At 52.1% G+C, this 62,452-nt stretch overlaps 3 protein-coding genes across 4 annotated transcripts in view; all 3 read right to left on the reverse strand.

The window, feature by feature from the left end:
• LOC141569662 (uncharacterized) overlaps positions 1-7,948 on the reverse strand; it is an 8,651-nt gene extending 703 nt beyond the window's left edge. The window contains exons 1-2 of the mRNA XM_074323857.2: positions 7,851-7,948; positions 948-5,269 (exon numbers count right to left, since the gene is read on the reverse strand). Coding sequence (XP_074179958.2) covers positions 948-5,201 — 4,254 coding nt within the window. The 5' untranslated portion in view covers positions 5,202-5,269; positions 7,851-7,948. The remainder of the gene's footprint in view (positions 1-947; positions 5,270-7,850) is intronic.
• A 24,016-nt stretch (positions 7,949-31,964) lies between these two features.
• On the reverse strand, positions 31,965-32,976 carry TREX2 (three prime repair exonuclease 2). Its single transcript, XM_074324370.2, has one exon. It carries the CDS (start codon positions 32,974-32,976, stop codon positions 32,266-32,268), a length of 711 nt encoding a protein of 236 aa, XP_074180471.1. The 3' UTR covers positions 31,965-32,265.
• Positions 31,965-59,798, reverse strand: HAUS7 (HAUS augmin like complex subunit 7). Of its 2 annotated transcripts, none has more exons than XM_074324369.2 (11): positions 59,604-59,791; positions 58,623-58,738; positions 54,415-54,482; positions 51,939-52,000; positions 43,400-43,491; positions 42,840-42,998; positions 42,599-42,743; positions 41,857-42,081; positions 40,588-40,702; positions 33,642-35,732; positions 31,965-33,010 (listed from the first exon to the last, which is right to left on the reverse strand). In XM_074324369.2, the coding sequence occupies exons 1-10, from the start codon at positions 59,727-59,729 to the stop codon at positions 35,662-35,664; spliced, it is 1,179 nt and encodes a 392-aa protein (XP_074180470.1). In that variant the 5' UTR covers positions 59,730-59,791; the 3' UTR covers positions 31,965-33,010; positions 33,642-35,661. The 2 variants fall into 2 exon arrangements, with proteins under 2 accessions (XP_074180470.1, XP_019610694.2); XM_019755135.3 differs by lacking the exon at positions 31,965-33,010 and adding an exon at positions 36,837-37,153 and having other exon boundaries at positions 35,456-35,732; positions 59,604-59,798.
• Between the last annotated feature and the right edge of the window lie 2,654 nt (positions 59,799-62,452).

The following is a 62,452-nucleotide window of genomic DNA, read 5'->3' on the forward strand; positions in this document are numbered from 1 at the left end:
GGCACGCACACCTGGCGGCTCTGCACAGGAACTGTTTGGTGTGGTGGGGGGGGCAGGGGGTGATGACTTCACACGAGGGACACGGGGGGCCTACAGAGAAATAGGGTGGGGGCTTCCCAGCACACGGAGCAGCCTGCTCCAGGGAACGGAGAATGGGAGTCCCCCAGGGATGGCCCCTAATGTCTCCCAGTGCAGCGTGAGTGACACACGTCTTCTGGTGTCCCTCACCTAGGCTGGGACGGGGAATGGGCTGCTCAGGGCTGCTCCCAGGCTGGCTGCCCGAGGTGAGAGCGATTGGGGTGGGTGTAGTGCTGCCATGGAGGCAGGATGACTTCCCCCCACCCCATTTGCTGTCACACGTGGTCATCGTGGTCACTTGGAAGGGCTGAGCGTGGTGGTCAGGGCCCCTTGGGGGTAGTGGGGCCTGGGGGCTTGGTTTGGGCTGGCTGGGCCCTTCCCTGGCCCTGCTCCCCATGGTGGGGGAGGCGGCTTCCCCGGCCTGGCCTCCGCCTGCCTCCAGGGCTCTGCTGCCCCAGAGGAGAGGAGGCCGCTGGGCCTTCTGAGCCTATTTGCCCAAGGAGGACTCGGGGTGGGGCTCATCTCCCCTGTCCTGTCCTCATTACCTGACTCCTCCAGGATGGGCTTAAGCCCCTCCTGGGGGGGTCGCCTCAGCCTCCTGGTGTCCTGCCTGGGCCAGGCCTCTGGATCACCAATGGGACCTCCTGGGTCCTCCCCGGAAGCACTGCCCATGACGGCAGGGGCAGGGCCGCTAAGGGCCTCTGAGGGGCCTGCGTGGCCTAGGCCTGCAGGGGGGGAGCATTTTCATCTCCCTGAGTGGCAGGGGAGGCCTTGGTGGTCTCCTCAGGGGCAGGGGCTGCCCCAGTGGCATCATAGGTTTCAGGAGCAGCCTCAGCAGGGTCGGCAGTGCCGGGACCTGCCTCACTGACCTCGGCATGGGCTAGGGCAGCCTCCGCATCGTCGTCACTGGCCGGGGCAGCCTGGGCGGCATCTGCACTGGCAGGGATGGCCTGGGCGGCACCTTCACTGGCAGGGACGGCCTGGGTGGCATCTGCAGTGGCAGGGACGGCCTGGGCGGCATCTTCATGTCCTGAGGCGGCCTGGGCGGCACCTTCACTGGCCGTGGCGGCCTGGGCGGCACCTTCACTAGCCGGGGCGGCCTGGGCGGTATCTGCACTGGCAGGGATGGCCTGGGTGGCACCTTCACTGGCAGGGATGGCCTGGGTGGCATCTTCATGGCCTGAGGCGACCTGGGCAGCACTGTCACTGGCCGGGGCGGCCTGGGCGGCATCTGCACTGGCAGGGATGGCCTGGGCAGCATCTTCATGGCCTGAGGTGGCCTGGGCGGCATCTGCACTGGCAGGGATGGCCTGGGCAGCATCTTCATGGCCTGAGGTGGCCTGGGTGGCATCAGCAGTGTCAGAGATGGCCTGGGCAGCATCTTCATGGCCTGAGGTGGCCTGGGCGGCATCTGCACTGGCAGGGATGGCCTGGGCAGCATCTTCATGGCCTGAGGTGGCCTGGGTGGCATCAGCAGTGTCAGAGATGGCCTGGGCGGCATCTTCATGGCCTGAGGCAGCCTGGGTGGCACCTTCACTGGCAGGGATGGCCTGGGTGGCATCTTCATGGCCTGAGGTGGCCTGGGTGGCATCTGCACTGACAGGGATGGCCTGGGCGGCATCTTCATGGCCTGAGGTGGCCTGGGTGGCATCAGCAGTGTCAGAGATGGCCTGGATGGCATCGTCATCGCCTGAGGTGGCCTGGGTGGCATCAGCAGTGTCAGAGATGGCCTGGGCGGCATCTTCATGGCCTGAGGCAGCCTGGGTGGCACCTTCACTAGCCGGGGCGGCCTGGGCAGTATCTGCACTGGCAGGGATGGCCTGGATGGCATCTTCATGGCCTGAGGCGACCTGGGCAGCACTGTCACTGGCCGGGGCGGCCTGGGCGGCATCTGCACTGGCAGGGATGGCCTGGGCAGCATCTTCATGGCCTGAGGCGGCCTGGGTGGCATCTTCATGGCCTGAGGTGGCCTGGGCAGCATCTTCATGGCCTGAGGTGGCCTGGGTGGCATCTTCATGGCCTGAGGTGGCCTGGGTGGCACCTTCACTGGCAGGGATGGCCTGGGCAGCATCTTCATGGCCTGAGGTGGCCTGGGTGGCATCAGCAGTGTCAGAGATGGCCTGGGCGGCATCTTCATGGCCTGAGGCGGCCTGGGTGGCATCTGCACTGGCAGGGATGGCCTGGGCAGCATCTTCATGGCCTGAGGTGGCCTGGGTGGCATCAGCAGTGTCAGAGATGGCCTGGGCGGCATCTTCATGGCCTGAGGTGGCCTGGGTGGCATCTGCACTGGCAGGGATGGCCTGGGCGGCATCTTCATGGCCTGAGGTGGCCTGGGTGGCATCTGCACTGGCAGGGATGGCCTGGGCAGCATCTTCATGGCCTGAGGCAGCCTGGGTGGCATCTTCATGGCCTGAGGTGGCCTGGGCAGCATCTTCATGGCCTGAGGTGGCCTGGGTGGCATCTTCATGGCTTGAGGTCGCCTGGGTGGCACCTTCACTGGCAGGGATGGCCTGGGCAGCATCTTCATGGCCTGAGGTGGCCTGGGTGGCATCAGCAGTGTCAGAGATGGCCTGGGCGGCATCAGCAGTGTCAGAGATGGCCTGGGCGGCATCTTCATGGCCTGAGGCGGCCTGGGTGGCACCTTCACTGGCCGGGGCGGCCTGGGTGGCATCGTCATCGCCTGAGGTGGTCTGGGCAGCACCTTCACTGGCCCGTGCAGCCTGGGCGGCACCTGTACAGGAGGGGGCTGCGTGGGCGGTGGCCAGATGTCTAATACACGCCAGGGCCTCTTCTTCTACTTGGAACTGATGGCTGCCAGCCAGAATGGCTTCCCATGTCTCTGTCTCGCGAATGAGGCGCAACATCCCCATGAAGCCAGGCGGTCTCCTCTCCAGCCCCATCCTCACAAGTTTGCTCTGCAGTGTCTTGTTGGGGCGCGCCCACATCAGCACCTGCCGGGCGCGCACCTGGTCTGCAAGAGTGGGGTGGATGGCCCTCTTCTCCATGGCCGTCTGCAGCAGGCCTTCCAGGCGCATCACGTAGGCAAACAGGGTCTCCTGGGGCTGCTGGGCACAAGTCATGAACTTCATCCGCGCGGCCATGCGGGTGTCCTTGTTCCCGAACACCTGCACCAGCGCCACCAGGCATTCGTGAGCAGTGATGTGGGGATTTTCATCCAGGAGGCCACACATGAGAGCCAGTGCGGGGCCCCCCAAGCTCTCCAGCAGCCTCCTCCTCCTCTCCGTTTCCGACACGTGGCGCCACTGGTATAGCATGTCATTGGCATGGTCCAGCCAGCTCTCAAAGGGCTCTTCCTCGCTGCCTGGCTCTTGTGTCCCAGAAAAGGTTCTCAGTTCTGGGTCGGCCACGTTTTCCAGCACAGGCTGCAGGGCCTGGTTCCATTGCCGAATCCAGGCCTCTGCCTCTCCTGGGGCTCCTGCCATGCCCACAGCTTCTTCCTCACCTGGAGCCTGTGCTTCACCTGCAGCTCCTGCCACACTCACAGATCCTGTCATACCTGCAACTCCTGTGTCACCTGCAGCTCCCTCCTCATCTGCCACTACTGCTTCAGCTTCAGCTCCTACCCCACCTCCAGCTCTATCCTCACCTGCAGCTCCTTCCTCACCTACAGCTCCTTCCTCACCTGCAGCTCCTTCCTCACCTACAGCTCCTTCCTCACGTGCAGCTCGGTCATCATCTGAATCTCCATCCTCCCCTGAATCTCCTTCCTCTGAGTCTCCTTCCCCATCTGAATCTCCATACTCCCCTGAATCTCCGTCCTCCCCTGAATCTCCGTCCTCCCCTGAATCTCTGTCCTCTCCTGAATCTCCGTCCTTCCCTGAATCTCCACTCTCTCCTGAATCTCTGTCCTCCCCTGAATCTCCGTCCTTCCCTGAATCTCCGTCCTTCCCTGAATCTCCATCCTTCCCTGAATCTCCGTCCTTCCCTGAATCTCCGTCCTTCCCTGAATCTCCGTCCTTCCCTGAATCTCCATCCTTCCCTGAATCTCCGCTCTCTCCTGAATCTCCGTCCTTCCCTGAATCTCCATCCTTCCCTGAATCTCCGTCCTCTCCTGCACCTCCTTCCTCACCCACAGCTCCAGCCTCACCTGCAGCTTCTTCCTCACCTGCAGCTCCCTCATGTGACACTACTGCTATGTCTTCAGCTCCTACCTCAGCTCCAGCTCTATCCTCACCTGCAGGTTCATTCTCACCTGCAGTTCCTTTGTCTCCTGCTGCTCCTTCTCCACCCACAGCTCCAGCCTCACCTGCAGCTTCCTGCTCTCCTGCAGCTCCCTCATGGGACACTACTGCTTCATCTTCAACTTCTACCTCACCTCCAGCTCTACACTCACCTGCAGCTACCTCACCTGCAGCTCCTTCCTCACCTGCAGCTCCATTCTGACCTGCAGCTCCATCCTGCCCTGGACCTCCACCCTCTCCTGAATCTCCGTCCTCTCCTGAATCTCCGTCCTCCCCTGAATCTCCCTCCTCCTCCTCTGAATCTCCATCCTCCCCAGAATCTCCGTCCTCCCCAGAATCTCCATCCTCCCCTGAATCTCCGTCCTGCCCTGAATCTCCATCCTCACCTCCAGCTCCGTCCTCACCTCCAGCTCCATCCTCACCTGAATCTGTGTCCTCACCTGAATCTCCGTCTTCACCTGCAGCTCCTTCCTCTCCTACAGCTCCTTCCTCACCCTCAGCTTCACCTGCAGTTCCAGTCCCACCTGCAGCTCCTGCCTCACATGCCCAGGCAACCATTGTTTGCTTCTGGAGGTGTGCAGGGAAATTGGGTCTATCCTGTGACTCAGAATCAGGGGCCTGGGGCAGGAAGATCCCAGTCCAGTGTCCTCCCTTTCCTGGTATTTGCTGGGGGATCAGACTTTGGTTTAAATACTCAGCGAGGTTGACCAAGGCAACTGTGGACCCGAGCTCCTGTCTGAAGACCTTGCCCAGCACGCGGTACTTGCCCAGGGGCCACAAGGCAGCCTGCACGGCCTCCTGGAATTCCTGGTTCTTGCAATCATTTGGGATGCCCAGGATGAGGAGGGAGCGATGTTCGTTCACGCCCATCCAGCTGCACCGGTCTTGCACCATCGCCAGTGCCATCACTATCATGATCATTGAAGACCCAAGGGTGGAGAGAAGTGAGTGGACAGGGGTGTGCACACTGTCATAGTGTGGCCTTTGTCCTGTGGGTGCAAATGGGAGAGAGGCATGTTCATGCCACACAGCCCACCCCACCGCCCAGCCAGAGCCCCATGCCCCTCCCTATTTTGTTTGTTCAATTTTAGGAAACATTTTTGAAAATAAATTAACTTTCAAGATATAATGCTAGTTGGGGAACGTAATCAATAACATAAAGATGTTGTAGGGTATCCGATGGACATGTGTCCCATTTGGGAGACCACCTCAGGGATGATGTAGATGCCTGATCTCTGCACTGTACACCTGAAGCTAAACAATAATGAATGCCAACTATTTTATTTATATATATATATATATATATATATATATATATGTGTGTGTGTGTGTGTGTGTGTGTGTGTGTATATATATATATGGTTACAGGAAGCGGAGTACAGCATTAGGAATAGAGACAGTGGAAATGTAATGGCTCTGTGCGATGTCAGAGGGATGGATAGTGGATGGGGGGAGGGGAGTTCACACAGTGTGAGGGATATAAATGATAAACATCTAAGTATTGCTTTGTCTTGTGCACCTGAAACTAATAAAATTTAAAAAAAAGATATAATGCTAGTCATAATTTCTATTTTTCTGGCATCAGTTTTAGGAAGCTGTCTTTTTCCCAAGGAATTTGTCAAGTTTTCAAAATTTTCGCCTAAATTTTTCTGTAATGTTCCCTCATTCTCTTTTTAATGTCTGTCTATTCTGTAGTTGTAGCCCTCTTTCATTCCTGACATTAAGGATTAGTGTTCTTTCCCCTTTTTTGGGATTAGTCTTACTAAGGCTTTATCAGTCTTGTTGCTCTTTAAAAAGAACCAAGATATGACATTAATTTATCTATAATTTTACATGTAAATGGATTAAATGCTCTAATCAAAAAACATAGAGTGGATGAATGGATAAGAAAACAAGACCCCTCCATATACTGCCTACAAAAGATCCATTTCAGATCAAAAGACACACACAGACTGAAAGTAAAGGGATGGAAAAAGATATTTTATACAAATGGAAATGAAAAAAAAGCTGGCGTAGCAATACTTATATCAGACAAAATAGACTTTAAAACAAAGGCTATAACAAGAGACAAAGAAGAACCCAGCAATTCCACTTCTGGGTATTTATCCAAATAAATCCAAAAAACTAATTTGAAAAGACATATGAATCCTTATGTTCATTGTAGCATTACTTACAATGGCCAAGATATAGAAGCAACCTCAGTGTCCATCCATGGACGACTGGATAGAGGTAGGACATATATACAATGGAATATTAGTTGGCCCTAAAAAAGAATGAAATCTTGCCATCTGCAATAACATGGATGAACCTAGAGGGTATTAATGCTAAGTGAAATAGGTCGAACAAGAGACAAATGCCATGTGATTTCACTTATAGGTGGAATCTAAAAAACAAAATAAATGAACAAAACAGAAACAAACTTACAGATACAGAGAACATTTTATGGTTGCCAGATGAGAGGGGGGATGGGTGAAAAGGGGGAAGGGATTAAGATGCGCAAATTGCTAGTTATAAAAACAGTCACGGGATATAAAGTACAGCATAGGGAATATAGTCAATAGTATTTAAATAACTATGCATGGTGTCAGATTGTTACTAGATTTATTGGGGTGTTCACTTCATAAGTCATATAAACGTCTAACTACTATGTTGCATACCTAACACTAATATAATATTGCACGTCAACTATAATTGAAAAATAAAAAAATGTATTTAAAAAACCCATAAATTTCTCATTTATAACAAGTTAATTTTTTAAGTGAGAACCTCAATTCATTTAATATTTCAATATCAGATTACTGGCTTTCATTTGTGTTAATCTAACAGAGGAAAAATAAATTATAGTTAAAAATAAAAAAAATGTCTATATATTCGTCACGGATTTCCTCTCTTAGCTGTATTATTTTTTCAGTCAACTCATTTTATGTTTACTTTATTCTTTTTCTAGCTTCTTTAAATGGACCATTAGGTCACTGACTTTATGCTCTTCTTTTCTAATATAAGCACTTAGAGCACTATGTTGTCCTCTGATCATTTCTTTCGTTACCTAACACTAATTTTGGTAAGTTGTATTTTTTATTATTAAAACATTTGGTAAGAAACGTTTTCTAAGTTCCTTTGTGATTTTCTTTGATCCATGGGTTTCCAAGTATTTACAGACGTTATTACTAATTTAAAATAAAATTCTCCTGTGATAAGAGAACTCAAGTAAAAGTGCAATCCTTTTAAATGTATGGACTTTTTTACGGCTGGATGTATGGTGTTATCCGGGTGAAAGCAGCCTTGTAAAGAATCTATATTTGCTTTGGAGACCAAGGCCTTGCCCCTCCCGCCAAGACAAGCCCTATACCACCCCCTACAGAGGCGACCTGGAGCCTCCCAGATTCCAACTGCAGCGCCCCCCTCCGCCCCCACCCCATGTGCAGTGGCCAACAGCTTCCACCAGATCACAGCAACCCAGCAGCATCACTTGCATCCCGCCAGGAAGGCGGTACCTCACCTGCCCCACCACACCCTCCGCTCGAGGTTGTACCTTCCACCCCATCCCCTCCCTGCACCCGGCGCTCTAACCTCTCGGGCCAGCAAAGCGTACTCTCTGCGTGCCCCGCCCCACAGTTCGTGGCACGCGTCTCCAGACCCTGGAAGCAAGGCGCCCCCACGCGGTTAGACGTTAGCCTTCCCCTCTTGCCTCCTCACACCGAGCTCTCCCCTCCCAGGTACCGCTTCCCCCACCCATGCTCTCTACACCAGCAGCCAGTCCTCTTCCCCTCTGTCTCCAGAAGCAAGGTTGCGCCCCCACCCCCGCCCCGCTTTCGCACCACCCGCGCCCGCTCCCCAGAACAGGAAGCCCTCCCCCCTCGCGCCCTCGATACAAGATGGCCGCCCGTCCGCCTCAGTTCCTCACACCCGGAGCGGGAGGCCGCCTTGTGACCTAACTGCCGGCGTCCTCCCTTCCTGCCCCTCCAACATGCACAGCAAGCTTCCCGGATGCGGGAATCCTCTGATTCGTCCCCACCTCGCTCGCTAGCCCTCCCTTCTCCCTCACAGTAGCCGTTAGGCCTCCCCTCACGTCGAGGCACAGAAAACATGCCTGCCCCGTACCCCTCCCCCCACACACACACACCGGCAGCTACCGTGTTTCCCCGAAAATAAGACGTGGCTGGACAGAATTTTTGTTCCAAAAGACACATTAGAGCTGATGGTCCGGCCAGGTCTTATTTTTGGGGAACACGGTAGCAGCCAGCAGCCCTGAACTCTGTGGAGCCCCCAAAGCCGGCCCAGCAGCTCCGATGACCCTGCCCTCCACCCGCCTCAGGGCACAGTCGTCCTTCCATCCTGCTCTAGCACACGGGAGCGTTCCTTGCCCATGTTCCCCCAACCGCTCAGCCATTAACCCACCCATCGGCCTCCTCACACCAGAGAACCCCAACCTGATCCCCTCGCAACCAACAGTCCTCCCCACTTCACAGAACCCACACACACACTGGGATCCCAGCCTTCAGCCCCTCTCAGTCAGTAGCAGGCCTCCCTTGGGCCTTGGTGCCTCGCTCCCGCTCCCACACCCCCATGTTAGCCTTCCCCTCAGACTCCTCACCAGGGCGCCCTCCCCCCACCTCCAGCCCCAGAGTCCTGGCCCCCGCCAAAGCCATACCTTGCACCTCACATTCTCGGCCTCTGTTCACAACTCTGGAACCCGAAGGAGCTGAAGAGCTCGCCTCTGCGGCGTAGCGAGGAGCCATGTGGCTGCCGTCCACTAAGCACTCCGCGTTGGGCCACGAGAGCTTCCTGAGGCTCCCAGAAACCCTCGGGGGGCGGGGGGGGATAAGGGAGAACGTCCTCTGCGTCGGGGTGCGGGGCAAATGATTGGCTCCGAAGCGCACGTGGGAAGGCACTGTGTTACAGTATCAACGGCCCACGAGAGGTAAGGACATGATGTCCCAAGGCTTGAAGCCTCCGGAAGCAACAGGCACACCCATTGGCCCTCCAGCAACAAAATGGCCTACCAACATGCAGGGGACTTGGAGTAAACTTGCGGATGGAGACTCCATTTTGGCAAATTGGGCAAATTTTCTTTATAGTTTGTTTTCCATTGTGGTTTAAAATGTCATAAAGATATCCTATATTTTTGCTGATTTCTAATCTATTTGTATCAATTGCTGAGACAGGAGTGTTAAATTTTCCAACAATAATTGTGGAAATGTCTACTTCTCCCTTTTTTCTGTCAACTTTTGTTTCATATATTTTAAGCTCGTTATTGGGTACAAATACATTTATGAACTCTATGTGTTCCTGATTATTTAACCCAAATATCATTATTACCTTTTATCTCAGGTAATAGTCTGTCTTTAAATCTATTTTGTCTAGTATTAATGTACCTATTCCCACTTTCTTTTTTTTAATTAAAGTTTATTGGGGTGACAATTGTTAGTAATGTTACATAGATTTCAGGTGTACAATTCTGTATTACATCATCTATAAATCACATTGTGTGTTCATTCCCAATTTCTTATGCTTATTCTTTGCATAGTATATCATTTTGGATACTCTTGCTATCAACTCATCTGAGTCTTTATTTTTAAATTCATCTCTTGCAGACAGCAAAATCCTTGCTCTTTTCTTCATACTAACAATCTCTGCCTTGTTATTGGAGTATTTAACCCATTAACATTGAGTGTAATTTTTTTTTTCTTTCTTTTTTTTTTAATTAAATGTATTGGGGTGACAATTGTTAGTAAAATTACATAGATTTCAGGTGTACAATTCTGTATTACATCATCTATAAATCCCATTGTGTGTTCACTGACTCTGAGTGTAATTTTTTATATGGTTGAATTTAAGTCTATCATTATACTGTCTGTCTTAGCCCATACAGGCAGTTACGTATAACAAAATCCCATAGGTAGGGTTTCTTATAAACAACAAATATTTATTTCTCACAGTTCTGGAGGCTGGAAGTCCAAGATCAAGGTACTAGCAGATTCTGTGTCTGATGAGAGCCCACTTCCTCGTTGATAGACAGCTGTCTCACATGGCAGAATGGGGAGAGGGAACTCTCCAGAGCCTCCTTCATAAGGACACTAATCCCATTCATGGGGGTTCCACCCTTATGACCTAATCACCTCCTAAGGGTACCACCTCCAAATATCATCACATTGGGAGTTAGAATTTAACATGTGAACTTTGGGGAGGACACAAACATCCAGTCTATAGCACTATCTGTCCATCTATTTTTTGTTCCTATGTTCCCCTTTTCCTGCCTGAGATACTCAAATTTTTAAAATTCCATTTTAACTTTTCCCTAACGTTTCACTGACTACTTGTGGTTAATATTGTACCACTTCACATAAATGTAAGAACCTTTCTACTATATAGATTAATTCCCCCCACCCCATCCTTTATGCTATAGTTGCCATATGTGTTACATCCGCATGTATTATAAAACCTACAAATTATTATAATTTTTACTTTAAATAGTCATATGTACTATAAAGAAATTAAAATATTCTTTAATATTTACCCACCTATTTACCATTTCTGGTGTTCTTCATCTCTACCCAAAGATCGGTGCTGGTCTTACCTGCCATCTACCTCAAAAGGTCCTTATTTCATTTCCATTCTTGAAGGGCCTTTTTCCTTGATTAGATAGAGTTCTGGGCTGAAAGTTGTTTGTTCCCATTGTTGTTCAGCACTTTAAAATGTTGTTTCACTGTATCCTGGTTTCCGTCTTTTCCAATGAAAATTCAGTGGATTTTCTTGTTGATGTTCTATGTGAAGTGCTTTGTCTAGCTCTGAGTACTCTCAGGATTTTCCCTTTATCCTTTGTTTTCGGTAGTTTAACTATGATAAGCCTACATGTGGTTTTTCTTTGGTATTTATCCTCCTTAGAGTTCACAGAACTTCTTGAATCTGCAAATTATCTCCATCTCCACATTTTAAAAATGTCAGTCATTATTTCTTCAAATCGTTTTTCTTCGCCATTCTCTCTCTTGTTTCCTGGGATCCCAAATACATATGTGTTTGACCTTTATATATTGTCCCACAGCTCACTGAGGTTCTGTTCTGGGTTGGGTTTTTTGTTTTTTTTAATTATTTTTCCTCTCAGTTTCTCAGAATGGATCATTTCTATTGATCTATCTTCCAACAAGTACCCACCCCTTCCCCACTGGGGTCCCGGGGACCTGCTGCAGAGTGGCCAAATCTGAGCTTGCTGCCTTTGGGGCACCGTCACTGCCTGCAGCAGTGAAGCCACCTCTCTCAGAGAAGGTCCCAGGACCCTCCTGCCGCAGTAAAGGGAGGTGCACAGAGGAGAGATGGAGTCGATGCCCTGTGTGGGTCGCAGCTGACTGGCACATCCACAGACTTTCGTTATATTACTCTTTCTAAGTTGGGCGTGTGTTTGAAATTCTTCATAAGAAAAAGTTGAAAACAATCTAGAAGGGAAATTTCTCTCCCGATACAATTGTGGGTTTATCAATTTCTCTTCATAGGTCTATCACTTTTGCTGTAAGCATTCTGATGCTCTCCAGACTAACTGTAGTAATGCTACCAGCAGCCATATGGTAACCCAAAAAGGTTGCAGACAATTGTGCATTGTCTCCCCGTTCTCTATTTTTATAGCCCTATTGCAGCTACACGTTCAGAGCACACAGTTATTCCACAGTGGATGTAGGTTGCAGTCCCAGGGCCCCCCTCCAGGCCTAAGGCTCTCACTCCCCTCCTTTTGTGAGGCTTCAATACTGGTGCTCTCTAGGAATTGCTCAAGGCCAAAGGAGCTGCTTTACCTGAGGTCGCCCCCAGCCCACATCCATTTACTACTAGCTGATGTGCGGTGCAAAGGCACAGCCTCCTTCCTGGAATTGGCTTGGGAGGGGTCTGAGCTCAATCCATTCCCTCGTGTAAGAGTTTTCTGGGGCTGCTGCAATAAATTACCACAAACCTCATAGCTTAAAACAACAGGAATTTATTCTCTCACGGTTCTGGAGACCAGAAGCCCAAAATTAAGGTGTCAGCAGGACTGTGCTTCCTCCAAAGGCTCTAAGGGAGGACGCTTCCTGCCTCTTCCAATATCGTGGGCTCCAGGCGTCCCTGGGCTTGTGGCTGCATCACTTCTATCCCTGCCTCCACCTTCACATGGCTTATCTATGTCTGTGTCTCTCTTCTGTCTCTTATAAAGACACTTGTCATTGTATTTAGGGTCCACCTGGATAATCCAGCATGATCTCATCTTGAGATTCTTAACTTCATCCCATCTGCAAAGACACTTCTTCCAAAAAAGGTCACTTTCACAGGTTCCAGGAGGATGTGCGCATATCTTTTGAGGCAGCACCATTCGCCCCACTACACCTCGAGAGCCCCTGGAGAGGCCAGGCCAGGGCCTGCCTAGCCAGCCCCCCAGTGAGAGGAGAAGATCTGACAGCAGGGCCCATTGCCAATGGCCATAGGGGACCTCCCTGCCTTTGCTCCAGAGAAGGGCCTCCTGGGACCCCTATTACCTGCAGCCAGAAGCACCCTAGTGGGTGTCCCAGCTCTCCCCCTAAGCCAGGGGTGGCCATACTGAGGGCTTCTCGTTGAGGCCCAGGCTCTCCTGGTTTTGTAAGGAGAGGTAGCGCTCAGAGACAGAGAGGTGCCCACCTCACGCTCAGTTCCCAGTGGCCTGGGGCTGGGGGAGGGGTGAGACATGCAGGGTGCCTGGTTTTCCTTGTTGCTTTTCTTTGACAGCCTTTTTTATATTCCCAACTTTTTGAGGAACTCATCATTGTCAATGGAGCGCCTGTCCCGGGTCAGCCTGGATTTCAATCCTGGCTCTGCCACAGGGACGGTGACCTATGGGAAAATGGAGACTCCAATGGCCACCCTGCAGACCAGCTGGACGGTCACCTGGGAGGACCCAAGGGAAAGACAGATGCACGCAGCAGCTCTTCCCTTCCTGCTCTTCTCCTCTTTCCCCTCCATCTGTCTGCACACTGCCCTCCCCCAACCCCTCTTCACTCGCCTCACTTTCTCATCTCTAACTTCCTCGTTCAAGTGGCCTGGTCATTACTGGGTGGCCGTGGCCTGACCACTTGCAGCTAGCTGCCCTGCAGGGGCTCCATAGATCCCAGATGGATGGACAGATAACTGGATGGACTGAAAGCCCGATGTTGCCCCTCCCCGTCCCCTTGGGGGACTGCGGTGGACTGACCACTGAGACCTAAGAAGCCTGGCCCGGGAGCAGAAGTGCCTCCGGGATGCGCGAGGAGCCAAGACAGAATGCCTCCAGGTGCACCAGGCGGGCACGGAGCGGGTGCCACCCTCCCGCCGCGCCGCGCATGCTCCGTACCCCTCCCCCACCCGCGTCCCGTTCCCACGCTGCCGTCGACTGGCACCAGCCCACTCGTTACCCGGTCCCGGCCCCGCTCTTTGGTGCTGAACGGACGGATGGTTACGCAGAACGCGGCTCCCGAGCGGCGCCAGGGAACAGTGAACGAAGCTGAGACCCCCCCCCCCCAGCCCTGCCGCTTCCTGGGGGTGCTGCCCCGGAGGGCTTCTCGGAGGTGGCGGCTTTGGCCTCAGGCCTGCGGGGAGTGAGGGGTGGGCCCCGTCTCGGCAGGTGGCTAGGGAGCGAGGAAGCTGTGGCAGTGGCGACGGTCGGGATGCCCTGGGAGGCAGCGGGCACCGGGAGCTGGGAGCCAGCCCTCTGGGCCGCCCGCTTCCTGAGCGCCCGGGAAAGGCAGCCCGGGTTTCCCAGTGTCTCTCGCTGACTGCGGTTCGCCACCCACCCGGGTGCCGGCAAGAGCGCATCCTGTCGCCCAGCCGCCGGGTAAGTTTGGACTGTGTGCCTCTGCGTGTAGGAGCTTCCGGGCAGGCTGGCATGGTGAGGTCGCGGCACTCCTGCCTAGGGGCGCCCGGCGAAGCGTCCGCAGGCACAGGGGTGGGGGGTTGTGCCCCTCGGTGGTGTGGAGTGGGCATAAGAAGAGGAGGCGGAGGGCAGGATGGAAGCCCGCAAGGGCAAGAGAGAGAGCGCTGAGCTGCGCAGAGACGTGCGGGAATTGTGCGGGGCTGCCCTGCAGGACCAGTTCTCACAGATACCTACCTGCCCAGCTGCCCCTTAGGGCAATGTGCTGCGGGCATTCGGGATATATCGGAAGGAATGGGCAGAACTCCCTGCTCCGTGGGTCCAGTCCTAGTGGCAGGGCACAGACAGAAAATGGTAAACGTTTTAAATTAGGTATTATAAAGTACGTTAAACCATGGGAAGTGCCACAGGGAAAAATAGAGCAGAGGAAGGGAGTTGAGGGGTCCGGTTGCAGGTTTCAATAGTGTGGTTAGAAGGTGACGTTTCTGAAAAATTTGAGGTAGGCGAGAGAGCCTTTAAGGCAGAGGGAACAGCCAGTGCAAAGGTCCTGAGGCAGGAGTGGTGTGCTGGGTGGGAGGAGGAGCTCAGGGCCAGTGTGGCTGGAGCAGAGGGAGCGAGTGGCATGGGAGGGGGGAAGGGCGGGCTCAGGAAGGGCCATGCGAGTTTATTCTGAGTGAGATGGGCACTGGAGGGAGGGCTGTCAGCAGGGAAGAACAGAACCCCACTAGGAGATGGCTCTTTAATATCCAGGTCAGCCTCTGCCCCTGAGGACGTGCCTTGAGACAATAGTTGCAGGGTTGCTCCTCAGAGGATTTTGCTGGGCCAGGCCACCAGGAGGGCCCTAGGTTGACCTGTGGCAGCTCCTGGGCCAGACCTGGGCTCTGGGCTGAGGCTGGCATCCCCAGACCCTGGGTCCTCAGGCCTTTCCACCAGGTGGTAGTAGATGATGTAGGCTTCAGGTTAGGCTGCTGGGGCCAAAAGGAGGCAGTTGGGGTCTTGAGTCACTGGACCCAGAGGAAGGTCCGCCAGGAGGAAAGAAAATGGAGTGCAGTGGCCCAGGGTGTCCCTCTTTGTGGATGAAAAACCAGTTCCTGATCCAGCCTGAGTGGGATAGTTGACTGACTTTCCGGTTGTTGTTTCCTTTCTTTTTCTGGGGAAATAGCCCCATCTCGTGGTCCTTCGAAGGCATCAGCGCCAAAGCCCACTGGCCGCCTCTCCCAATTTGGGGCTGTTTCACTTCCATTGGCAGCACTGCTGTCTGATGGACCCTCACCTGTGTGCCCAGTGCCCGGTTTCACGAAAACCAGAGCTTCAGGGCCTAGGAACATCCTTTCGCTTCTCCTCTGCTCTGGTGGCCTAAGGTCAAAGGGTCTTAGGAGAAGCCGCTGTCCAGTTCCGGAGGCTCCTTCCAGATTGTTCTTTATGCACATGCTCAGGAGTATCACCCCATTCCCGCCTGGGGGTAACTTGGCATTAGGGTCTGTGAGGACAGGGCTTGTCGTGTCTCTCTTTCCAGGATTTGAAAGCGTGCTGACTTTGGCGGACTAGGTCTCAAGCATAGACACTGTTGTGTGCAACCACTCATCATGGCTGGCACCCCCAGTGTGCCCTGTGGTGTTGAACTTCAGCATTGGTCTTTGTCTACAGGAGAGCCTGTCCATGCTGTTTCTCTCAGGTGGTCATAGCTCAAGAGCTACCTCTGTCTCGGGGGCTTGGACCCCAGTATATCTTCAGTTGGAGGAAAACCAGAGATAGCACCTCTTCCTTTCAACTTTTCTGTGTTTTCCAAAATGGATCGTGACCTGGCAGTAGAGCCGTGGGGAGGGAGAAAATAAGCTTGTGCTGTTCTTCAAAACAATGCCAGAGGGTAAGGGGGGCGGGGGGTGGGGGGTGGGAGATGAGGGTAAGGGGGATCGAATATATGGTGATGGAAGGAGAACTGACTCTGGGTGGTAAACACACAATGGGATTTATAGATGATGTAATACAGAATTGTACACCTGAAATCTATGTAATTTTACTAACAATTGTCACCCCAATAAATTTAATTTAAAAAAAAAAAAAACAATGCGATGCTAGTTTGAACAAAACAATGCGATGCTAGTTCAGACCAGATGCTAGTCTGAAAACCCTGGATTTTATCACTAGTCTGCACCCCACACCTTTAGCTTGTCAGGTCCCCCAGTGACTACGGTGTATCAGAATGAAACGTAAGTGGCCTGTGGACATCAGAATTATTACTTGACAGTGACACCCCTTACCCCCCTTTTTTATTGAGATGGGATTCACATAAAATAAAATTAAGCATTTTAAAGCGAACAATTCAGCGGCATTAAGTACCTTCATAATGTTGTGCAACTCTCTCCACTATCTAGTTCCAGAACATTCCGTCACCCACGGAGGAAACCCCGTAGCATGAAGCAGTCACTCCCTACCATAACCCTGGCGCCCACTGATCTGACTCTTTGAGTTTTCCTATTCTGGACATGTCATGTTTCATAATATTTAAAGATTTTCTTGATGGTGGGTCACAGGACAGTGGCATCCTGAAAGATGAAAGGCAGAACTCTTTCTTACAGCCTGAAGGAGAGGCGGCTGCCACGCAGGGGTGCACCTGGGGTAGGGTACTAGTTTCTGCGGGGTCCTTGTGCATTGGCTAATGTGCCTTGGACATACCGCTGTCCCTAGTTGTCTGGTACCTGGCCCCTGAGTGTGGGAGCCCAATAAGCAGCCTGGGGTGTGTTTAGTGGCCCCAGAGAGTGAGGCCCTGAGAAGTTGGGGTGGGGGCTTAGCAAACTGCCCAAGAAGGGCAGAGAAAAGAGGATTTTTAGTCATAACTTCTAAACTAGGTCAAGGCAGCTCTTGTGTAATGTTATATTGCATCATATAAATGGAATCATACCATCTGTGGCCTTTTGTATGTGTCTGGCTTTTTTCACTTAGCATAATGTCTCCGAGGTTCATCCACATTGCAGCGTGTATCAGTATGTCATTCCTCTTTATGGCCAAATAATATTCCATCCTGTGTATGGACCACGTCTTGTTTATCCATTCATCAGTTGGTGGACATTGGGTTGTTTTCACCTGTTGGCTCTGGTAAATCATGCAGCTAGGAGCATTCATGTACAAGGTTTTATTTGAACATCTGTTTTCAGTTCTTTTGAGCATATAGCCAGGAGTACAATTGCTGTGTTATATGATTACTATGTTTACTTATTTAAGAACCACCAAACTATTTTCCCTTTTAATTTTGAACACTGTCAAGCTAGTCTAATGACGCCCAGGTACCCACCTCCCAGGGTTGGCAGTGGCCCTTAGCGTGTTCTCTCTCTCTCTCTCTCTCTCTCTCTCTCTCTCTCTCTCTCTCTCTCTCTCTCTCTCTCTCTCTCTCCTTAGTTTTTGTCAAACATTTTAAGTAAGTTCACAGGCCATTTTCTCCCCACATGCCTCAATGTGTGTGTCTGTCTTGACAAGGACATTTTCTTCTATAACCCAGTGCCATTATCCATCCAACACATAAGCAGCAGTGGCTCCGCTGTCCTCTGAGAGTCACTCCACAGTCAGCCCTCCATGACCCCCAATGTCTTTGACTCCTCTTTCGTTTATGCCAGCATCTCGTTGAGGACTCCATGGCACTTGCCTGTTGGCCCCTTAAATCTCTTCTCATCTACGACAGTCCTCCTCCCCAGCCTCCTCTTTTCCCCATGACATTGATTTGCAGAGACCGGGGAACAGCCCACCATCTGGATTGAACTGGTTGCTTCCTTGTGGCGTTTTTAATTGGTCCCCTCTGTCCCCGAGATCGTCTGTCAACTGCAAGTTGGGTCCCAAGGCTGCATTAGAATCGAGTCAAGCTTTGGCAAGAGCTCTCCTGGGCCACCTGAGCACTCCCCTCAGCATCCCTGAAGGTACGTCCCACCTCTGTCCTGCCACCATTAGGTTAGCTTTCTCTATTGTGACCAGCAGTAACTCAGGCAGACATTTTGACGTCACGTGGATGTCCTTTTTCCCTTGGTCTTTCAACTAATGGGTTTAACGTCCATTCGATCTTAAGGGATTGTTTCTCTCTAATTAATATAAACTTCTTCATTGGACACATGAGTTTATTGATTCTGGGCCAGTGCTCATTGACAGCTCATCATAAGTGATAAGGGACTTTGAGGCAATTTAAGTGCTCTGGGGACCCTGTCCCCTTGCCCTCTCTCCTGTAGCACAAATAAGTTGTGCTCACCCATAGCAGCATAAGAAATGACCCGGGCCTACCCACCCACCCATCCCCCAGCCACAGCCTGATCCCCCAGTTTTCAGCACCACGAACCCCACTCTCAGGCCTATCTGAGATTTGGATATGGGCTGTGCCCTTGGCCTGCCCTTTTTGCTCACCCCCCAGCTCTCAGCCTGAATGTTACCCCTTCAGAGAGCACTGCCCCCCCAACTAGTGTGGGTCCCTCCATTGTGTCTTCCTCTGTCCCTTGAGAGCAAGTCTGCTTGCAGGTGGAGGTGGTATGTGTGTGTTGGAGTTTTTCTGTAAGAACCCTAACCTGAGGGGGAAGGGGTGGGCAGTGGAGCTTCCACAGATGGCTGGAAAGTTGAGGTCAGGGGTACAGCCCACATGGAAAGAGGGCCAACAGAAGAAGGAAATGAGAAAAAGGAAGGAAAGAAGAAGCACACTCCGTTGGAAGCCTGGTTAGGCGAGCCCAGCACGAGGAGGGAGTGAACCCTATCTGGTGGCCCACCACATGGGTGAGGAGAGGGGACAGCTCAGGTTGGGAAAGTGTTGTCATTTGAATTGTGTCCCCCAGAAAAGGTAAGTTCAAGTCCTGTCCCCAGTAGCTGTGAATGAGACCTGATTTGGATGAGGTCGAACTGGAATAGGGTGAGGCTCATCTCACACCTGGCTCTGTGCAGTTCCCTTAGCTTTTCTGAACCCCTGCCATGGAGGCCGTTCTCCTGCCATCCAGACCCAAGGCGAGTGAGACTGCCTGACTGTGGGCGGCCCCTCACCCCAGCATCTCCCTTACTAATCTCCATCTGCCAAGGCTTCCTTATGTCCCGGCCTCACAACTCTTGCAACTCTGAGCCTTTCCCAGCTGCTGACCTTTCCAGCCTCCCCCCGCCCCATCTTTAGTTGCTGCCAACTCATCCTGGGTCCCATGGAGGTGAATTTCCCTGCAGCCACAGGAATGACTCAGTATCTTTTGAGGACGTGTCCATGTACCCCTTCCCCCAAGACAGAATGGAAGTTTCTGGATCTCAAAGGATCTTCTACAAGCGACTGATGGCTGGAGAACTACCTCCATTTGGTGTCACTGGATAAGGACCCCCGCACACACCTAGTGCCCCCTACTCTGTCGCTGAACTCAGTTTATTTCTGAGTTTCTTTGCTTGTTGGTTACTGTGAAGCCAAAAGTAAATGCATTTCCCATCAGGTCTGTAGTCCATTGCAGCTCAGTTTTCATCTCAATAGGACAGTTTTTAGCTCAGTGGTTTGAACCTGTAAATGTTTTAGGTAAATGTGTGGGTCCCCCCATCAAACTTATTTTGCCATGGTATTTATAGCTGATTTTCTCTTATGCTTGCTCTGATGTATGTATGACCTCAAAACACAGCAGCCCTCCAGGGTTTGGAAATTGCTGATTCTTCATTTTTCTTTGACAGCTTTATAGAGGTATAATTGGCATACAAGAAACTGCACACTCTAAAGTATACAATTGGATGAGTTTTGATGTGGACACACCCAAGAAACCATTACCACAATGGAGACAGTGAACGTACACATCCACCACCCCTAAAAGTTCCCTTGTCCCTCCAGCGCTCCCTCCTTTTTATCCCTCCCTGCCCCCCACCCCACAACCCTGACTCTGCTTTCTGTCACTGTTCATTAGTTTGCATGTTCTAGAATTCTATGTAAATAGAATCCTGCTTTACGCACTTTCTTGTCTGGCCTCTTTCACTCAACATAATGATTTTGAAGTTCATCTTTTATTGCTGAGTATTGTTCCATTGTGTGCATGGACCACAGTGCCTGGAGATGGACGTTTGGGTTGTGTTTTTGGGTTTTGGCCACGACTAATAAAGCTGCTATGAACATTTGTGTACCAATGTCTATGTGGACGTATGTTTTTCAATTCTCTTGGGTATATACATACCTGGGAGTGGAATTGCTGGGTCATGTGGTAACTCTGTTTAACTTTTTGAGGCACCGCCAAACTGTTTTCCACAGCAGCTGCATCATTTTACATGCCCACCATCAGTGTATGAAAGTTCCAGCTTCTCCACGTCCTCCCCAACACTTGTTATTGTCCATCTTTTTCATTCTAGCCATCCTGGTGGGTGTCAAGTGACATCTCACTGTGGTTTTGATTTGCATTTCCCTAATGACTAGTGATGTTGAGCATCTTTTCATGTGCTTGTTGCCATTCATATGTTTTCTTTGGTGAAGTGTCTGTTCATATATTTTGCCCATTTATTTATTGGGTTGTTTGTCTTATTGTTAACTTGTAAGAGTTCTAGATACAGGTCCTTTGTCAAATATGTTTTGCAAACATTTTCTTCCAGACTGCGGCTTGCCTTTCCATTTTCATGACAGTGTTTTTTGAAGAGCAGGAGTTGTTTTATCTTGATGAAGTCCAGTTTATGGGTTGTTAAATTTTATATTTTGTGCTTTTCGTATCATGGTTAAGGAATCTTTGCAAAACCCAAGTCACTAAGATGTGATCCTGTTTTCTTACAGAAGTTGTATAGTTTTAGCTCTTACATTTAGGTGTTACATTTAGATCAATTTTGAGTTAATTCTTGTGTATGGTGTGAAGTGAATTCCCAATTCATTTTTTTCAATATGGACATCTAGTTTTTCCAACACCATCTGTTGAAAAGATGATCTTTTCCCCAAATGAACTGCTTTGGCACCTTTGTCAAAAAAATCATTTGACCTTGCATGAGTCTTCTACTGAACTTTTTATGGTGCTTCATCAATAAGCTTGTCTATCATTATGCCAAGGCCACACTCTCTTGATTACTGTGGCTTGAAATAAGTCTTGAAATCGGGTAATGTGAGTCCTCTGACGTGGCTCTTTTTCAAAATTGTTTTATCTATCCAAAGTTTGTTACCTTTCTGTATGAGTTTTAGAAGACTTTGTCATTTCTATGAAAAAGGAAAAAAGCCTGCTGGGATTTTGATTGGGATTGCGTAAATCTGTCAGTTGTTTGGGGGAGGACTGGCATCTGAACAATATTGAGCCTTCCAATCTGTGAGCATAGCATATGTCTTTATTTGGGGGCCTTCTCTAATTCATCTTGGCAAGGGCTTGTGGTTTCAGAGTCCAGAACTTTCACACGTGTTGTTAGGCTTATGTCTCCAGGCAGGTATTGATTTCATGCTTATTGCTTCAGTCATCCTTCGGACCTCTGCAGACACTGTTCCCCAGAAACACACTGCACATTTAACTATGTTCTGGGATGTGAAGATGAGTAAGGTGGACATCTTGCCTACATTCACAACAAGGAGCATGTATTGGTTGTTATGATGGCTTTGTTTAGCTTTGATAATGGCCTTGACCATGATGTAAAACAGAGCAATATGTCCCATGTTCACAGTTCTAAGAACTCACTGTTCCAAGATTTGCTTTAAAACTTTTTCTGGCAAAGACTTCTAACAGAAAAACAAAATCACATCAAAATAAGGAAGTAGAAATCAAATGGAATTTTTGGTGGTTTTTTCCAGTGAAAATATTCCTTACGTAATATATAATATGCTTTCCTTCCATATGCTGGCTAGCTAAGTGGGAACAGGTGAAAGGAGGTAGAGGCAGGCAGAGCCAGGTAGGCAGAAAAGGGGTGGGGAGAGACAAAGCCGGAAAGGGGGAAAACAAGGTTGAGGAGAAGAAGGGTAGTTCTGCAGTGCTTACACACAGGTGGAAGACGCCTCAGTTATCTCCTCAGAGTATGGGGGTAAGATGTAGAAACCAACCTACCCAGAGTATTACTTAGGAAAGTAACCACAAGTAACAGGGAACCTGACTGTGGTGGATTAAACAATTAGAGGTTTAATTTTCTCCCATAAGGAACCTGGGAGTAGTTTGCTGGCACTGGTTCAGCAGCAGAGCACCAGCACGGTCAGTTAGCATCTAATTAGCCTGGTTTTGTGTCTTAGTTTTGCACAAAATGGCTGCTGAAGCTCCAGCCATCACATATGCATTCAAATACAAGGAAAAAGGGGCAAGGACAACAGTATCTGTCCCCTTCGTTCAAGAAAGTAATACTTTTCCCAGAGCTCGCCCCACAGACATTCACTTAGGTCTCCGGCAGAACTGGATCACGTGGCCACCTGTGGGGGCAGAGCCCCAGAAAGCAGTTTCCAGGCTCTCAGCCTCACATAGAAAGGTGCTGGCTCAGGTAGTAAATGGCCATCAGCTGTGGCTAGTTGGCCGTCAACTGTAACCAGTGAGCCATTGGCCACTAATATAACTGCTGTGGCTAGGCTAGCAGAAAAATGGGGGCTAGCAAGAAGATGGTGGCTGAGCTAACAAGAGCGGATTGCAGAGAGGCGGATGCCGCCAGAGAGAATATAGTGGTATGACTCCCCTACTTATGGCTCCGTGGGTGTTCCTTGTTGGCCTCACCATGTCCTGCGTTCTCTTGTGGGGAGCGGGACCAGAGACCCCGCAGGCCGCCCCCCATGACAAATGGCGCAGCGAGCAGGGTCTCCCGCACGACACATGGCACAGTCGGCAGGATATGGTGCCAGCCAAGGCTGTCCAAAGGGCGGTGGAGCAGTTTGTGTGTATGAACACTCAGTCTGGGGAAGACCAGGAGGAGCAGCTGCCGGAGAGCTGGACCCCTGTGGAGGGGTGGGAGGACGTGGACGGTTCTCCCACCAGCACAGGAAAAGCCATGCAGCTGCTGGAGAGATGGAGCCCCGTGGAGAGGTGGGAAGATGTGGATGGTTCCCCAACCAGCACAAGCCGGAGAAAGCAAAGGTCGTTGCGGCCCTGTGGGCTGGGAAGTGCTTGCTGAGGCAGCCCGGATGCAGGACTTGTAGTCCCAGGAGGAAAGGCTTGCTGAGTCCTCCGTGGGAGATGAGGGTGAGGTCAAGGTCGTCCCTCACCCCCAGGACAGCCCTGGCGAATGACTATAGACTATGGGGAATTGCCTTCCATCCCTAATTTAATGGACAGCTTGACTGTTTGTTTGGGAACATACCACCATGTGGTGGAACTGGCGGATATTTGCTTTTGTGTCTTGACTGGCCGCCATTGAGAATATGTAAGCACCTTGACTGTGAGCTGCTGTTGTTCCAGCACAGTACCCTGAGAGCCCTGGCTGAGTCCAGGAAGTCTGGCTGTGCCCAGAAGCACTAGTGGTGCCCTGAGAAACCCTGGCTGTGCCCAAGGAGACTGGTGGCACCCTAAGAAGCCCAGTAAGTCTGGCTGTGCCCAGAAGGACTGGTGGTGCCCTGAGAAACCCTGGCTGTGTCCGGGGAGACTGGTGGTACCCTAAGAAACCCAGGAAGTCTGGCTGTGCCCAGAAGGACTGGTGGTGCCCTGAGAAACCCTGGCTGTGCCCAGAGAGCCTGGCTGTGTTCAGGATATTGCATTCACCTCCAGGCTCCTCGCACAGGGCCCCTCGCGGAAGACTCTTGTCGCGTAGATTGTGAGGCGAGAGCCTGTAGGGATGGAGTGTGGGGGCAGAGCCCCAGAAAGCAGTTTCCAGGCTCTTGGCCTCACATAGAAAGCTGCTGGCTCAGGTAGTAAATGGCCAGCAGCTGTGGCTAGTTGGCCGTCAGCTGTAACCAGTGAGCCATTGGCCACTAATATAACTGCCGTGGCTACGCTAGCAGCAAATGGGGGCTAGCAAGAAGATGGTGGCTGAGCTAACAAGAGCAGATTGCAGAGAGGCGGATGCCGCCAGAGAGAATATAGTGGTATGACTCCCCTACTTATGGTTCTGTGGGTGTTCCTTTTTGGCCTCACCACGACACCTGTGTTCTTATGTGGGGAGTGGGAGCAGAGACCCCCACAGGCTGCCCCGCACGACACCACTCTTACCTGGGAAAGAGTCTGGGAAAGCAGGGGAAAGGATTGTCACGACCTGAGCTTACTGATGCCCTGAACAAAATCGGAGTCCCATCCCCAGAGAAGGTTAGAACGGGTATTGGGTGGTGGTATGGATTGAATTATATTCTGCCCAAAAGATATGTTGAAGTCCTAATCCCCAATACCTTGTGACCTCATCTCAAGATCTTGGACATAGGATCTTTGCAGATGTAAACAGTTCAGATGAGGTAACCCTGGCGTAGGCTGGGCCCTTCATCCAATATGACTGGTGTCCTTCTAAGAGAGGAGAATGCTGTGTGAAGACACAGCACAGGTATAAAATGGCTGTGTAAAGATGGAGGTAGAGATTTGAGGGATGCAGCCACAAGCCAAGGAATGTCTGGGACCACAAGAAGCTGGAAGAGGTGATGAAGCATCCTCCCTTAGAGCCTACGGAGGGAGCACAGCCCTGCTGACTCCTTGCTTTCTACCCGTGAACCTCAGCTCTTTATGCCTAAAACCTCTGAGGCTGGGGAGCAGTGTGCTGGCGAGAGGGGAGGAGACCAACCTTGCTCAAGCTCCTTCCCCAAATGCCGGCACTCTGCATATTCCCGTGCATGCTCTCACTGGCAGAAGTGGTACCATCCTGACCCCTATTTACAAGCAAGGAAGCTGAGCCTCAGAGATGGAAAGGAGCTGTCTGGGGCCTCGCCGCTAGGAGGCGACAGATTCTCACCCAGGTCCCTGTACCTCAGCACCGCAGCTCTTTCCACTCCGGCCAACTCTGCCCCCCCAAACTAGAGGGAATCCACCTGGCTTTGCCATTTCCCCGACTTTGCCCATTTGGGTTTGATTCCTTGCATTTACTGTATCCAAAGATAAAACCACATCAAAGTAGATTTGTTTTTCTTAAAAGGCTTTTACAAAAGAAAAATGCTGTTAAACCCTGCTTTGGGAACTTCAAAAGCCTTGACCTCCATCTCCCAGCTGGTCCTCTCCTGAGAGCTAGGGGTTGGGGCCTGGGAGCAGTGCCAGCAGTGCTTTCCTTGGTCATATGTCCTGTGCCTCAGTTTTTTTCCTGTGATAAACATGAAAAGAGCCTTCATCCTTTCAGTCAATAAATCCCCACTGGGGGAGTGCTCTGGGCTGGCCCTGGGCTGGGTGCTGGGGCCCAGTGGTGAGTAAGACAACATCCCTGCCATCTCAGAGCCAGCCTTCTTTCTAGTGATGAAGTGCTGCATGCGGGAGTTAAAATACAGCAGGGGAGGGCAGCCGGATGGCTCAGGTGGTTAGAGTGTGAGCTCTCAACAAGGTTGACAGTTCAATTCCCACATGGGATGGTGGGCTGCGCCCCCTGCAACTAAAGATTGAAAACAGCGACTGGACTTGGAGCTGAGCTGCACCCTCCACAACTAGATTGAAGAACAATGACTTGGATCTGATGGGCCCTGGAGAAACACACTGTTCCCCAATATTCCCCAATAATTTTTTTTAAAGTAGGCCTATATTATTTCCAATAGCAAATGAAGGAAGGAGGGTATATAAACAAAAGGGATTTCTATAATAAAAAAAAATCAGCAGGGGAATGGTGGGTAGGGTGAAGGGGTGGTCGGAGAGGGTCTCTCTCAGAGGAGGGGACATTTGAGCAGAGACCTTGTTGAGGTGGATGTCTAGAAAAGAGCAGTCCAGGAGGACAGAGTCAGTGCAAAGGTCCTGAGGCAGTGTGTTGGTTTCCTAGGGCTGCCATAACAAATACCACAAACTGGGTGGCTGAAAACAACAGATACTTAGTCTCCAGATACTTAGTGTCTCACTGTTCTAGAGGCTGGAAGTCCAAAGTCAAGGTGTTTGCAGGGATGTGCTCCCTCTGGAGGCTCTAGGGGAGGGTCCCTCCTTGTTTTTACCAGCTTCTGGTGGCTCCAGGCGTCCCTTGGCTTGTGGCCATATCCCTCCAGTCTCTGCCTGTCTTCATGTGGACTTTTGCTCTGTGTCTGTGTTTTCTCCTGTCTGTCTCTTACAAGGACACTTGTCATGGGATTTAGGGCCCGCCCAGGTAATCTAAGATGATCTCATCTCAAGATCTTTAATATAGTTATATCTGCAGGGACCCTTTTCTAAATAAGGTCACATTCACGGGGTCCAGGGATTAGGACATGGACAGATCTTTTGGGAGCCCCCCATTCAGCCCAGTAGATCTTTTCGGAGCCCCCCATTCAGCCCAGTAGACAGGAACATGCTTGGCATGTGTGAGGCCATGTGGTTGGAGTCCAGGGAACTAGGAGGAGGGATGAGGGTGGGGGAGCAGAGGCAGCTGAGCAAGTCTCAGAGGCCATGATAAGAAGAGTACATTCTCTGCCCATCTGCTATGTGCTGGGCCCTGGGTGTGATCCAGCCCCCCCCCCCCCCCCCCGCCGGCAACGCTGTCTTATCTCCATTTTACAGATGAGGAAACTGAGGCCAGCCTGTTAGGTAACTTCTGCTGGTCGCAGAATCGGGAAGCAAGATGGGGGTAGAGGAGGCAGGGCCCAGAACCCAGGCTCTCCCACATCAACGTGTGCACCTCAGTAAGAGTCGAGGCTCGCTCCCAACTGTGGGTACCCCCTCACCAACCCTCGTGAGTCCCGGGCCAGAAAAGGCATGTGAGGGAAAGGTCAGCTATTCCTCGCTCTTCCTCCTCTCTCTCCAGGAGCAGGATTTCCAGGTTCTCCACCTGACATGCCTGGCGGGCGGGCGAAATGCTCCACATAGCCAACTTGCTGGGGAGGGGGTTGGAGAGCAGAGAGGTTTCTAGTAGCTGTCAACAGGAGAACCTGCTAGAAAGCCTGTGCTCTGCCTTCTATTGACCAGCTTTCCTGCGTCCTGCCTGGCCTGCTGGCTCATCCTTCCTAGCCACCGTGACCCACCATCATTGTGACGCCTTAGTCCTATGCTTCCCACTCCTCCCAGACCTCTTTCTAAAGATGCCAAACCCGGGAAGGCTTACCAGCAGGCTTGACAAGAGCACTCCCTGAGAACACTGGTTTTGTTGAGGTTGGTGGCAGTGAGGAGAGGCAGGAAGATGACAGGGAAGCCTGCTGGAGAAGGGACAATCCACCTGGGACACTAGAGAGGCCACACGCTGAGCATGCATAGGAAGCTGAGCCCTCCATCCAGCAGATGTGCCCTAGGGCAGCACCCAAGCATCCAAGCGCAGATGAGAGGGCCTGGGTCATCAGCAGCTTTTAACCCCAGCTCAGCCCGCTGGGCCCACAGGCTGCGGGGGCTCTGGAGGTGAGCCTTTGCAGTAGAGAGCCACAAGCCGCCTGCCAGCCTTACAGCGCAGGAAGGGTCTTCTTAAGTGCTCAGAGAAACCTCTTTGAAATGCAAGCCTCCTGGAGGGTGGGGCCTGACTCCCACCACCTGCCTTGCAGCAGGGAGAAAGCCCAGATGGCCCCTTGATTACCAGGTGACCAATTAGGACGGGCTGCTTGAGAAGCATCTGCCTGGCTAGATGAAAGGCTGGGGTTTCCTTCCAGCTTTGTCGTCTCATCAGCGGACTGCCTGACATGGGCATGACGGCAGTTCAGTTGGATGCTTATTCAGTAGTGAAGCTGTTTGCTTTCCTTTCCATTGTGGAAAGGACTCTCTCTGGGCTTGCAGGGTGCAGGGGGAGGGGGAGCCTCAAGAGGGAGGCCATGGATCTAGGGTCTGGGGCAAAGATCCACGCTTCATGAATGTTAAGCAATGAGATATAAAGCCTAGAGAACAAAGACCTCGAGACAGTCATTGTACTAGTTCACTCACTGTCTGCGTCACCTCGGCTCTGCTAGGCTAGGGCACCCAGTGTTTTGTCAAACATATCGGTCTAGATGTCACTGTGAATGAATTTTGTAGATGAGCTTAACATTGAAATCAGTAGACTTTGACTAAAGCAGATCGCCCTCCATATGTGAGTGGGCGACACTCAATCAGCTGAAGGCCTCAGGGGGAAAAAGACTGAGGTCATCCAAAGGAAGGAATTCTGCCTCCAGACGGCCTTTGTACTTAAACTATAATACTACTCTTCCCTGAGTCTCCAGCCCACTGACCCGTCCTGCAGAGTTTGGATTTGCCAGCCCCCACAAGTGCATAAGCCAATGCCTTATATGTGCACCCCACAAGTTCTGTTTCTTGGGAGACCCCCTACCTGATCCAGTCGTAAAGCTGTAAACATGAACACACAGCAATTAACTGCATAGAAAAAAACTACTAGACTTGCAGGAAGATCTCAATAAAAGGCCATTATAATGGGCTATTTTAATAGAATGTCATAGAATTGTGTCCCCTAGAAAAGTAATACAGCCCCCAAAGAACCTTAAGCAACACACCCTCACGTCATTATCCAATACAATTAGAAATATATAATAAAAGATGACCACAAAGTTTTAATAAGTCAGAATTTAAGATAAACTGTGCTATGCAAGCATCACATTGGTGAGGAAATGAAAAGCAAAATTAGAAACCTTCCATAAAGCAAAGCAAAGAGGAATGTTAACTAGCAAACCTAAGGAACCCAGGAAAATGTTGTTCAGGGGGAGACTGCAGGCTTTGAGCACCTTAGTTATTCAAGATGGACGATGACAAACGGAGTTAGTCTCCCTCTTAAGAAATCAGAGAAAAAAAGAACAAAATCTAAAACAAAAGAAAATAGATGGAATAACGAAGATAAAACTGAAATTAATGAAGGAGAAAACAAAAAGAGAAAGGAGAAATCATGAGTTTTGAGTATCTCCTTTGTTTTTAATATAATTCATTTAAGTGGAAATTTCTATAATTTAATTTTTAATAATGGTGGTGTTTTACTCAGGTCTCAAAATTCCCGAACACTTAACATCTATTAGCATGAGGAAAATACAAAAGACTGACCATACCAAGTGTCGGTGAATGTGTGGGGGAACTGGAACTCTCAAACACTGCTGGGGGAATGTAAGATGGTACAACCACTCTGGAAAACAGTTTGGCTGTGTCTTCAAATGTTAAACATACACCTACACTAATGACCCAAAGCTTCCACTCCTGGGTATTTATTTACCCAAGAGAAATGTATTAATGTATCCACACACAGACTGGCACATGACTGTTCCTGGCAGTTTTATTCATAACAGCCCCACACTGGGAACAACCCAAATGTCCCTCTTATGTCACCACATTTTGCTGTTACCTATCGTGTCCATTTGGTGGGAATCCATGTTTCAGTGTGCTACGGGAATCCCTTCCCAACTTCATGTTCAATGACATCATGGGGTAGCCTGAAATTGGCCTGATGGAAGTATTTACACCATGGGAATCAGCACAGGCTACAAACCAGAGCTGGATCTATTATTGTTTGGTTGATTCTGTAGACTTGAGTCTATAATCATTATATTGTGAATAGTGAAAAGAAGGAAGGGAGGCAGGGAGGGAGGGAGGGAGGGAAAGAGATTTTTGCTATATCAAAAACTATTATCCAGTTCAGCAAAGGAGTCACTCATGTCACCAGTGAGTGTGTAAAGTTCTGACATACATCTTTGTTGTTTCACTTTCATCTTATTAAGATAAATGAAAATATCAACCAACATTGATATAGGAACCACACTCACTCATCAGTTGCAATTGTGGGTCGTTTATACATACAAGAGTTTGGCACAAGTCAACAAAGGGGTTTTGTGAGAATCAACTGGCAATATGGCATTTATAAACAGTGTCTTGTAAATGTGATTGTATATTTTGTATATGTTGAAGATTTTATGATTCGTAAATTGTGTGCTCACATCCTTTATATCAGTAAAATTTACAATAAACATGTGTTTGGGTGTATATACATGTATATGTATATGTGTATATATAGAGAGACAGGCTTGCATTTACTTTCCTGGAAAGTCACGGTCACCCATTTATCAGTACATCACTGCTTTCAGGCAGCAGTAGAACAGGCCCCAGCCTGTCTGTGCAGCACAGAAGGCGTGATGCTTGGCCTGGCCAGTCCAAGCATGGGCTTGGGGACGGCACCCAAGGCCAGGCTGCCATGAGCTCAGGAGAGCCCGGAGTGGTGAGGGAGAGGCACCTGGGCCTGCAAAAGATGAGACAGCATGAAACCAAACACCACTCTGGGGCGGTGGCAATGGCCATGGATAAGGCTGTCAACCTTCCCACCAGGGCTTGAAGTCCAACCCCTCCTGGCTTGTCTGCCGAGTGAGAAGGGACCCTCTTGGCATCACCCAGTCAGTGAGTCAGTCCCTTAAGCCTGGCCAACCAGATGGAGACTCAGCCCTGCCCAGGCACCAGGGGATCCGAGGGGCCCTGGTTGCCTGGATCCTTGTGATGCCACCCCCATTCTTTCAGCTCCTACCCGGTGCAGGCACCTGGCCTGAGGCCTCCCCCTGGCCGGCCTTGTGGCACCCTCCCAGGTGGGTGCTCTCCCGGGGCAGAAGGTCAACTAGCCACCCTCGGGAAGCTCGGCAGTGCACTGTTCACACTCCCACACTAGCCCCTGTTGGTCTTTCCCTTACGGAGCACCCTCCTGACCCCCTGTCACTCTGTCTTTGGCCAGGCCCCAACCCGTCTATTCCTTTCTCTCTCGGTTGCCGTCCTCCCACTCGAGGCTGGCTCTAGTCCCACCTCCACATAGCAGCCTGAGAGGGATCAAAAACACAGAAACCAGATCCTGTCCCTCCTCTGCTTACAACTCTCTGTGGCTACCCATTGCCCTCAGGGTCAGTCCAGAACCTCTGGCCCAGGCAATGATGGCCTGACATGACCGCTGCCTGTGTTCTGACCTCAGCATTCTGCCACTTCATGCATTGTAGTGGCTCTAGTCACTTTGACCTACTTAGGGTTCCCCCAATGGCCCGGCTGGCTCAAGACTCAAGGCTTTGCTCGTGCGAGTCACTCTTGGGCGTGTTCACCCCACCCACCCCACCCCTTCTCACCTGCTCGCCCTGTCTCCCAGACATGCTACCCCTGCCTTGCCTCATTGTTTGGTAACACAGGTGGAGCCCCAGAGGCAGATTCCCTGGCTCCCTACAGAGCAGCCTCCTGGTCCTCCGTGGGCCATACATGAGGAACATGGGGCCCAGGGTGGACTCCTTCCTAGGAGTGACTGTCAGCACGCCAGCTACCTCACCTCTCCTGTATGCCTCTGGTCAGCTGTGCAGCCATCTGCCTCCGGGCACAGCCGCAGCCATCCGTCATACCCCAGGGGGCTGTTTGCGTGTAGTATGTGCCTGCATGCAGCTAGGGGTGTCTCCCTTACTCCCAGGCACCCCGAGCGTGCCAGGCACCGTGCTGCCCTACCAACCTATCCTATCATCTAATTGTGTTGTAGAGTAGGCGCAGAGGCTCTGGGAGAGAAGGGAACTGGCTCAGGGTCTGCAGGGGGCAAGTGCTGGTGCTGGGCTTTGCACTCAGGCAGGCAGGCAGCTCTGTGGGCTCCGCTACCTGGGCTGAAAAAGCCTGAGCTTCCTGGAGGCTGAGGCTGCAGCTTCTTCTTCCACCTCCCTCCTGGACACAGATTCGGGGGCCACCACAGATGTCCCTGAGTCCCTGTTCACACATTTCATGGGTCTCTGAGAGCAAGGTAATAATTGAGGCAACGGTACGAGACCAGCCAGGGCGGAGGCCCGTGGCTCTGGGTCCACAGCCTGTGAGCACTGACGCCTCCCCACCCACTCTCCTACCCCCCCCCCACCTCCAGGCTCACTACAGAGATAGGCCACAAGGGGGTGACCCTGAGGGGCTCTGCCCTGGTCCCTGGCCCAGTTCCCTGCCTGCCCCCCCGGGTAGGGTGTGGGGGTGGTGGGTGACCGGACAGTCAGCTGGTGAGCAGTTGGTGATGTTTATTGCGAGACAGGGTAAGCGGTGGGAGCCTGCAGCAGCAAACTGCACTGGAGCACGGGCCAGGGGTGAAGCTGTGGGGCGAAGTAGGCCAGGGCCAGGGAAGGCCTGGCAGGTGCACGGCTAACAGGATGCCCGAGTAACAGGATGGGGGAGACGCAGTGAGGCACGCGGTCCGGTGCCTGCTCCAGGCCTGAGCCCAGCAAATGGTCAAGGCTGGCGTTGCCCAGGGCTCAGGAAGTGGGCCTTGTCCCCCTGGGTGTCCGTGTCACCAAGCCCCTGGTGCTCAGACATCAAGGCTGGGGCCGTCGGGAGGCACGTACATGGGCTCGATGTGGGCCCAGCTGCGGGCCTGCTCATCAGCCCAGGAGAGCAGCTCAGCAGCCCGGTGCAGGAAGACCATGAGCAGGGTGTGCACATCGCCCTCTGCAGAGTGGGCCGCACTGGGCTCCGCCTGGAAGTAGCGGCGGAAGAGGCTCCCTAGGCTGTAACCCTTGCAGCCCTGGGCCCGGGTTCCGTGGCTGTGGGCACGGTCCAGGCCCCGCAGTGCTGGCAGCGTATCCAGGCAGGTGGTGTCCCGGGGCAGGTGGGCACCTAGGCGCCGCAGCTCCGTGCACAGCAGCGGGAAGTCGTAATCAAAACCATTGTGAGCCACGAGGCAGATGGGGCCCTCCTGGCGGCTCAGGAAAGCCTGCAGCGTCCGCACCACGGCATCGTCGAAGCTGGCCTTCTGGCACTGCGCCAGGCCCTCGCTGCTCAGCCCGGTGATCTCACTGGCCTTGGCAGTAAAGGGGCGCTCCGGGCATATGCACAGCGTGAGCTTGTCCAGAACCCGAGGCAGCACAGGGGTGCCAGCCTCGTCACGCTCTGGACTCTCCAGGGAGGAGCGGTGGACGGCAAACAGGGAGATCTCGGCAATCTCAGGGTCCACACTGGGGAGTCCAGTGGCTTCCAGGTCCAGGAAGACAAAGGTCTTAGCCCGGGGCACCTCAGACATGGTGATCTTCACACAGGGTCAGTGATGCCTAAAGCTGCCAGAGCAAGAGGCACAAAACCTGAGAGCCAGAGATGGGGATACCCGGGCCCAGCCACCCACAGGCATCTTGGTGGCCAAGCCTCCAACTCCTTTGGGTTTTCTTCCTGCCACCCCCACCCCACCCCATCCCATGGGACTTGAGGCTCTAGAAGCAATTTCTAAGGCCAACATCCAGGGAGACTGCTAAGGGGTCTCCAGAGCTACAACCCAGTGACCAGGGTCTGTTACTTCTGTCTAGGATGAGGCCTGCTAGGGGCTCATCGCCCCCTCCATTCTGCCCCCCATCCCCACTACTGGCCATCCCCACTAGCATCCAGTAAACAGCAAAAAGGCCTGATACACCCAGACCCCAGCCCAGAGCTCCCTGCCTCCTGCCTCCAGGTCCATGTCATCAGAGACATGGGGAAGGACAGTCCAGGGTGGTACCTTCACTGAGACACCATGACCAGGAGCCTCAGACATTACAGCTTGGATCTGTACCCCTAGGGTCAGCTGCCAGAAAGCAGGCACCTGAGAAAGCCTCCCTCACCAGCCTCCATGGCACTCAAGTGCTGGCCCCAACCTGGCCTCCACCTGCCTGTGGGCTCCCAGCGGCTGTCCCTGCCAACCCAGCCACGCTGGCTTACCTGGGGCGGGTGCTGGCTGGCTTCCTGGGCTGCTGGACACCTGTCTCAGCACAGGCTGCTCCAGGCGTCCTTTAATCAGCAGCCATGGCCCACCCCCTGCCGCCTGTTGGGCAACAAGGAGGCCTGAGGCCGCAGGACCTGTGCGGCCGGCTCGCCACCCCCTTGCTCACTCACAGCCACCGGGACACACGCCCCGTGCTTACAGATTGGAAAGCAGGCACCCGACTGGCCGTGGGCTGAGGACTTGTCATCACAAGCACAGGAGGAAGCCGAGCCTTCCACCCAGCCCTGCCTCCACGTCTGACCTGGCCAGGCCACGGCAGCCAGGCCTGGCCGACCTGGGTTCAACATCCACAAAGGCATGAGGCCCCTTCTCCAGGGCGCAGTTCCCCTTCTGTCACAGGGGACTGGGCTGCCCCTCATGAGGGTACAGCGAGCTCAGGGTGGGGAAGAGGTCCCTGCACACACCATGCTCAGCCACAAAGGGGAAGGGTGCACTCAGGGTGGGGCCTTAGTACCACCTCAGTGACGAGGGGTGGCTCACCCAGCTTTCAGGCTCATCTCCCACCAGGAAGAGGAAATGGTGTCTGCCTCAAGGGTACAATGATCCATAGTATCTAAGGAAGCTTTAGCAGAGGCTTCTGGGTTAGGAGGCAGGGAGGCACGAGGCCTGGCCCGGCGAGCAGTATGGCCTTCAGCTGAGCCGACCTTTCCCCTCTGAAGGACGAGCAACGTGAGGGGCAGGAGTACAGGACTGCCCCAGCGGCACCCACAGCTCCAAGACTACGGGAGCAGGGGTGAAGCCCAGCACCTCTGACGCCAGGCTCAGTGAAGATGGGAGGGAAGCGAGGCCATCCCTGGTCCGGGAAGCAGGTGACACCATCCGAGAATGTCGTTCTGGAGCGAGACATGCCAGCACTTGGCCTGTCAAGTTGTTGGCATGCCTGGGCAATGGTGCTCATGGATCTGCCTGTCCTCCCACCCCCCACTGCAGCCGTCTGGGGGTGCCCCAGGCAGCCTGGGCAGGACGGAGCCTCCTGTGTGGAGCACTCACTCACAGGGGACTTGGGGAAGCAGTGCAGCTGCAGGGAGCAGGGCAGAGGGGCGCAAGGGAGGCTGGCAGACAGGGTGGGCCTCCCGGCTGTTTAGACGGTGCCCCTCCTTGATCCCCTTTACGCCCCACAGTGGGCTGAGGGAGGTGAGGGCCCCACCAGTTGTGCCTGTTCCCGTGCTCAAAGAGAGGGAGGTGGCTGTGACAGACACACTTCTCAGGAAGATACTGGGTCACCCTGAGAAGCCCAGAGAGCAGCTTCCTGGACAACCAGTCAGGCCACTAGCAAGAATTCCCCAGGCCGGTACTGGGTGCCCTGGGGAGGAAGGAGGAGGCAACATGGGCTGGGCCTGGCGCAACCAGACCCCAGGTGCTGTGGCTTCCAGGGAGCAGGTGGAGGGGCTTCAAGGAGTCCTCACATGGGACCCTGAGGCCGGTCACGGGCGAGGTGGCAGGGGGCGGAGGCGGGCTCCTGTCGGAGGCGGCCCGGTGTCACGGTGACGTGGAGACTTCCAGTGCTTGGCATTGCCAAGCTTAACTAGGCAGTGTCACGGGGAAGAGCAAAGCAACGGGAGCTGCTAGTGCAGGGTCCAGGCCCCCAGGACAGCACGAGGCTCATGCCAGGTGTGGCCTAGAACTCAGGATAACCAGCACGGGAAGAAGGGAAGACTATGCAGCAAGTGCCACTCAGCCCAGGCCAGACAGTAGAGGGAAGGGGGTGGTCACATGCAGCTGTGGAAGCAAAAAGCAGGCTGGAGGCAACTTCTTGGAACTGACGTTCTTTTTCTCTGCAGCTCACACTGCCCTGTCCCACTTCTGCCCTTCCCCCTCCCCCCGCAAAGGAGCTGAAGGCGCAGACAGCCAGAGGCTGTGCCCGGAGAACATGGGGGCTGCAAATGCTTCTCCTGCCCAATGGCTCAGTCCTCCCCAGCCGCCTGGCTCTTTGGGACACAGCTTCCATCTCCCGGACTACTCCATGCCTTTGTGCAGACCATCGTTGAAGAGCTTGTATTTCTGGGTTAGTGCTTCCATTTTTGTGGCTGCAAAGAAAAAATACAAACGCATAGTGAGTCTAGCATCGCCCCTCCTGCACCTGGCCCTCAAAGGGCTTGCAGCCTAGGGGCCCAACTCCCACTGACACAGAAACTGCTGAACCAGGAGCTGCTCTGGGGGCGGGCGGCTAGAGAGCACCATGGGCACTGAGCATGGATAGAAGGCCCCTGCCCACCCCCAGAGTTGGGGGGGGACAGTAGGGGGTTGTTGTGATTTAATCTGACACAAATCAAATGACATGGGCCTTAGGTGTGACGTGCTGCTTAGCTTTCAGGGATGGGCAATACCACACGCACCTGCCTTTCAAGGTACCAACTTCAGGTGATGGCCATTGGGCGGAGTGTGGGGACTTCACTGCCCTCTCCCACCCTGGGGACAGAGGTTTCCCTGGCGGTGGTGCCTTAACTTAAACAGACACCTCTTCCTTCCTCCACCAACTTGCTTCCCTGCCTCCTGGCTGGTCCTCCACCCCTTCCACAAGGCAGGATAGTTCACTGGCATTTGGTCCCACCCGTCCCAAGGGTGACTCTGAAGCTCAGGAATTGTGGGGTGTACCTCAGGGTGACGAGCCGCAGCGCAATGCTGGAGCAGACAGACTCCTAGCAGAGCTGCACCAAGCTCAGCCCACCCCTGACCAGCCCTGACAACCCTCCCGACACTTGCTATCAACGCTCCTCCTGGGATCAAGTTAGCTTGCTTTCCTCCACAGATGGACGTTTCCTAAGTCTCTCTGGGTATCATCTGCCTTTATGGAATCCTCAGGTTTTCCCAGTCCCTTGACCTCTCCAACCCACTCCACGGCTGGGGCTGCCCCCACCCTGGCTGCTAAATGAGCTCACACGTCTCCCCTTTGTAGCAGGCTCAAGTCACCCCCTGGCACTCTTGGTTTACAGCTTGGCCGGGTCTCGATCCTAGGCTGTAAGCCCGTGGCCCTCTGAATGTGCAAGGCATCAGCCTCTGGAGGCCGCAGGCTCTCTCTGGAAGCGTGGACCCCGGCCCTGCGTCCCTATTACTCTGGACTTCAGGAGGCTGGGCCTGGGGACATGTGTTTTGGGTTCCATCTGCTCTGGGCTTGGAATATGGACACTCACCCCCTCAGCTCTGCATGCCCGTCGCTTCACTGGTAACCTCCACCCTCCATTTTCCTTCCTCTCTTTCTGTGAAGAGCCTGTTAGCCACCTGGGTCGGGCCTCTGCGTCGATTATCTGTGTCCTCATTTTATCTCTTTTCTTTCTATTCTTACAGATTTGTTGCCTCATTTTGTTTTCTACTCTTTCCATTGATCTTTCAACACTTTGGCAAGCATTTTTAACTTCTAAGAATGTTTGCTTGTTTTTCTCCGCGTTGGTTTTCATTTGGACATGATACAGTAAGTCCTCACTTAATGTCTTCGATAGGTTCTGCGACTCTAAGTGAAACAATGTATAATGAAACCAGTTTTAGCATAGGCTAATGGATAAAACAAGAGTTAAATTCCGACAGCATCTCATCAACATTATAACAAATGGACATTATTCGAGGACCTGCTGTACTGAGTATGGAAAGGTCCCTTCTCTGAATGACCCATTAGACCTGCTTTTCCACGTCTTTCTCCTGTCTTCCATGGTGCTGGCTCCACTATGCTCTGGTGGAGTCACCCATTCCCTGCAGGAGCTCTGTGGGTACAGGACAGTAGGTGTAGACAGGGATCAGCCTTCACACCATGGACCCTCAGAGGCCAGAAAAAGGTGGGCTGCACCTGGGCTAGGTTTGCCACTCATTTCAATCATTTTCTTCACAGAAAAGCAGGCTAGGGTCTCACTGGGAGTACCAACCTGTAGAGACCTGTTTTGCTTGCACCCTCTGCTTCTGGCCTACTCGCCACTGTCCCCACCCCTGGGCTGCCAGCCACACGGCCCCAGAACTGTGGTGATTCCAGCAGGCAGACAGGCTGTCCTCTTGGCTGTGGCTTTCTCTACCCCTTGCATCTGGCAAATTGCTCCCTTCTACTTTCTGGCTTCTAGAAACCTGTTACCATCTATCAGTGTTGGTGCCGTCAACTCCCCACCTTCCCCTCCTTTGCTCCTAGCACTAACAAGGTTGTTTTGTTTTCAAAATGCAGTGTTATTTTCACAGCACTGGGGTTTCTGGAAGCCTGGGAGGCAAATGGGGACTCAGGTCCAACCATTCAAGATGGTGACTGGTGAATGATGATGGGACCAACAAAGTCTGGCTACTCGCAGCCAGATCGGTGGCCCCGTTGCTTATACCTGGAGGGGGGTAGCACAGACACACAGACCTTCCATAGTGGGAGGGCCTGAGGAGGTCGTGGAGACCAAGGCCCTCAGTTTGTCAGGTGGGAACAGGGGAAATGCACAGGCCGTTCCAACTGGCCCTTGGCACAGACCGTTTCTCTGGTGCGTCTATAGCCCCAAAACTCTACTCAAACAAAATCAAGAAGCTGTACTGACAAAAACTGAGCCCTCCAAGAGGAAGGCAGCAGCACCCAACAAAGCAGAGATGGAGAGGAGGGGGAGGGCAGGGTTCACACAGCTTAGACAGAAAGGGTGCCTATCTAAAAGGTGAAACTTGCCACCAGTCCTGTGACCACAGGTGAGATGGCAAACAGAGCAGAACACTAATGATCACTATTACATTAATGATAGCGTGGATTGTAAGCTTTTTATTAACAGCAATTATATAGACTGGGGTGAGAGTCATAGTGACGGTGGTGATTAGGATAAACGTTATGATAAATTTGAAAATGGAGAATTCTGTTGCGGTTCAGTCAGAAACAAGAGAGACTCCTGACTGCCTGGTATACATGTGGCAACTCTGTGTGGCAAGGCCAGGAGCGGGGAGGCCAGCTGCCCAAGGAGAGGGTTGGCTGGAGGGTTCATGCAAAGACGGCCCTCTAAAGGGAGGGCTCAGCAGCTATGTGAGTTAAAGCCACTCCTTAGGGGGACACTGGGGGGAAACTGCTGGCAGGCAAATGCTTTAGTGGCTGCTGCCTGAGGCAGTGGATAAAAGTCGGGGCAAACAACAGTTTACTCAGCAAGTGTGAGACGAGAGACTGGGGAATAAGATGCCCAGGAGGGAATCTCAAAGGAGCAGCCATGCCCCGGGCTCTCCTCTCAGGAGAGACCTGAGAGGGCCCTGAGCAATCAGCTCTGGCGGGCCCTGGGCTCGGAGCGAGCAGGAGGCGAAGGAGAAGGAAGAATCATCAGCTGTGTGAGCGAGTGTTAAGGAAACCATGAAGCTACACATCCAAGAAGCTCCAAATGGCTTACACTCAAAGCAATCCACACCCAGGCGTATTCTAGCCAAACGGTCAAAAGCCAAAGACCAAGAGAATCCTGAAAACAAGAGCAGCAAAGGGGCTGTACAGGAGGGGGCTTCCATGAGAGCCACAGAGACACGGTATCCCCAAGTCAGGACAGCAGTGAGCTGTAGACAGGAAGAGGCACATGGCGGGTTTCTAGGCTCTGTCTCCACCTGGGTCATGCTTCCACAAGTATTTGCTTTAAAATCATTTGAACTGGAATAAAGGGAGTCTGCTGTAGTTGGGAATATCCAACTATTTCATGTTTCTGTCCCTATGAGTTGAGACTCCTCCCTAAAGGCTGTATTTCTTATCAAAGAAAGTTTTCTCAATGTGTATGTCCGTAATAAAAAGAAAATGAATTTATTCGGGAAAAAAAGGTTTAATTGAAACTAAATTCAGCCACATTTTTGCCCCTATCCAAGAGCAGAAATGTTGGCAGCATCAAATCTAGCACAGATGAGGCTACAGAAAAATGTAGACCGCTTGGCCTGACAAGCGGTGATGAGCCCGGCCTCACCACCATGACCTCAGGAACCCCATCCTAAGGACATAATCTTACAGGAGAACACACTTTATGTCCAAACATAGTCACTGCATCCTTCTTTAAAGATTGACAATGAGGGGACTACCTAAGTAATCTGAAGACTGCAGAGCAGGACAAAGAAACAGAAATCAATCTAAACCGCCTAATTCTAACATGGAGAAAACCAATGTCTACATTCTGGTCCATTTCCTACGAGGAGTTCTTCTACAGTGTTTTCCTTTAGAAAGGTGAGTTTCCTTTTTACCCTGCATATTCCCTTCAGCATTCTATAATATGCATTTCTTCATATCGCCATCACCAACTTTTGAAACAATGAATACTGTCCCACCGTATGATGTACCATTATTTACCTGAGCATTACCCAACAGTAAAGCTTTGCCTTGTTTCCCTCTCACACTATTATAAATCCTGTGACAGTATTATGGATAATATCAAAAACCTGAAAATGACCTACAGCTCAGGAACAGAAAATGGCAAGCAAACTGTATCAAACGGCTGAATGGAATAGTGTTTGAAAATGAAAAATGCTACTTCAAGAACCTGGGAAAATATTTATAATGAGGTCCAAGGGAAAAGAACATAATATAAAAGTGTATACATTTTGTGATCACACTTAACTTATACAAAGAAATATACAACGATGAGAGGAAAAAGAACAGAGGGAAAGAGGCCAAAATGTTAACACCGACCATTTCTGGGCTCAGGTTATGGACTGTGTTTATTTCACCTCTGCACGTGTCTGGGTTATCCTAAATTTCTACAATTAATGTGCTGGTTTTATAACCTGTCAAAAGCATTTTTTTTTGAGGGAAGAAAAACCTTATACATTAGAGAAAGAAGTAAGGGGCGGGTCCCACAATGCTCTGCAAATGCTGGTTGAGCACAGGAGCCCAGGCATGAGGCCGGTGCCCAGCCAAGTGCACTGGGACAGCCCTGCCACCGACCGCAGAGTGGGCGGCCACGGCCACGGCCACAGCCAGTAATGACCACATACCTAGACTCATCACAGGGTTGCTGCTGCCCCAACAGATCTGCTCACTCTGCTGCTGCTTCACCATCCCCACAGCTTTAGCCGAGGTGTCAGTGACCTCCACCACCACTTCCAACATCTGAGAGGGAAGGAAGGAAGGACAGAGGGAGGGAGGGAGGCATGTGGGCACTAAGTCCTGGTGGTCCGACCTACAGAAGACACCTCCTGCTTCCCACCCAGGTTCACAGTGAGCATGCGCTTCTCCCTAGGTCCTCAAGCCTGGGGCGTCGTTCATCTCCAAGGATAACCTTGGGTGATGGCAGGACTCCCAGCTTCCTGGAGAGTCACCAAGAAGAGTTCTCCAACCTAACTCCCTTCCTCCTGGCCACACTACAGCATGCCCCATCCCACACTGGGAGCCAAGCAAAGCCACTGGCACAGTGGGAAAACGTCCCACAGTGGGAAATCAATGTGCCAAAATAAAAGGGCCTTTCTGATGGGAGAGGACTGTACCCCAACTCGCCCTGTGGGCAGAGTCGCAAAGGACAGGCTGACCAGGTTTGGAAGGCTAGGAGCCTTTCCATTACAAAACCAAGATAAACGCTGTGGAAGCACTGAGCCAGTGTCAGAGTTCCACGCATGGCAACTGTGCTTATAATCATAACGAAAGCCGTGTTTAGGGCGGCTCTGGGGGTCTGAAATGTGAAACAACAAAATGAGTAAATATTCACAGTTAGCTCAGCAGCGTGAGGCCACCTTTTCCTGTCCGTGTGAGCTGGGTCAAGGGCACAGACAAGCAAGTATCTGCCTGGCATAGTTCTTGGTCATACACAAGAACAAATGGGCCATCACGCATTCGAGTGTATCATGAAGACAGAACGAGACCAATATCGGGAAAGAAGCTGGAACAAAATACTCTGCAGCCACTAAGGCCATGCTTTTAAAGAAGTTGGAACGACGTGCAACAGTGCTCACAATAAAAATTTCAGTGGAAGAGCAAGGGTGTCATATAGTCAACTAGGACCCAGTGCAAACAGTGCACAAACCTCTTCTGGGCCCAGGGTCTTGTATCAGTTAACACCCCCCAGCAGTACAGTGGGGCCTTCGGGGGGGCCACCCATGTTAGCCCTCATTCCCACTGTGGCACCAGGAGAAGCTCCTGCCGAAGCCATCCAAGGTCCCTAGCAGTGCCACCTGCTCACAGGGAACCTGGGCCAAGCCCCTCCTAGCCCCATCCCCGGCCCCAAGTCCCTCGCGGGGGGCTGCAGTGGGAGAGAAGAGGGTGCTTCTTACTTGGCTGCATGAAGTCAGAGTCTGGTACACGGCCTGGACGACGGGGCCGCACGGATGGAGGTCGGGGCCTGGGCGCTGGCAGCACTCACCCAGCTCATCGTCATAGACCTGGAGGAAAGCTACGACGAGCTGCTGGAAGTCAGAGATGACCAGGCGCAGCTTCTGGTCCAGGGTGCTGGCGTTGGCCTCGTTCACAGTGACCCCTGGCTTGTTGTGCATGAAGCGCTGCAAAGCCAGAGGCAGAGGGTCCTTTGAGGCTACCCTGACTGCCCCTGGGGCACCAAGTCCCTTGCCCCCACCCGGAGGCAGGGTCTTCTGGCCACCCCAGTGTTCCACAAACCAGGAGAACTAAGATCAGAGGCAGAAAAGAGCAATTTGGTTTAGAACAAGGCTGCCTGGCTTTCTGGCCTCAGTCCTGCCACTGCCGCCTGTGTGGGCATCAGTTTCCTCTTCAGGAAAGTAAGGAAGCCAAGCCAAGGGCTGCTGGGAGGGCCACACACAAGGCAGCACGTGAAAGCCCGGAGCTCCGAGCCTGGCATGCAGCCCGTCCGAGGCCAATCCTTTCCATTCTTCAGGAAGCCTCCCCGCTCCTACCCAGAGCTGGTCTGCCTCTCCCCTTGATGTGGGCTGAGCACCCACCATATTGTAGAACCCATCAGGCCCTGCGCGCACTGCCTCCCTGCCTCCCTTAAGCTCACTGTAAAGATGGGGTGCCTGAGGCCCCAGGAGCCAGCACCCTCACCTCCGACCGCAGTGCCTGCAGCTTGGCCGCACTCTCCTGCAGCTGCCTGGCCAGTTCTACCACCTTCTCCCCCTCTCGGTCCTCCCCCTCCTCCTCCTCCTGCTCTTCCTCTTCCTCCTCCTCCAACTCCACAGGGAGGCTGGGCCTGCAGGGAGACAAGAGGGGACACTGCCAGCTCTGTGCCATCATGGGCCACACCTGGAATAGTGTCCCAGGCCACAGAACCACGTGGGGCCCGTACCTCTGCCAGTCGTCACCCTGCTCGTCAAGGACGGACTGCATGTCCAGGGACCACAGGGCACAGTCGGGGCTCAGGAGCGTTTGCAGGTGGAAGCTGGAGAAGAGCTCCCCCAGCAGCGCCTCGTTCTTCTCCCTGGTGTCCTCGAAGTGCTCCTGCACACTGCAGAGGTGGCCACACTGTCACCAGCCGGAGCATGGCATCTGGGGACTGTGCTGGCATCCTTGCCGAGGTCCCATGCAGGAAACCCAAGAACCAAACAAGCCAGCAGAGGGGCCAAGAGAAGGGGCCTCCTGCAGTCTGTCTGTTTTGGTGGCCGAAGCCAAGCCCCACATCTCCGAGAGCCCACCGCTGACAGGGACATCCCAAGCACCCCCCTCCTCAGCGGGCCCAACCCTTTCACCCGGACAGCCTGTAGCCGCCAGAGCAGGCAGTAAAACCCAGCTAGAGATGCACCTGGTGGCAGGCCCGGAAGCCCAGCAGGCCCCTTGCGCCCCCAGCTCCAGATGGAGGACCACGGGTACCGCCGGCCATTCTGTGCAGGTCCCACCCCCAGCCTGTACCTGGAGCAGCTGGAGTATCCAATGCTCAGGCTCTGGACTGCATCCAGCAGCTGGTCCATAAAGTGTAGCTGCTTCTGGGCGCAGGCCCGGCCCTGGAGAGGGGAGGCCACATGCCCTCACTGGCCAGGTGTGCCAGGTGCCCCCGCCCCACACTCTACCCTGCTGGGCTCAGTGGAAATGAGGGGCCTGGGCCGCCACCGAGCAGTCTCTGGGACTGACCCAGCCCCGGGTCGCAGTGATGCCTGGGACCACACTGTAGAAGTAGCAAGAGCTGTAGAAACGTCTGGGTGTGTGTGCTCACCACACATCCCGCAGTGAGGCTGCTTGGGCGGGCATGCAGAGCGCAGCAGGGCCTGCTGAAAGCAGGACAGAGCCCACAGGGACCTGGGAGTGGCCCATTCCTCAGGAACATGTCCCGGAGGCCTGTCCTCCTGGGCAGGTCACCTTCCCCAGCCAGGAATGACCACAGCCAACTGGAACAGCAAGACAAGGCTGCAGAGGTGGCCTGTGCAGATCCCACTCCTCACAGGGAGAGCAAGGACTCGTCCCCCAGCAGCAGCTCACTTAGTCCCCTGCCCTGAAGGTGGCTGGAATTCCCAACAAGCAGCTGTCCATCCAGGAGCTCATGGCTTCAGCAGTATAAGTCCTTCCTCCTTCCGGAAAGAGGGGGAGGCTCACAGCTGCTCCCCAGGACCCATTTACAACCTCAAAGGCCTGGCCTGCCCAGAGAGCCCTGGGAGCAGGGGTGCCGGAAACAAAGCTGGGCCTGCTGCTCCATGTTAGCTCCCCATTGCCCCGCCCCCACACACCTGCTCTGCTGAGGAAAGCGCCAGAAAGATTCACTCAGCCAGCATCACTGGCAACTTACTATACAGCCCTCTAAGAAGCATCTGCACTCAAATGGGCATGGAAGGCACAGGCTGAAGGGAAAGGGCTGAGAGGCTCCTGGTGGCATTTCAGGCTAGGCGGCCCTGGGTTGGGAATAAACCTGGGGACCAGGGCGTGCTCTGCTATCACGCTTGCACCTCGGCTCCCTGTCCATGAGTGCCAGGCCTCATGGCTGCAGCTGCCTGGCACTCGCCACAGGTTGGCCACATGGACAGCACCAGTGTATCTGGAAACCTGTGGTGTCTCCATCTCCACACTCTCAGCCTGCCACTGGCTGCTCAGGCGTCATTCTCCCAATCTGCTCCCAGGACACTGAGCCCAAGTGACACACTTGAAGGGCAGCCTGGGAGTAGGAGGTGGGGGTGTGGGACACTGTCTAGACAGAAATATGAGCAACTGTCACTCCAGACTTCACAGAGCCTTGACCTGTGGCCAGGGCTGGGACACCCTGCCTGCCATCCCCTCCTCAACATAAACCCAGCTCCCATAGCCCCTCCCGATGCCGTGGAAAGGATAGGTGCCCGTGCCCTGGGCTCTGCCAGCCTGGGGTGCAGCTGGGACTGTGGCACTGAGCCCACTGGAGAGTCCCGGCCTGTGTCTCCTCGTGAGCTCCCCAGGCCATGGCGCAGCCCCTCTAAGACCCGAGTCCCCAGGCTGCACTGCAGCCACCTTGCTGAAGTCCATCCATGGCCTCTAGTGGCCCAAGAGCAGCACCGGGTAGAGGCCTCATCACATCTGTCTCCCCTCTGCTCCCCAACAAAGGACCAGACCCAACAAGGCCACTTGGAAAGGTCTGCAGCATGAATCCACAAAGCCCCAGACCTCCCCATGCTCTGGGTGGGACTCCCCTCCCAGGGCCCCCCCCAATCCCTGCATCAGCAGACCTGGTGGGCCCAGCCTAATCCAGCTGCTTCACCCGCCACAGCCACCTAAGCCAGCACCCGAGTGCCTGGCCCCAGCTGCAGCCTCCTTCACACCATGGCCATCGCCATCTGTACGACTCAACAGAAACTCTCTAGTGGCCACCCACCTCATTAACAAGTGCACCTGAAGGCCTCCCCAGGCTTACCAAGTCCCACATGGTCCACCCCCCAGCTCTACTGCAGCCAAAGCAGTCTGCTGGCTGTTTCTGGAATAGGCCAAGCACACGCCACCTCAGGGCAGTTCTCTGACTCTTCTTGAGCCTGGAGCACTCCTCTCGCACATTCGCTCTCTTCCTTCAGCTGCACTGCTATTTTTTATTGAGATAGAATGCACTCGCCACGAATTCACCCTTCTGACATGCATAGTTCAGTGGTGGTTAGGACACCACAGCTGTGCGGCCATCACCGCAATGTAAGTCCAGAACATTCCCAGCACCCCACAAGAAACCCCATCCGTCCCCACTGCAGTAACCTGGCATCCACCCCAGCCCCTGGCACCCACAGATTCCGTCTCTACAGACTTGCCTCTTCTGGACACTGCGTATCAGCGGGATCATACACTGTGTGAGCTGCTCACTCAGCAGAATGGTCTCGAGGTTCATCCACATTGTAGCACGTATGGATCATTTGTTTATTACTGCTCATGAATTTATCCATTCACCAGTAATGACAACTTGGGTTCTTCCTTTTGGCTATTAATACTAGTACTTCCTGCTGACGTACAAGTTTTTGTGTGGACATAAGTCTTCAGTTCTCTTGGCCCTACTGCTAGGAATGGAATTGCTGGGTCATGTGGTAACTCTAGGTTTATCCTTTTGCGGAACCGCCAGTCAGTCTTCCACAGCGGCTGCACCATTTTCCATCCCCACCAGCAGTGTATGAGGGGTCCAGCTTCCCCGCATCCTCGCCAATGCTTGCTATTTCCTTTTTTTTTTTTTTATTAAAGCCACCCTAGTGTGTGTGAAGTGGGATCTCATTGAGGTTTTAATTTGCATTTCCCTGATGACTAATGATGGGGAGCATGTTTTCATGCACTTATTGGCCATTTGTGTATCTTCTCTGGAGAAATGTCTATTCAGATCCTTTGCCCATTTTTGACTTGTGTTACTTGTCTTTTATTATTGAACTGTCAGGGTTCTTTATAGATTCTGGATACTAGACCCTTATCAGATATGTGAGCGATAAAGATTCTAATTCATCGGATTCTCTTCACTTTCTCGTTGTCCCTTTGAGCACCAAAGTGCTTCATTTTAATAAAGTCCAATTGGTCTATTTTCTTTTGTTGCTTGTGCTTTTGGTATCAGAATGATGACTTTTTAAAAATATTGTTACCACCTCACGGATTTAAATATACACGAAGGGCCTCGGTCTACTACAGTCATTGTCCTTACGACGTGTGCCTCATCCCCACAACGTCCCCTATTTGGCCAGTGAGGACCTCTGTTGCTAGCTGGCTTCTGAGTCCTTCAGACGTGACTCTAAGTCTCGCTCTCTCTGGTGTGACAAGGTGTTCCTCACTCAGCTGGTACGTTTCCTGCCCCAGGCCTGTGTTACAACTGCGGTGTCATTGTTCTTGGCCTTTTCAGGGGACAAAGCAAGGAAATGCATACACACACATACGTCACACACGTCACACACGTTCCCTCTTCCCATTCCGGACTACAGAGTTTGACCAAACCTAACGATCTTACACCTGAATCTCTCTTCTCCCACGCACCGACTCCCAACACCCCTTAATGCCAACGTAAAATATTCTTTTGCTTTTACTTTTTATTCCATAAAATGGAATGAAGTATTGATCCACGCTCCAACATGGATGACCCTTGAAAATAATGTGCCAAGTGAAGAAGCCAGTCACACAAGTCCATATATTGTATAGTCCATCGATATGAAATAGAGACAGCAGAGTGGTGGGTACCAGGGCGTGTGGGTAATGGAGAGAAGCTGCTTAATGGGCACAGATCTCTTAGGGTGATGAAAATGTTCTAGAACTAGATAGAGTGATGGCTGCACAACATTAGGAATGTACTGAATACTACTGAATTGTCTGTTTTAAAAATGGCTTAAAAATTGGGTGCAGAGTTTCAATTTGGGAAGACAAGAAGCGTTCTGGGGATAGTGGGGACGGTTGCACAAAAATGTGAACGTACTTAATGCCACTGCCACTGACTATACACTTAAAATGGTTCAGATGCTAAATTCCATGTTATTTATATTTTACAACAATAAAAAATTTTTTTTTAAAAAAGAGTAGAGCCCCTTCAGGGCCTGCTGGTAAATTTTTCAAAAATGGTCAAAATTATAAATTTTATGCTATGTGCATTTTACCACAATAAAAACAAGTTTTTTTAATTAAGGGAAGGGGTACAGTTCTCAGTAAGATGGGGAGAACACATGCCACCTTCCTCTCTCATAGAATACCCACCTCTCATAATGGGACAGAATGCACGTGGCTGGTGTCTGTGGCCTCGGAGGGGTAGACACCAGCAGGAGTGCCGGGGAGGCCCAGTAGCCAGGGTTACCATTCCGACTGGTGGTGATTTACGGTGTTCTCTCCCCACTCTCATGGTGATATAGACAGAGAGCCTTTTTTCTCCCCCTCTTCTCTGTTCTCTCAGCCCCCAGACCCCAGGCAATATCATGGAGGGGGTGGCAGCAGGAACAAAGATGGCTGGCACCGGAAAACTGCAGGAGCCAACACTCCGAGGGCAGGGTATCTTCCTCTCCATTCAGTAGAGCTATGGAGCCAAATCCTGTCACCCCTTATTCCTCTCTGTCCTCCCACTGCTGTGGTACCATCAAGGAAGTGAGTGATTCATGGCTAGAGGACAGAAAAGACGAGCCTCTTTCCCCAGGACCCAGGTAGTATCAAACAGATGATAGGGAGGGAAGAGCTCAGGAAAGTGACCCCATAAATCTGTTCAGGAACGCCTGGGCTTACATCATCCCTGGCCCGACACACATACGACGAAGGGGTGGATCTGCTTTTGATGCGCATACAGAAGACTGGATTACTAAGCCCGCGGAGAAACCAACACCCAGGTCCCAGGCCAACCACCAGGTGGCGCACATGCAGAACAGACCCAAATAGCGCAAAGGCTATGGAAATTGAGCTAACACTGGGACCACAGGCCAGAGAAGAGAGCAGAACATAAAGTTTAAAACTAACCAGGTTAAGTGCCTACTAAAACACAAATATGAACATTCTCCATAAAATTTAACAAGACCCAGGGAGGCTGGATGACTCAGTTGGTTAGAGCGTGAACTCTTAACAAGGTTGCCAGTTCAATTCCCACATGGGCCAGTGAACTGTGCCCTCCACAACTAGATTAAAAACAACAGCTTGAGTTTGGAGCTGAGCCACCAATGACAGGATGGCTCACTGGTCAGAGCGTGGTGCTCAACACCAAGGTCGCAGGTTCGATTCCCACATGGGCCAGTGAGCTGTGCCCCCCCCCCCACAACTAGATTGAAAGACCGACTTGACTTCCTGGAAAAACACACTGCTCCCCAATATTTCCCAATTAAAAACAAATGTAACAAGACCCAGAGTCAAACTAATAGTCAAAATGTCCAGAATGCCATCCAAAATTACTGGGCACATGAAGAAAACCACGAAAATCTCAACTTGCATAAGAAAAGACAATCAATAGACATCAATGGCAAGATGGCAAAGATGCTGGAATAACCTGAGAAATTTAAGCAGTCATTATAAAAATGCTGAATAGGTAATCATGAATACCCTTGAAACAGAAGTTAAAATAGAAAGCATCAGGAAAGAAACAGAAAATATTTTTTAAAAAACAGAAACTTTAGAACAGAAAAAGAGAAAAACTGAAATTAAAAACTCACTGATAGACTCAACAGTAAAACGGAGGGAACAGAGGAAAGAGTCAGTGAACTTGTAAACATTAACAGAAACTATGCAGTGTGAGCAACAGAGAGAAAACCTCCCAAGTTTGGTGAAAGATTTGTGAAGTTGGGTTCAACATGACAAACTCAAAGAAATCGTCCCACAAACACATAATCAGATTGCTGAAAACAAATCAAGAAAAAAATTTTTGAAGTAGCAGGAGAAAAACAATGCATGGCCTACAAGGTGAAAATGATTCAAATGACTGCAGATTTCTCATCAGAACCTGTGGAAAAAGAAGAACTGCCAGCCCCAAACTCTGTATCCAGTGAAAATATCCATCAAGAATGAAAGGGAACTACACATACTCAAATTTAAAAAAAAATCTAAGAGAATATGGACCCAGCAGATCACTTCTAAAAGAACCGCTGAAGGCAGTTATTTAGACATAAGTGAAATAATACCAAAAGGAAACTTATAACATCACAAATGAAGGAAGACTAAAATAAAAGACAAAACCCCATGATCATCTCAATAGATGCAGAGAAAGCATTTAGAAAATTCAACACTCTTTCATGATAAAAACTTAATACAGGAATAGAAGGGAACATCCTCAACTTGATAAAGGACATCTATAAAAAAACAAAAATCCAACCACTAACATCATACTCAATGGCGAAGATCAGATGCTTTCCCCCTAAAATCAGGAACAAGATAAGGTGGTCCACTCTTGCCACTTCTATTCAACATTGTACTGGAGGTGCTAGCCAGAGCAGTTAAACAAGAAAAAGAAATAAAAAAGCATCCAAATTGGAAAGACAGATGTAAAACTATCTCTATTTGCAAAAGACATGATCTTGTATATAGAAAATCCTAAGTAATCTACTTAAAAAACTATTAGAATAAACAAGTTTAGCAAGATGGCAGGATACAAGAGCAACATGCAAAATCAATTGTATTTCCACACATTAACAATAAACAATACAAAAATGAAATGAAAACAATTCCATCTGTAACAGCATCATAAAGAATAAAATACTCAGGAATAAATTTAACAAAAGAAGTATAAGACTTATACACTGAAAACTACAAAACATCTTTGAAAGAAATTAAAGAAAATCTAACTAAATGGAAAGACAGCCCATGTTCATGAATAGGAAGACTTAATATAGTTGATGGCAACACTCCCCAAAAAGATCAGTGCAGATTCAGTGCAATTTCCATCAAAATCCTGGTTGCCTTTTTTGCAGAAACTGACAAGTTGATTCTAAAATTCATATGTAAATTCAAAACCCCTGATAGTCAAAATAATCTTTAAAAAGAGCAAAGTTGGAGGAGTCACAGTGTACAACTTACTATAAAGCTACAGTAATCAAGACAGTGTGGTACTGCCATGAGGACAGACATATAGATCAATGGAATAGAATGGAGAATCCAGAAATAAACCCTCACATTTACAGTTAATTTTCAACAAGATGCCAAGACAATCCAATGAGGAAAAAACAGTATTTTCAATCAGTGGTACTGGGACAACTGGACATCCACACGCAGAAGAACGAAGTAGTACACATACCTTACACCATACATAAAACTAACTCAAAATGGATCAAGACCTAAATATAAGAGCTAATAGTATAAAACTCTTAGGAAAAAACACAGGTGTCAGTCTTCATGACTTTGCATTTGACAATGGATTCTTAAATATTACACACAAAACACAAGCAACAAAAGAAAAAGTAAATAATTTGGACTTTATCAAAACTAAAAACTTTTGTGCCCCAAAGGACACATCAAGAAAGTGAAAAAAAAATCCAGAGAATGGGAGAAAATATTTGTAAATTAAACATCTGATGTGACTTGTACCCAGAATATATAAAGAATTCTTACAACTAACTCAACGAAAAGGTAAATAACCCAACTAAAAAGTGGGCAAAAGAACTAAATACAGACATTTCTCCAAAAACGATATATAAATGGCCAAGAAGCACATGAAAAGATGCTCAACATCATTAGTCATTAGGGAAACACAAATTAAAACTTCCATGAGATAGCGTTTCACACTTACGAGGATAGCTTGAACCCAAAAGATGGGCAATAACAAGTGCTGGTGAGGATGTGGACAAATTGGAACCGTCACACGTTGCTGGTGAGAATGTAAAATGGTGAAGCTGCTGTGGAAAACAGTTTGACGGTGCCTCAAAAAGGTAAACAGAGTTACTACATGACCCAGCAACTCCACTCCCAGTTATATACCCAACAGAACTGAAAACATGTCTTCAGTCAAAAACGTACACAGGAACATTCATAGCAACATTATTTGCAATAGCCCAAGTGTGGAAATAATTATTTCAATTTTTTTTCAATGTTAAGGGTCAGGGACAGGATTTGTTTGATTGGGGGGTGACTGATGGAGGGGGATTTCTTTGACTGATTTGGGTGTGACTGATGCACGGAGGGCCGCCTCTGTAGGGAAGCCTGCGACGGGCAGCACATGGGGAAAGCGCATGGGCTCAGGAGCCAGGAGCCTGGGTTTGAGGCCAGACTCTGTCACTGGGTGGCCTGGAGAGAGTTGTTTGTCAGCTCCCCTGTGACGTGGGGCTGAGAAGTACTACTGCCTAGGGTGGGTGTGGCAACTACTGGCATGTAAAGTACTTACCACAGTGCCAGTGTGTATGAAGTCATCCATCGAGGACAGGATGCACTCTGTCCCTTTGATCATCAGAAGCCTGAGATCCGCCTCGGGCTCCTCAGCGACCCTCCCCCTCGGCCCTCGGGATGGCTGGGGTATACTCAAGGGAATCCTACGGGTTCCTGCTCCGGGAGGCTAGGGAGCGGGGGCGAAGGGTGTGTGGGGACGGAGAGGGCCCCCTCTTACCTTCAGGAGCTCGTGGTCATCCAGCCCACACAGCATCAGCTCGTGGCCTAGTTTCACCATCTCTGCGGGAACACCAGGATCTTGTTACTGCACACACCCACGCAAGCAGGAACGGATGCTGCGCAGTCAAGGGGGGCACAGACATGCAGATTCCTAGCAGGTCGCTGGTGAGGCTGTCCTTGCTCCAGTGTCGGCAGGCCCCGTGCCCACAAGCCTGGGCTGGGCCTGAAAGACCGGGTGGACCAGGAAGCAGGTGGACCACACAGGACTGCCTCTTGCTGCGTGACCTGCACCCAGTCACTGCCCCTCTCTGGGCATCAGTTTCCTTGCCTAAAAATAAGGGATCCCATCCAGTGCTGTTCCATATAGGGAACTCCGGCTTCTAGCAGAAGCCAGCCAGCTGTTTGAGGAGCCGACAGAGTTCAGGGAACCTTCCAAACACGCCGTGTGCTGCCCTCTCAGAGACCTCTCCAGGCCAAAGCAAAAAGAATCATCATTCACATTTGTCAGTTTCCTACAGTATCCTTTCATCTTGCCAGCAACCTTAGGAGGTGGGCCTTAGCTCCACTTTACAGACTGGGAAACTGAGTCCAAGATGTCCTGGGCATTTTCTGAAGAACTATCTGGTACAGAGAAGTCCAGGACCTGGAGCCAGAAAGCCTGGGGCCACTGCCAGCTCCACACCCACCACCTAGCAAGGACGGTCTCCAACCCCCCATGTGCCTAAAACAGGCATAATTGTGGCATCTGATTTGGAAGGTTTGGTGCAAGAAGCAAGCAGCACACCTATGTGAAAGCATTAGTAATCCTGGAATGCTGTCCAAATGCCAGTTATACCCCCGAGCAGACCTGTTCCACCCACAGCCCTTAACCCAAAGTCCTCGTGTCCTCCCTGGCCTCTGTCTTACTTAGCCCACATCCAAGCCTCAGGTAGTCTGACCGACCCTCCCTTCACTATAAATCCAGGATCTGGGCTTTATAGATCCCCCTTCCACTGCCCCTCATCTTTAGCCTGGATCATTGCAAGAGCCTCCCAATGGTTTCCCTGCCTCTTCTCCGGCCTTCCATTCTCAGCCCAGCAGCCCAAGGGACCCTGTGAAACCCAAAGTCAGGTTGCAGCCTTCCTCTGAGTAAAAGCAAACATCGATTCTGGTCTACAAGGCCCGGCCCTATCTGGCCGTCGCCCCTCTGACCTCATTCCATCACTCTCCCCTTGCTCTCCACTCCACACCGGCCTCTTCACTGTTCTTCATAACTGCCAGGCACACACAAGCCTACCTCAGGCCCTTTGCACTTGCTGTTCTCTTGCCCTAAACACTGTTCTTCCTGATATCTGCCTGGCTCTCTTCCTCCCTTCCTGCAAGTGTCTGTTTAAGAGAGAGGCCATCCCCGGACATCTTATGTCAACCACGCCACCCTTCTCCCAACCCACTCAGGTACCACTTCGCCCTCACCTGGCTTAGTTTATGGTGCCTGTCATTGTCCATACACTGAGAATCTTGCTGCCTTCTTTGTTTATCACCTGTGTCTCGCAGCTAGCACCTAAGCACCGTGAGAGTAGTACAATTTCCTGCCACACTGCCAGCACCTAAAACAGTGCGGGGTACACAGTAGGTGCTCCAAAAATACTTGTCAGATGAATTTGTGATTCTAACCCCCCTACTTGTCTTGGTTTCTCCCACACTCCTTGACAAGCATTCACGTCTACCACCTGCTCTGACACTCAGCACACTCCCACAAGGTGGGCAAGGCACTTTATAGAAGAAGAAACTGAAGCTGGGAATGGCAAGGTCAAGACTGTGGCTGGGCTGAGGGCCAGGGATGGCACCTGTGAGTGCATGTGCGTTAGAGAATTAGATCCCATCAGTAGGAGAGCATCAGACATAACAGCAGTGAGAAGGGCAGTCCACTCCTGTGCAGCCTGGGCCTGCCCACAGGCCAGGCCTGCGGGCTCCAAGACACAACGCCCTGTTCTTCTGACAACTGTCCCCAGATTATTCATTTGGCAGCACGAGCGCAGACATGGATCAGCATTCCAGGGTCCAGTTTACCCATCCTGGAGTGGTTGGGCCAAACACAGGCCTGTGGAAATGTTTACTTTTGGAAGCACCATTGTGAAGGTGAAGAGTTTGCTACCATCTGGAGGACTGCAGTTTGCTCCCCTTTACCTAATAATGTTCGTTACTGGGTTAAGGACACTTTCTGCCAAGACAGGATTGAACCACCAGCGGCATCCATGAGAACCACTATCTCTGCCCACAGTGCCTCGGGGGACAGGCTGGCAGGGTAACAGACTCTTGGTCTTATTCACATGCCCCTATGAGACTAACTCTTCGTGTAGAAGTGACTACAAGACAAGCCCTGTGGAGAGCTGCCTGGTGTGCTCCTAGTGAGTTGTGAATTTCATTGTGTTGCACAAGCCCAGAAATGCCCAGAATCCACCACCCAACTCCAAACTCCCCTAGCACAGACCCACCTTGGATCTTCACCTCGGCTGGGGTCCCCTTCAGTGAGCTGAACCTCTCCTGCCAGGAGGGACAGACCCTGCAGGGAAAGAGCAAAACCAGTCAGGGCTGAGCAGGCCAGAGGCCCCCTCACTAACCCTCCTTACTCTCTCTCTCTCTCTCTCTCTCTCTCTCTCTCTCTCTCTCTCTCTCTGTCTCTCTCTCTCTAAAAAGTGAATTACTCATGCATGTGCTAAACGCCATTGAAATGTTCATTTTAAATTGGGTAATTTTATGTGATGTGAATTTCAACTCCATAAATTATCAGGGGAGAAAAAAAACAGAAACCAAAGTATTTCTGAAACTTTACCTCAGAAATATGAATTTGAAACTGAAATGAAAATTCTCACAATAAAAAATCAAACTCTCCGACAGGACAAACCAGAATTCCTCAGAGCTCTAGCTCTTTCTCAGAAGGAAGCAAGAGACCAGCTTTTCCTGAAATCATGGCGCAGGTTTGTTTGATGTCCAAGGACAGTCCTTCCTGCTCTGGTGTCCTTGCGGGTCGCCTGGGTTCTCCTCCCTCGCCTCTCTGAGCCTTCCTTCCTGAGCACAAAGTCATCGCCACTCATCCCGCGATGCCTATGGCTGATGTCACAGCCCTTGCTCCCGGAAGCCACCTCGGCATTCCTCCATCACAGTGGGGCCTGGCCATTGTCCTTCCACTGGGCTCTCGTCCCCCCAGACTGCAGGCTTGCCGAAGCCAGGAGCTGGCTCTCTGTCCCGTATTTCTGGGGCCTAACATGGGAGCTAGCACAGAAAAGGTGGCCACTGAGCATTAACAAATGAGGGACCATGGCCTCTTGCCGTGGAATAACCTGCCATTCGTAAATGTCCACACTTAGCTCTTTCAGCAGAGGGACATTTTCTGTTTTTAAAAAAGTATAAATCAGAGGGGGATTATGCTCCTCCACGTCACAGCTTCAAGCCATTTGGGGGCTCCTAGTGTTCTGAGGGCTGGGGTCACAGTCCTGGCATCCTGGGTAGGAAAACAGCAATCCCAGCTGCCCCCCCTTGGCCTGGTGGAGCCATGGCCTTGACAACACCACACAGATAAACGGAACAGTGGCCAGTCATAAGCGTCTCACCTTAAGACACTGAGCTGACGGGCAGAACCCTTTCCAGACAGACTACATCCAAAAGCAGTAAGGACCGCAGAACCCTGGCAGGCTTTACAAGTGACACCCAGCTCAGGCCTCCCACTGGGTCCCCTCTGTGAGGGGGCACAGTCTGGGCTCCAGCTGCTGAGGCCCACATCTGCTCGCCAGGGAACCCTAGGAGCTGGCCACCATAAAGACAAAAGGCTCTTTCCACAGGATGGTGGGGCCTGGGACCCCACCCTGCCATCGAGGTCCCTAGGGACCTGCACCTCAGTGTGGTGAGAAGGCACAGTGGCTGTTCCATGGAGAGGGTCACACCTGCCCTGACCATGCTGGGGCCCTGGGAGCTAGCAGGGCCATGCCAGACCTAGGCCCCAGACCCCAAGCCGCAGGGCTACAGTAGAGAGGGCACTGGACCCAATGTGCCGTCTGTCTTCATGACTCATTAAGGCAACCTCCTGTTCTGCCAAAGAAGGCGAGGGCGGAAAGGGCAGGAGGAGGAGCCCCACCATGCGAAATGCTAGGAGGCCGGCCCGCGGGCCTGCTTGCTGGGCAATGCTCCCACTCACAAAGCCCCAAGCAGTGGAGAGCACGGGGCGACCCATCAGGCTGGACCACCGCAAAAACACTTTAACACGCAGAAGAACAAACGCATAGAAGCCTAAGTGACCTCGCTCAGAAAGGGCTTTCACTCAAGTTGATTTTCCGGGACCAGTAGGGAGGGGGGCCGTAAAAGCAAGTACAATTCTTCAAGAGACGAAGAACCCATGTACCTTGAACTCAGCCATCCAGGGGACCCTGTGGTTCTGTCCCCCCCACTGCACTGAGGGCCAGCACGGCACATGGGCCACCAAGAGCCACCCAGCCAACACTGGGTGCAGTTTCCAGGTTCTGCCCAAACAGGGGTAAACAACATGGCCTTGAACAAGAGCTGAAATGGTGAAGCCACACGCAAAGAAAGCCAACATGAACGTGGGGGGAACTGAACTCTGTCCAAGCCTCCTTTGGGGCCCTTGAAAAGCCTATGCACTTTTGCCAGCTTGGGGTCATAAAAAGGATTCAGCTTCTTGTATTTAAAAAAGTACGAAAAGCATTGAGGAACGCAGCTATAGACTATCCCCCATCGCTCTCTGGCCAGCAGGGTGGCCCAGTCCCCCACTTCCACCTGCGCTCCCTCCCACAAGAGCGACCACTAGACGTGGCTTTGGCCTCCCTCCTCCTGGCAGCACCCTCTCAAGACCCCTGCACTAGCCTAGGCCATCCCCAGTACTCTCCTCCCAGGTTCCTGGACCATGCACTGGTTCCTCCAGGGCTGGCAGTCACGGTCACGGAAGCCATCTGCCATTCCAAGCCAGGGTCCTCCCATCTTTCCCTGAGGCTGTTGTAACACCTTCCATATTGGTCTCCCTGCCTCTGGCCTCTCCCCTCCAAACGCATCTGCCACACAACCCCCCGAGTCACCCTGCCAACCTGCCAATTTCAGTATATTGCTCCCCTAGTCTCATGCTCCTCCTGCCCAGAGCACAAAGTTCAAAGGCCTTCATGTGGCTTACAAGGCTCCACATAAGCTGCCCTGAGCTGCCATTCAGGCCCCTGCTGCCTGCCTCTCCCTCCCACACCTCGACTCCGTGCTCCTGTCGAAATGAGCACCTGCCATTACCTATCCCCTCCCAGATCAAATGCCACCTCCTCCCTGCCAGTGTCCACAGCACTCCAACTGCAGATGTGTGCCCTCACTGGGATTTGTGCCTTGGCCTTTTGTGGCCACTAAAGCCCCAGCTTCTTGAGGACACCCATCCGTGGCTGAGGCGCCTGGAAGGGCAGAGGTGCGTGTGTGTCCGTGCGCTCCATGTCAGTACAACACTATGCTGTGGCCTAGGGCTGATGACAGTACCCCCCGGTACCTGCCCTCCAGCAGCTCCTAGTGCTTTGGAGAGCCACACAGGACAGACAGCAGGACAAGGCAGAACCAACGGGCTGAGGGCTCTGGCAGGAGTATGCTTAGAGGTTGTGGGTGTCACTTCATAAGCTATATAAATGTCTAACCGCTATGCTGTATACCTGAAACTAATATACTATTGAATGTCAACCGTCATTGAAAAATTTGTCAAAAATTTAAAAATATTCACCTATGACATTTAAAAAAATAAGTAAAAGGTTGCGGGTGTCCAGGTAAGAGGAATACATTTTGCCCTGAGAACTAGAGACTTTTTCAAAGGAGATGGGACGTGTGAGCTGGGTCTTTGAGGGCTGTATCGGAGTATGTGCGACATGCAGAGACCTGAAGGGTATTTCCATGAGGGAGAACAAGGTCGGTGAGAGCAAAAGGTTATGAGAGCACTGATGTGCAGAGGCCTGGGGTGGGGCTGGGGAAGGGCCTGGAAAGCAGCAGGAGAGGTTCAAACATGAAAATGCCTCGTCCTTCCTCCTGGCCATCCCTAGGACACCCAGCCCAGGGCCAGGCCTGCTGATATCCTGTGGCCTGGCAGGCGCACCAGCTGGGTGCAGGCTAGACCCCTGCTACTCCACCACCTGGCTCCTGCCTAGGCATCTCCCTCAGCCCAAGAGCCTGGATCTTTCCCCTTGCCATCTGGGAAGGCTCTGCTTCCCTTGCACAGTGTCAGGCACATACACCAGGCCGCACCCTGACCGGAAGGACTGGAAAATGGGGGTCTTGGCCCTGCTTGTCACTCCTCATGGCAAGACCCAAGACAGTTACGACTCCAGCCTGACCCTTAGCTTCCCAGTCTGAAAATGAAAGGACTGAAGTAGATCATTTCTCAGGCCCCTGCCAGCTCTGAAACCAGTAGTTAAAGCAAGAAAAATGCTCAGAAGTCAAGTTCAGCACTTCAGCCAGGTGGCGAACGGACTCCAAAAAGCACTGGCAGGGGGCACTTTCACCCCAATTTGACCATGGCTCCATAGCTGGCACTTCTTATCTTAGCAGCTGCTCTCACAGTGACCTGGGGTATGGTATGTCTGGGAGGACAGCTACTTATAACAAACCCCATCTCACCCAGCTGGATTGAGTGGTGCCCAGTGTGCCCTGGAAGTGGGGGAAGAAGAAACAACTCCATTACCGTGTACACATCCACTCCAGGATTTCCAAGCGGTACTTCGAGGGGCTACACAGCAGTTCCTGAATGGTCTTTGGTTCTGTGATATAAAGACCCTCGAGGAAAGGGCAGTTGAGGTCCTAAGCAAGGAAAGGGAAAGCCAGGAAGCTTTAGAAAGCCAGAAGTACTGAAGGGCTGCAATGCACTTCTGCGCTCGCTCGTGCCCTTGGTGCTCCTTTACAGACGTTTACTGCAGCCAGGCACACACCAGACTTGCTAGAGGGCACGCACGCTGCCCACCCCCACCGTGTACGCCCGGCAGCCCGCAGCACCCTCCTTCCATCGTGCCCAGGCCTAAATTCCCCTCATTCTCAGCCCCCATCTCCGGCAGCCTACCACCCCACCTCCTCTAAGTATGCTCCCTCTGGGCTCGCGTAGCAGTTTTATCTAGCAGCATGTAAGGACTTTAGCGAGATTCCGAGATGCCGATGCAGGCTCCCGGCTATGGGACCAAAGGAACAGGGGGAATGAGGGCCGACGGGACGTCCCTGGAGGGGAGGGGAGGGGAGGGGCGAGGAGGGACAGGGCTGCGGGCAAGCGGGATCTGGGACTTCTACCCAACCTAGTGCGGCGGTCTTTCTCACTACTGCCACCACTGGCCCGTGACAGGGATCACAGGCTCTGCCCGCCTGTCTCCCCTGGACCCCGTGAGCTCCTTCCCATCTCTCCACTCGCTTCGGCACGCCCAGCTAGGTCTTGCAGAGTTCCAGGAGACAAAAGTTAAGGTGCGGCACGCGCGCAGCGTAGGCCCAAACCACCAGGCACGGACCGTGGAAACAGCAAGAACGAAAGCCCGCGGCCGCCACAGGAGCAAAGATGGACACCCCACAAGCTATCCCCTGCAGCGGGACACAGGGCGCAGCCGCGAACGGAGATACCCGCGGTTCCGCCAGAGGCCCTGCCTTGCCCGCCGCCCGGCCCCATGGCTCCCCGGGTCCGCAGCACCTTCAGCTTGGCGAACACCTCTACGGCCGCTTTGAACACGCTGTCGTCGTCTTCATCCTCGTAGCCGCTGCTATCGCCAGCCCCTAGCCCGGCCATGTTTCGCGCTTGGAGCCGCGCCCCACCCATGCCCCAGGCTCACTGGCCGGCCCAGCTGCCAATCACGTGCCAGCTACAAGCTCCTGCCGCCTACACCAAGGAGGAGGAGGGTTCCACTGGACCCACCCCTCCCCCCACCGCGCCTTCCCATTGAGTCACCGCTCCGCGCATGCCTCGGCACCACCCCGGGTCCAAACGACTGAGGGGGATGGGGCGGGGCAGTGGGCGGAGCCGGGATGGGCTCTTTGTCGCCGGTCTCGCCGGCTTGGCCCCTGAAGGCGGCGGTGCCGGGAACGTGTCCGGAAGAGCATCTTCCAGGAGAGGGCGCTCCTGCCTTGGTCGGGTTCTCCTCGGGAGGATGAAGGGGAGCCTAGGGACAGAACGGAACTGGGACTTGAGCGTCCCATCTCCCAGCTCGACGCTCTATCTCCTGTTTCCCACACTCACAGCTTTATTTAGAGGAGTTTCTTGAGTTCGAATGTGGCCCCACCGATCACTAGCTGTGTGATTTGGGTCAGGTTATCTAACCTCTCTGTGCCTCCTCGCCCTCACCTGATGGGGGTAATAAGAGCACTTACCTCATAGGGTTGCTATGAGGATGGAATGAGGTAATGATTCCTATGAAATACCTAGAACAGTGCCTGGCACAGAAAAAGCACTATGTAAAAGTTCACTGCTACTTCCTTGTTCTGTTTCCTCAGCCCGTCTTTGACCTTCATGGCAGGTTCTGAAACTCCTTCCTGCCCTGTCCACTTACAAATTTCTTTGCATCTCTCAAGCCCCCCAAACTCAGTGGAATGAAATTTGTCAGATTGTCCTACCCTAGACTCCAAAGCTCCCAGCTCCATGAATGCCCACATCCCTGGGACTTGCTGATCAGACTAGGTGGAAAGGAGCTGGGGGGTGGCTGGTGCCCAGGAAGTGGGGAGCCAGTGGCAGGCAGCTGCTGCCGACCTTCCTGGATCCTTTCCAGAATCTATCCCTCCTCTGTGACCCACTCTACCATCTCCTAGAGGGTGAGATCAGGGGACAAGTCTAGAGGCAGGGAGAGCAAGGGGACTGGCAGGAGGCAACTGCAGTCACCTGAGTGACAGGAGAGGGCTCAGCTCTAACCTGGGAGGAGGGAGTGGACAGGAGCCTGGCCTAACAGGAAGGGACCCCAGCCTGGCCTGGTGGGGTAGGGCCTGATACCCTACTGAGTGGTTTGTAATTCCAAGCTACTCTGAGGACACAGAGCCTCGGAGCGTGAATGTAATAGAGAGCCCAGGCCTAGGGGCCCAGGGACACAGTGACATGCAAAGCACCTAAGACCCCTCCCCCTTCCCATGTAGCTGCTGCCTTGGGCCCTTCTGGCAGCTGAGGGCTGTAGGGGCTTTGGGTTATTTTTTCTCTTTTTTTTCTCTTTTTCTGTTTTTGTTTTTCTTTCTTTTTAAAAATTTTCATTTCAATCACAGCCCCAGCTCAGACATTCAAATTCTTGTGGGTTTTTCTGTGGATCTTTCCTAGGACTGGGGAATTTGGCGGGAGAAACCGCGGCAGTGTGGTGGCCTCCCCCACCCTCCCCATATCCTCTACTCCTGAGGATCAGGAAGAAACCAGCCCCTGTGTATTCTGGAGGAAAATTCCCCTTCTCCACCCAACCCGATGGAGCCAGTACTCGAAGCAGCCCTTCTCCAACTCAGCAGCTCTGTCTATGGCACAGGATGGGATATGGGGGGATTGGCAGGGCCTTGTGGGGAAAAGGCCATCCTGAGGGGTTACGGGGTCTATCCCCCTACATGGAGGACCTGCTAGCCAGCCCTCAGCTCATGAAGATGGCTGCTGAAGACGAAGCAGCAGGCTGCAACCTCCCTGCCCCCACCAACCCTGAATCATGGCACCTCCCAGGCATCCTCCACCAGAAAAGATGGAGGCTAGGATGGGAACAGAAGTGGCTGAGCCTCTCGGGGAGGGAGGAAGAAAGGGCTTAGTGGTAGAAGCTTCTGGAAATGTGGACTCAAGCTCAAGGAAGCACTTTCCCAGAATGCACTGTCTAAACAGTACCTGGCTGCCCGGAAAGGGAGGGAGCTCCCTGTCTTGGGAGGTGTGCAAGCCCAGGAAGGCAGGTAAGGATGTGGAGGGGTGGGTTGCTACAGTGAGGAAGGAGTGCAAAGGTCTCTAAGGGGCATTCCTGCCCAGAGCCCCTGGGTTCTGTGAGGAAGGCCTGTTCCGGTCAGGGACCGAAAATGGTGCTGAAGTACCCGTCCACCTTGGTGGGGGTGGGTGGAGCATCGCAGAGGTGTGGGGAGGATTGGCAGAGACTATAGGACCCTAGGCAGACCCAGGCACTGCACCGAATAAGAGCCAACCTCCTGATCATGGGGGAAACTTGGCCATGGGTCCCAGCAGGGCCTCAGCCATATGTCAATGCTTGGAAAACAGGTTGGAAAATGAGACCAGTTGACAGGCACTAGCCCTACTGAGCCAGGGATGGGGCTGGCAGGCAGTGGAGGCCGACGCAGCTGCCATATGAAGCACCTCACTCTGTGCAGTGGACACAGAAATGTATAGCCAACCAGGTGCCTTCACCCAATGGCCTCCGTGCCCTGGAGCAGCGGACTGTTGGTGAGAGCTGTGCAGGGCATCAGGCAAGAGGAAGGGCCAAGAGCAACTCAACCCCAGTGTTCCAGCTGCCTTGGGCAGCAGACCCCACGGTGCAGGACAAATCTTAATCGGGGTGAGGGGGCCCTAACAGATACTGCCAATCAAAGTTG

This window comes from Rhinolophus sinicus, chromosome 18 (assembly GCF_057876585.1).
Source record: "Rhinolophus sinicus isolate RSI-liver-muscle chromosome 18, RSI-T2T, whole genome shotgun sequence".
Classification (NCBI taxonomy): Eukaryota; Metazoa; Chordata; class Mammalia; order Chiroptera; family Rhinolophidae; genus Rhinolophus; species Rhinolophus sinicus.

Excerpts from the sequence above, each read along its gene's own strand:
- TREX2 (XM_074324370.2), bottom strand. The coding sequence starts at position 32,976 with ATGTCTGAGGTGCCCCGGGCTAAGACCTTTGTCTTCCTGGACCTGGAA.
- HAUS7 (XM_019755135.3), bottom strand. The coding sequence starts at position 59,729 with ATGGGTGGGGCGCGGCTCCAAGCGCGAAACATGGCCGGGCTAGGGGCT. Across the intron at positions 43,492-51,938 it reads ATGACCACGAGCTCCTGAAG|GGCCGGGCCTGCGCCCAGAA; the intron begins GTAAGAGGGGGC and ends TCCCCTCTCCAG. Across the intron at positions 35,733-36,836 it reads GGGCATGCAGAGCTGAGGGG|CCACAAAAATGGAAGCACTA; the intron begins GTGAGTGTCCAT and ends TTTTCTTTGCAG.